This window comes from Lytechinus pictus, chromosome 17 (assembly GCF_037042905.1).
Source record: "Lytechinus pictus isolate F3 Inbred chromosome 17, Lp3.0, whole genome shotgun sequence".
Classification (NCBI taxonomy): domain Eukaryota; kingdom Metazoa; phylum Echinodermata; class Echinoidea; order Temnopleuroida; family Toxopneustidae; genus Lytechinus; species Lytechinus pictus.
In genome coordinates, this window is record NC_087261.1 from 12,543,355 (window position 1) to 12,615,443 (window position 72,089).

The 72,089-nt window shown below is 37.9% G+C and overlaps 2 protein-coding genes and 1 long non-coding RNA gene across 3 annotated transcripts; all 3 read right to left on the bottom strand.

Annotated features, from left to right (window-relative positions):
* Nucleotides 1–19,840: 19,840 nt before the first annotated feature.
* On the bottom strand, nucleotides 19,841–23,006 carry LOC135157283 (uncharacterized). The gene has a single exon (XM_064112359.1). It carries the CDS (start codon nucleotides 22,540–22,542, stop codon nucleotides 21,907–21,909), a length of 636 nt encoding a protein of 211 aa, XP_063968429.1. The 5' UTR covers nucleotides 22,543–23,006; the 3' UTR covers nucleotides 19,841–21,906.
* A 1,078-nt stretch (nucleotides 23,007–24,084) lies between these two features.
* Nucleotides 24,085–31,212, bottom strand: LOC135157267 (uncharacterized). The gene is made up of 3 exons (XR_010296280.1): nucleotides 31,066–31,212; nucleotides 28,024–28,143; nucleotides 24,085–27,665 (listed from the first exon to the last, which is right to left on the bottom strand). It is a non-coding gene; the product is annotated as an uncharacterized LOC135157267 (long non-coding RNA).
* Nucleotides 31,213–40,419: 9,207 nt separating this feature from the next.
* Nucleotides 40,420–41,753, bottom strand: LOC129268966 (uncharacterized). Its single transcript, XM_054906415.2, has one exon. The coding sequence runs from the start codon at nucleotides 41,491–41,493 to the stop codon at nucleotides 40,420–40,422; it is 1,074 nt and encodes a 357-aa protein (XP_054762390.2). The 5' UTR covers nucleotides 41,494–41,753.
* Between the last annotated feature and the right edge of the window lie 30,336 nt (nucleotides 41,754–72,089).

Consider the following 72,089-nt stretch of genomic DNA (forward strand, 5'->3'; position numbering starts at 1 on the left):
TGTGTATACGTACGCTTCAATGACCATGCACGATGTGTGTCTGCCGTATAGCGCACACGATCACATGCTTAGAGATGTTTTTATATGCAAAATCACTTGTGTATCTTTTTTTTAATTGACCCCCTCCCCATACATATTTAACAGTGGCTTAACTACGAGAGGACAATCGGCTGGCAAAAAAAAAGTGTGGAGGGGGCGCCTAGGAAGACAAAATGTAGTGGGAAATAAGAAATTATTGTTAATTTATATTACAAAAAAAAAAAAAAAGAGAAAAGATGGAATATAGAGGGAGAGAGCAAGGGACATGTATGGGAGGAGAAGAAATCATTTTATATTATATAATTATGCTACAGAGGCCTCGGAAGCGGGGAGGGCGGGCGGGGGAGCTTCAGCCCCCCTTCCCCCCCCCCCGGCCCCACTTTTTTCCAAAACAATGTACAAATACGTAAAAAGGACTATAATGATTGTGATTTTTTTGCATGGTCAACCATACCCCCCCCCCCCTCCACTTTGAAAACCGTTCCGCGGCCCCTGTGTTTACATATTTACATTGGGAATATTTTCATCATAACTTTATGAAACCTAATTTGCTTAAGTATTTTCCCATATGTTTATCGCGTGGTGCTCGCATTTCTGTTTAGATATAATCATGTTGTATACATCCCATCTTCAAGTCACATGACTCTCAAATTTCAAACGAAATCTATTAAAGAGGTGGAGTTATAGACTTTCATTATTTTGATACCAAGTAGTCCCATACGAAAAATTGGGATGATTTGGGGAGTACAAATAGAGGACACATCAAAGTATTCCGACAATCACCAATCCCCCACCAGTCGGACCACCTCCTAAATATTCAAGAATAGGGCCATCTCTCCCATGAACAATATAGGGTATTCTCCCTATTAAAATCTTGACAATGGGGTCAGCTGAGTACATCAGCGCGCTGGCCTGGGTCATTTTCAACATCCGGCTTGCGGGGAATTTAAATAAGCATCAAAGGGATCGTTTGATTGTCATGTTGCCACGAGAAAGCTTTTTTTTTTCTTTTTATATATACATGTATGTCTATACAATGTTGTGCGCATCATGCCACGGTCACATTATATTTTTCAACTTGTTTACACTTTCCTAAAGGTTAGGGTATGGTGTTGATAGAGAAGCGCAGAGCCCGGTTTTTTATTATTATTTCTCTTTATAGCAGACACGCTTCGTTGTGGGCTTATTCGCGTTATTACTATTTTTTAAATGCTGAATACCCAAAATATACACAAAAGCGAAGTGAGTTGTGTGCTGCCCTGGCCATGATGTCGACTCAAGACGACAGTTGTTAACACATGACCCCCCCCCCCCAGAAAAAGAAAAAAAAAGTAGAACCCTACATGCAGACGATGATGTTTATTTTTCGAATCTAAAGCCGGGCTGAGTGCTCTATAATGAGTTCGTAATAGATAAGTAAATAATAAAATGTATTCATTATTACATCAGCCATACAAATCTGACCTCTTTGTCATGTTTATCTTAATTTGTTATCGTGTATTGATTTTTTACAAACAGTATTATTTTTGATTTTTTTTTAAAATTTCTTAATACAGAAGAAAATCAGTTGACTAATAAATCGATTTTTACTCACTTTTGGAATTATTTTATATGATTAAATTGTTATTTTCATATAAAGAGTTTCAAATTTTCATTGGTATCATCTAGAGCTAGGTAACAAAATTTAATGACAAATTGTCCTAACCCCTTGCAAATAAACTCTTTATATGCAACCGCTATGATTTTATGAAAAGGGAAAGTGTAAAATAAACTAGAAAGAAAAGATTGAAAAGACATGTAGTGAAATTAAGGGGTTGGGGTTTTGTTTTTATTGTTATTCATAAGTGTACTACATAAGTACATTGTATTCTTTCTTGGAGTTTTGGTGGCCCTGAAAAGGGCCGTTTGGTTTATACTCAATCTTCAAGATGAAGATGAGGATGAAGAGGAAGAGTTTCTCCTCCTCATACGCACTTTCCGGCATTTGCCGTTGACGGCCTCTCTCATACGTCGCAGATTCTTTGGCGAGTCGAATCCTGGATATGATTTTGCGACCTGGCCGCGAATAGCCTGAAAGCGGTTATCGGAGACCAGTGGTGCAAGCTCTGGAAAGGCATTGCGATCTCCGTTGAAGCTGAAGGTGGCGAGTTCTCCGGGGTTGAATACCATGCCCATTAACTTGAGGAGCAACTGTCGACCTGTTGTAACGAGAGAGACAGCCCGCTGGAATCGCTGCTTGTCGACCATCACCGAATGCTCGCAGTTTCCGATCTTTACCAGAGTCTCATCTTCTTCCACATCTTCGAAGAGGGGTGCCGTCCGTTGTTGTGGGCGAGACCGACTCATAACAACTGCATGAAGCTCAAGGAGGAGATTCTCCATTCGGACCATCCTTTCTTCAATGGCAGCAATTCGTGCATCTCTATCGCCAACCTGGCTGGAAGTTGCGGCGATGTCGTCGTCATCCCAGTGTTCTTCTTCTTCCGACTCTGATAGCATCAAGTGCAGATCGTCGCTTGTAGAATTCGCTTCGTTGGTTGAGTTGTCCATGACTGATCATCAAGTGGATATGAGAAAGCCCATAAAATACGGCGGTATTTAAACGTTTCAGGGAGGATCGCTTTCTTGGGTAATTTGCATAAATCTTCCCGGATGCTATACCTGCTAATCGATAAATGAGCTGAATAAACCAATCAGGATAGTGCGTTTATAATAATCCTTAAAGAACAATAAGTGTGATGCCGAGGGTAGCACGCGACCGGACCAGTATACCGTTGATCCCCATGATCGATAGATGCAGAAGCAAGCGATACAAAATTCATTTTTACTACTTAGAAGTATAATGCAAGTAAAAACAAAACGTAGTGGGGGTGATAATATTTTCTATATTTAATGTTCCTTCTGGAACTGATTTTGTACAATAGAATAGGTAGTATATAAATATATAGGGCCTATATATTAATACAGGGTGCTATACAAATATTCGACGATGCTCTATCTTCTTTCGATTCAGGTATAGATCAGATCAAATAAATTACGTTGGAATATAAACATGGAACTTTTCTACTTTGTTTTTATTAGACCTAATATTGATCATACACGTAGACTATCGATTATGAATTAATGCATACATATAATATTTAATTTATTTCACTATAATAATATATAAACCGGATACTTAAAAATTTACATAACTTTTTATATTAATTTACATTTTTATACTACTCAATGAATGCCCCTTTCTGAAAATAAATAAATAAATAAATAAATAAATAAATAAATAAAATAACAAAATAAAAATAATAACGATAAAACACAGATGTTTCTGTCCTTTCCTTGTACATCACCTCGGCCTTTCCATTATAACTTTTTTCCCTTCGTGATGGAGTTTTCTAATCTAAGAAAAATCTGATTAATTATAGCAGGTTAAGGTTTCAGAATAATTTTGAAAAATTCAGAGATCAAACATTACTTGCAGAAAGGAATGTTTTTTTCTGCATATGCACATGTTTTCTACTCTGTTTTGCGAGTTAAAGATTATTAATAAGGCTAAATTATTTTGATATAAAATCTGATCCGCCCAAGATTGGCATTTTATACCACTCAATGAATTCCCTTTCCTGAAGAGGGATTATTTCAAATTACTCAATCTTTTCCAATTTTTTGACGCTCATAATTTCTTCCTAAATCCATTTTTGTCACCCCACCCCAAAAATTTTCTTTGCCCCCATTAGCCCCAATACTTTTGAAAACACTGGCGGTGCCGTCTTTAATCTAATTGTCAAAATAATGTTTTATCAGCAAGCTTTGCTTATCAGTATATTACATCATCTGATCGAGTTTTTTCTCATCTCGATCGTTCTCTGCATGGGTATAGTGTTTAATTCATTGTTCTAATTGTCATGTTAAAACTCTTCGATTAACTTTGATAAATGATACGTAATTTTGTCTTTAGAATTTTGTCGAGTATCAACAAGCATTCTAAATTGTTACAAAAGTGCAGTGATCATCGGATTTTTTCAGATGTCACGAATCAAGCACCATTTCTCGATGATGTTCTATTTTAGAAATAATCTTTTGAGCACCAAACGAAGTATATGTTGTAATGTTATTCAGACCCAGATCGTGAAGTCTGTCCCGATAGATGGTTTACAAGAAAAAAATACGCAGACATTTTGGTCGGTCGCCAAATCGCTGGGAAAAAAAATGAAAAGGGCTAAATTTTCCAATAAAACACATTTGATTTCATACCTATCACATCACAATCATTTAGGGCCATGCTCATATAATACAGTAATAGGGAATGGAATGGTGACATGAACTTTTCTGACCGGGATTTACCAATATAATTATAAACTTAAAAGCTTTAAACCATAAAGAAGGAATATGAGCGGATACACTGCAGTTTTTTGTAATAAGAATAGATTAAATAGGAGGCCTACAAGAAGCATACATTGTGTGTGAATTTTATATCATCAAAAATTATGTTTCTTGGTATTATTCATTGAATGTGTGACCTTCGTAACTTTCAGTATTTTCATTTTATAATCATCAAGGCTGCCACATTCACTACCACCGCCACCACCATCATCAGTGTTAATTATCATCACTATCATCAGCAGGATCATTATAGTCAAGTCAACAGCAAATCATCTATGTCATTATCGTAGTTATTGAAATTAGGATCATTTTGGTAAGGAAATAATAAAAATGAGAGAAAGGTTGTAGCGGGAAGGGGGGTGTGAATTTGTTCTAAAGTAAAATCAATGTGAGTAGAATTAACTTTGTTTTTATCTATATTGCAGTGATGGTAAACATCATTGCAATACTATTTAGGATGCCATGATGTTCAATAATTCAAGCTTAAAAATTCAATACTTCACGGGTGAAGATATGGGGCCGTAAGCTGCAGGGAGATAATTATGTAGAATAATATTAAAATTAGATCATTACTCTAAAATAGATGAAATGTAATTATTATATATTTATTATTTATATTAGTTTGTACACTTAATGGCCTAACGGCAAAAGCAAATAGGGCCATGATATAGTCTTCTCCATCAAGAGAATTGAACATTATTTTCCTTTCAGGATTAATTGCTGGGCATTATACTCATCGAACTGTTCTAAGTCATTGCCCAGGCCTATGATCATGAAAAAGCAAGATCACTGACCCGTATAGTAGAGAATCATTGACAATGGCATGCTCAGCGCGTTCGCCACAGAGAACAATGGGAGAGACGCGCACAGACTTTAGTTCCCCATATCCGCTGTCGTGATTATATAGTCTGGTCTGTTAGCGGAATTATGTGGACACGGTGGACAAAAGCATGATTTTTTCTCCAGACCTTTGTTTATGTATGAGAATTAAAAATGGGGTATGCTCCAAAAAATCTGTCTGCAGGAACAGTGAAAAAATGGGTGAAAATTTCAAAATTTATGAGTTTAGATTGGTCTGATATATAGACTAGCGCTAGTGCAAAACTCAATAGCAGTGCATTATTTTGCATTGGTTTAGTTCTTGAATTCAGACCCTTTTAGAACAAATATTCTGTTTTCCTCACATCTCGATGCACTAAATATCTGAATGCAGATGCTAAACAAGCCGAAGGGTGGTGATGGAGGGGGTTGAATGTTGGTGTGTATGTACATATTTTGGTCTTGGGGTAAAGATGTGCAAGACACATTTTTTGCATGTGTTGGAAATTGTGTTGCCATGGTAACAGTGTATTATGGCAAAAATAAGGTACAAATCTTGCAGTTAGAACAACTTCCTCTGTTGTCATCCGATTCTCATGATATTTGGCACACACATTGGTCTTGAGGTGAAGATGTCTAAGACACATTTTGTGTGTCTTTCAAAAATCTTGTTGCCATGGTAACAACATATTATTTGGTGAAAATTGGGGAAAAAATTACAATTCAAACTGCTTCATCAGTTTTAAATCAATTCTCATGAAATTTGACACACACATTGGTATTAGAGTAAAGATGTACAAGGCACTTTTTGTATGTGTTTCAGAAATTGTGTTGCCATGGTAACAACATATTATATGGCAAAATTTAGGTAAAAACCTTGCAATTTGAACAACTTCATCAGTTTTGAACCATTTCTCATGAAATTTGGCTCATACATTTGCCTTGAAGTAAAGATGTGCAGGAACCATTTTTTGTGTGCATTTGTCAGAGAGTATATTGCCATGGTAACCACATATGATAGCCAGAAATGCAGGAAAACTCATTGTGGATCAAACGACTTCCCCTTTTTTTAGTCAGTGCTCATAAAAGTTGGAAGAAATATTCATATTTGTGTAAAGATTCATATTAAATTCTAAACTGCATTAAAATATATGAGTCACCTTCAGTAATATTTCTAGGTTTTGGGGGAGGAGCGGGATTGGTCCTTAAAATCTGACATCAAAATAAAGGTTAAAGGCGGTGTCCATTAACACTCTTGAAATAAGCATCCCCTCAAGGGCATAGGCTGGGGGTACACTGGGTGAATGTGAAACCTTCCGCTGTGGCAAAGGAGTTCCAACACTTGCAAGCAAAACAAAATGTGTACCCCTTCTACTTTCAACGGCTAATTTTCCAAACCTTAGTTCCACCTCCCCAAGATGTGCACCCCTCCCCATACCACTTCTATCTCCCCATGCTCAACCAGTCTACGCCTTTGCCCCTCAGGGGTCTTTGTATTTTAAAGCGAGACATTACTCCCTTTTTTTTTGGGGGGGGAAGGGGGGGGGTCTTTAGAAAATGACCTCATAAAAGTTAAAGTTAAAGGATTATGACTAGGAACTTAACCCCCCCCCCTGAAAAAATAGGGGGCTGATATATTTTTTGAGCAGAAAAATGCCCCCCCCCCCCCATTAAAAGGTAAGAAGAGTCATTTGCACTTCAGAGTTCAGACCATTCATTTGATGTTTAATGCATTCTGCTTTGGTAAAAAATTGTTTACAGTAGCCAATTAATCATTGTTTATTTATATTCTCCTACTCAGTCTTTTATTCATATTCAATTCCTACTCTTTCTTTTTAACTATATCACATTACTCTTGATTTTGAGCTTCACCATACCATCTAATGTTTCCTCTCTCCTTTTTTTACCCTCTATCTCTCCAAGTATATTTTCTCTAACATATTATAAAGTGTACCTTTAATCATGCAACTAATTATAGAAATATATATATACAAAAATCTCTGCACTTGTTTTAGAAATTCACTTGCAAATCCATGACTCAATAACATACCATATCAAAAATATGCATATGTGCACAATACATTTTTGCCTTCTATTTTCTTTCATTTAATTTTTTCAGTATATTTCTGTGACAGCCCCTGCTTTATACATCCTACATCTCCAATTGTCAAAAAATGAATATTGTATTTCAGTAGCAAAATTGTTGGATGCAAGATCTGACTGTCACAAAAAATGCAAATAATTTTCCATTGGAGTAAGGACGAACGTATTCACTGTTCATTGAGCAAATTATTACTTTTATTTCTCTACATATATTCTAGTCATATCCCTTTCAGATGGTGGTAACTGCAGGAATGGGAAAACTCAGTGATATAACTAAAATTTTCACAGAGGATTTTCGGAAAACAACTAAATCCATTTTTTTTTAAAGCAACATTTATTCCATTCTGCATGCTGCAACTATGAATTTGATGCACCTTTACCAAAATATAATATCATGACAGCCATTTCTTCAATTCTTTAAACTAGACATTATATATAGCTAATAGTATTATTTAGGACAGAGTGTAGCCAAAATAGAGTTTAAAAGATTATGAAGAAAAGAATAAATGTCATGGTATTATATTTCAGTGTAGGTGTAAGCATTCAAAATGGAATAATTGTTGCTAGATAATAATGAATTAAAATAGCAAAGAAAAATGTACTTAGAGAGGGAGAAAAGAGGGGGGGGGGAGAGGAAACAAAACAAGAAGGTATGGTAAAGCTCTAAAGTGCAAGAAGTGCAAAAAGTGATGTAAGAAAGTCAGAGTAAGAACTGAAATGAACAAATACTGAGTAGGAGATAAATAAAACGTTGATTAATTGGGCACCGGAAATGATCTTTTATCAAAACCAGAATGTTTTAGGCTTTAAATTAATATGCTGAAGTGTAAAGGATTTTTCTTCCCCCCCCCTTTTTTTTTTTGGGGGGGGGGTCAGTTCCTAGTTGTAATTATTTCCTTTTACTCTTTATGTGGCAATTTTCTAAAGCCCCCCCCCAAAAAAAAAAAAAAAAAAAAATGGAAGGGGTGCTTTCTTTAAGAGTGTTTAAGTTCCTAATGGCCATGGCCTTTAACCTTCTATATTTTTATGTTGTCAGTTTCTTAAGGACCTCCTCCGCCCCCCCAAAAAAAACTATAAATATTATTGAAGGTGATTAATACCATGAATACCCTGCGCTATCTTATGATGTTAAAGGGGAATCCAACCCAAATAAACATTTGTTTTTAGAGGAAAAGGAAAAATCAGACAATAGGTCAAAGTTTGAACAATATCGGACAAACCATAAGAAAGTTGTGAATATATAAAAGTTGTAAACATTGGTAATCACTATATACCCATGAAGACTTCAAATTGGCCGCATATGTGATGTCATAATGATGTAAGGGAAGGACCACTCTTCCATGTACAGAAATAATTAATGGACTAAAATGTCTTTTTCAAAAGTTTTACTTCAAATTGTATCTTTCTTTCATGAGGACATAAAACATTATACTAACAGGTTTATATTACGGCCCCAATGAAATTTAGGAGAAAACCAAAAATCAAAGTACAAGGCCAATGGGAAAGTTGTCCTTGCAGCCTCGCCCCTTGTCATAATTTACTTACCCATTGTCAATTTGAAATCTACATACTAGTAGCCTTAGGGATCTTAATTTTAAAGCAGCCATAACTTTATTTTGCTTATCCGATTGCTTTCAAACTTTCAACATTCTTATTTTTCTCCTTTTCCACACAACATTTTATGACCAAGGCTGGATTCCCCTTTAACACTGAATATGAATCTTTACCCAAAATTAATATTTGTGTAAACTTTTCTGAGCACAGGCTGAAAACAGAGAAGTAGATTGATCCACAATTGGTGACTTTTCCCTGCATTTCTGGCTATATGTGTTTATCAAGGCAATGCACTCTCTGACAAATGCAAAAAAAAAAAAGGTTCTTGCACATCTTTATCTCAAGGCCAATGTGTGAGCCATATTTCATGCATGATAATTGGTTTGAAACTGATGAAGTAGTTCAAATTGCAAGGTTTTTACCTAAATTTTGTCATATAATATGTTGTTACCATGGCAACACAATTTCTGAAACACACACAAAAAATGCCTTGTACATCTTTACTTTAATACCATTGTGTGTGCCAAATTTCATGTGAATTGATTGAAAACTGATGAAGCAGTTTGAAATGTAAGGTTTTCTTCCCAATTTTCACCAAATGTTTTGTTGTTACCATGGCAACAAAATTTCCGAAAGACACACAAAAATGTGTCTTAGACACACAAAAATGTGTCTTAGACATCTTCACCTCAAGACCAATGTGTGTGCCAAATTTCATGAGAATCTGATGAAAACAGAGGAAGTAGTTCTAACTGCAAGATTTGTACCTTATTTTTGCCATAATACACTGTTACCATGGCAACACAATTTCCAACACATGCAAAAAATGTGTATTGCACATCTTTACCCCAAGACCAAAATATGTACATACACACCAACATTCAACCCCCTCCACCACCACCCTTCGGCTTGTTTAGCATCTGCATTCAGATATTTGGTGCATTGAGATGTGAGGACAAACAGAATATCTGTTCTAAAAGGGTCTGAATTCAAGAACTAAACCAATGCAAAATAATGCACTGCTATTGAGTTTTGCACTAGCGCTAGTCTATATATCAGACCAATCTAAACTCATAAATTCTGACATTTTCACCCATTTTTTTCACTGTTCCTGCAGCCAGATTTTTTGGAGCATACCCCATTTTTAATTCTCATACATAAACAAAGGTCTGGAGAAAAAATCATGCTTTTGTCCACCGTGTCCACAAGTAGGGTGTTTTTGACGCTAACAGACCGGACTATATAGTCGTAATTTCAATAGATTAACTTACTTCAAAAGACCGTTGGCCGGTCCGATGGGGAATCTTTTGTACTATAGTGTATTAAAGTGCGTATATACAGTAACTACCGTCCCGACTTCTTTTGTGCTATTTAAAAGATTTCTTTCACCACCATCGAGTAGCAATTAGCACGTAAAATCGCATAAAATACCTGACAAAACGGGTCTAATGTTCATGATTACCAGCATCACCATAATCATTACTATTACCTTTCATATATTTATAATTATAGAAAATATAAAATTGACATTGGAGAACGATTGGAAATAGATAATGAATGATGATGATAATGATAATAACAGTGATGATGATAATGATAATAATAACAATGAAGTGATATTAACGGACATGATAATACGAATAATAATATAAGTGAAAATGTTGATGATCAAATTATAACAAATGAAGATGATTGGTATATTTTGCGGTATAATGAACCATGTATAACATGAGACACATTTTTCCTTTATCATGTTTGTTATAAAAGGATTTTTATATCATGATCCTGAAATACATAGATTATATTTCAGTTTTCAAACAAAATTAAGAAGAGGGAGAATGGATGGCCTTTATCTAATTATGGAAAAGTTTTTGCTGGTTGCCAAGTCCGATGCAGTATCAATCATGATTGCATACCGAGGTCGATGCGATTTTTATATCAACGTCATCATCCCCCATAGTTTATCAAGTTTAATTTGAGTTTGTGTGCATTTTCGCAAAAATTGAAATTTGTCATGTTTGTAATACGAGATTATTCTAATTTTAGAGTGCTGTATCATCCGAACTGCATGCCATCCCGGCTATATACGTACGTTTTGAATTCATCGCCTAATTCAATTTCTGGATGCATGATACCATGCACTGCAGTTAAAGCGGAATGTCTCGGTCATATGTCAAAACTTAAGGTAATAATATTCAAACATATCAGCTCTTTTTTTAACTGTGATCCATATCCACTCACAATTTTCATACAAATCTAGAATTTTCCGCTTCCGCTTCGCATCAGTTGCTTATTTGTATAACTATATTTTTCATGATTACAAAAATTGCTTAGAATTTTCATTCTTCAGGTAGAAATGTCAAGATTTTCAGCTCACGCTTCGCGCTCACATTATTAACTTGTTGAAATATGTAACGTTTTCATTTACGGATATTACAAGCAGCCGTTAACAGTTCCATTTTTATCAGAATGATCAAAACTCATTTTATTCATCTCGTTTAGGATGACAAACATTGCCAGAATGCCACTTTAGGACAAAATACATGAAATAATAATTTAAGAAATATATCGCGCCTCGCGCTCGCACTATTTAAAAAAGGCTTATGAGACTATGTTAGATTTATTTTGATTTATAAGAATAAAGCTTAGAATTGACAATAGGACTACCCCTTCAAACAAAACAAAAAATCAGATTTGAGCGGCTGATCGCGGGTCATGCCTTTTGTGGATAAAAAAATTCCGCCCGCCCCCCCCCCCCTTCATCGCTGTGATGCCAACACTGAACAGTTAAATGTTCTTACTCGCGATGAACATGAACAAAGGTTATTTTGCCGAAAGCATGAATCCAGTTAATGCTTATTTAACCACATGTCTATCAGGGTTTTTGTATGAAAAAAGATGAAAAAAAGATCGGGCTCAGTGTGATTTAAAAAAAAAATCTTACCCGCGCCTGAACATTAACCCTTAAAGGACTGGGCTATTTGAGATGTATTGAGGACTGGGGGGATGATGCCCCCCCCCCTTCTCATATCGGCCGCTGTTCACACGATCGCGCCGAAATTTGGTACGCACATTCCTTGCCATATAAACTACAAGATAGTATTAAAAAATTCTGAAAATAATTATTTTTTATTTATTATGAATAAGATATGCAAATTTATTCATGAAAAGCATTATTTGCATATTTTACACCCAATTTCACTTCAAAGTTTCTTCTTTTTTTCTGATCTCATATTTGTAACCTTATTTATATTAAACCCTAAATTAATCAAGCAGACCAATTAGAACGACAAATATTCACCCTAGCTTTTATAATTATATTTCATCTCCCATAGACTTTGTACACAAATTATGAAAATGAGCCATTTTCGGCATGACATTGTCTCGTAAAAAGTCAAGTGACGTCGCGATGCTTATACCCGTATGTCACAAATTCGGTCTCAAAAGTTGCGCGAGACTTCAAAAAAAGGTCATAAAATTTTGCGGGGCTATCTGTTTGCGTTTCAGAAATATCGTGCGAAGTGTCGAAGGGGGGCATCATGCTCCCCCAGTCCTTTTATGGTTAAGTTTTAGACGGTCAACACGGTCTATTCTTGAAACTAAAACAACATGTTCATGCTATTAAGCTCAATTAATCTATCAAAACAATCTAAATCTAGTTGAACTTGTTACTACTGAAGCCTGAAAGCAGGAAGTATAAACATTTGTAGAAGCGTAGCTTTTGGAAAATATAACAATTAAACGTACACGCCACTGAACTATTATCGGCCTTTGCATGGATCCTCGCATTGTCAACATAGAGGGCGCTCATGCAAAAACAACAAATCGGATAGTTGCTTGAGAGGATTCATCGAGGTGTCACTGTAAAAGATAAAAGAGCCGCGTCCGTTTTCGCTGCAAAAGGGCACGCTGGCGTCTTGAATGGCAAGAGCACTGACCCGTAGGAAAGAAAAATGGACAATGGCACGCTCAGCGGGTTCGCCGTAGATTATAAAGGTAAAGACGCACGCACACTTTTGACAACACGCCTAACCCAAAATGGATGTTCTTAAGAATTGTGCATCCAAAAGTATTTGGCATATTTAGACCACACGAGATCACAACAATGAGTTTAAAGCTATATTACTCAGTCAAAATCCATGAAGATTTCATCAAATTTTGTAATATGATTAACAATTGTATCCGTAAGATGGATAATTTATTTATATTGCTGTCAATTGTTTGCTCATTAAAGTCTAACAACACTCTTAGTTCTCAGAAATTACGGGAAAGATACTCAACGTCAAACATTTCAAATTTCAATAACAAACTTGAGAAGTAAAAGAAATGCTGCATTTTAGTCAAAACCCATGTCATTTTCACCAAACTTTGTGAAGTTGTAGAGGAAGGTATACCAAAGAGGTGCAAACATAAAAAAAATATGGGTTCATGTGCTTGTTTTCAAACTATCAGCACTCTTATTAGAGCAAATTTGCTTCTTAAAACACCCGAAAACGCGCCAAAAGCTTTGTATCTATGTGAGGAAAAATTCCGAACCACTTTTCCATTTATTCAAACTCGGGGTCATATTCATCATACTTTGCAGCACTACAGAGAAACTATTTTGAAATTGTAGAGGAATAAAAATAAATGGTCCATGGAATCATTCTAGTTTATTAGCTTCATAAAATAACACATCGGATCTGAAGTTAGTGCAGATAAGGAGAAAACTCAGCTCACAATACCTACAGCTAGCTGGTTAAATCACCAGTTCATCCATTGTGACGTCAGCGCGCAGAGTGTAAAATAAGCGCAGATCATGATGCGCACAAACATAACTGTGGAACGTCCTTAATTCGTCTAGTAACTATTCTCTTCGTGTATTCCATAATTTTTGGAAAAATATCCCTTTTTAGGCTGGTCTGATTCTGAATAGTATTAGCTAAAGCTGCGCACTTGCATTTTGATTGGGGAGTTATGTATACCAATATCAATTGTAACAAATTATTTTTAATTCCTCTTTCATGACAGTTTATCAAAAGTTTCGGCTCGCAATTTGCACTCGCATTATTTTTAAAGTATTTTTTAAAGTATATTAACCCATGCATCCTATTCATGATTACAAAATGTCCAGTTTTCTGACCCTGATATCAATTTCGCGACCTCATTGGGCTTATTAGATTAATAAGTGAGATAATAATATTTTCATTATTTCCTAATAATCGTTGTCAGTTTTTTTTTTCAGAACGGAATATCGACAAGTTTCATCTCTCGACAAAAACAAAAATGTTCTTAAAATGTCCCGGTCGCAACTGGAAATATATGTATTGATAAAAATATCAACTTGCGCGTCGCACTCGCATCATTTATTAAGTGCGACCCATATCCAATTCGTAATTGCGCTTAAATTAAACTTTTTTTTAGATCGGAAAATCAAATATCTTTAGCTCGCGCATCGCGCTCTTATTGTTGATATTATGATAAAGAATGTAATTAGAATGTCCTGATTCTAGGTTTGAATCTAAACACACGCACGCATGTTTATTTTGATACGAATCTTGTTCCAGTTTCAGATCAGATTATCAAATTATTAATGTAGGAATGTTATCCACTTATCCATCCTTTTCCTGATTTACAAAACGTGAGATGTCGAATTTCGTTTCGTTTCGGCTCGCGCTTCGCGCTCACATCAAGTGTATAGTCATAGCCCTATCCTGTTCGTGATTTTAAAAGGTGCTTAGAATGCCCTGTATTTAGCTGGGAATGTAAAAAATATTCAGCTCGCGCTTTGCGCTCACATTTTTTGATTGTTGAAATATGTAGGCTAAAAACAATTGTGTTTGTCGGTGTAATAGTATTCACTTTTTGAAAGCAGATTTTGTGCATTTTTATACATGACAATAAATTGTCTCGGATCTAAGATAACTTTAAAAAGACTGCATATGTTAATAGCAAAGTCGAGGCTCCCTTTATACCATTACTTTCTAATAGTTTTTCCACAAATTAATACATATCTTACAAAAGAGGAAGAAAACGGGAAGTTAGACAGGCACATGCAGACCAAGGGGCGAGGTGGTCTTGCTTCCCCCTTTAAAAAAGTACAAACAGAAGAAATATAAGTGAAATGGAAAGGGAAACTTAAAAAATGATATGGTGGAAAAGAAAAATAAGGGGGGATGCCGTGCTAATACGGCCCTCCTCTCCCTGCTGCTGGCTTACCCCTCCCAGTATTAAAGAGATATACAAACAGCACAAAAGAAATAGGAATAAACAAAGGAGATGAATGAAATGAGGTGAAATAGAATCAAGTAGGAAAAAAAATCGCGATAATGAACAGAAAATAATTGGCCAAGATTGTGAATGTGTAAGATTAGAAATATCAGTTTTAATTTTTGGACGAAATTGTGAATCCAGTGTCTAATCGCCTTTGCCTCCTCTTGTACCAATTAAAATATAAACTAAAAAAGAAAATGTAAATGGGCAATTCCAGGAGACCGAATGCGATCGCTACGCCCTATTGGCTGCGTAAAAAGGAAAAATTGAATAAATGCAAAGAAGAGTGGAAAAGAGGAAGAAGAGTGAAGAAATTGACAGACGGGGAGAATATCAGTGTTTCAGCTAGGTCAATTTTGTAAAAAATTAATGGTTCATTTCGCTTTTCATGCTTTTAATAGTTTAATCAAGAAGATTGTGCACGCTATTCATTTTTACGAAAAATACCTAGGTCTTTTCGTCTTTTCTTTTTCGTCCTTGATGTTTGAAAGAAGTTCGCGCTTCGCGCTCATATTTTATGTTTATGAGAAACATGTTCTGTGCACGACTTTTTTCAGGAAGGTCTTTTTTTAAGAGTCGTGGTGTAGTGGTTCTGACTCCCGCCTTGTAAACGGAGAGTCGTATGTTCGATTCCCACCGCGGTCTATATACCGTCCTTTGGCAAGACGTATTTTGCACACCTTGCCACTCTCGACCCAGGTGCTAAATGGGTACCCGGTTGGATGCGAAAGTTATTGTATGCTTGAATTTGCAAGTGCCACTTCGAGGCTGCGATGAATGCAAGGAATGCTTCCCAGGGTGTGGAAGTTGTGCACTTTTTATGCGGGATTGAAATGAATCATGGGGTAATAATATGCTGTAAATCGTTTTGAGCCGTTCTGAGAAAAGCGATATTTATAAACTTGCTATCATTTATTATTATTTCTTATCAATAAAATCTCATTCACGATCAAACAAAGTGCTTAAAATGCATTAGGAATATAAACTTGAATTTCAATTTGAAATCTTTACCTGTATTATTAATTTTGTTATGATATTTGTCCTATTCGTAAAGTCAAGCGCTGCCTATACTGTCCCTTTTTTTTCGACCACAAATGGCTTTTGCTACTTGTGTACTCGTTCCATAAATATTACATTGGATGCACACATTCCTGAATCACTCCTCTTGCCTTCCTATTCCAATCCGAACGTTCCTGAAACAGTCCGCTTGCCTTCTTATTCCTGTCCGCACGTTCCGGAAACTGTCCGCTTGCCTTCTTATTCCAATCCGCAAGTTCCTGAAACATTCCGCATGGCTTCTTCTTTGCTACCTGAAGCTGACCTGATCGCGGATGGTTTCCGGAAGACGCGGAAGGGTTTAGGAAGGGCGGGACATCATCAGGACATCGTTAGGACAAGGTCCCAAAGGTGTCAGGAATTCAATATCCGCGTCGAAATTTTGGTCGAGACCAAAATTTAGATGCGGACAAATTTTGATTTCCCGAACACCAGGAAGGGTTTAGGACAGCGTGCGGACACTCCCAGGAATGTTCGAACAGGTTGCGGAAGGTTCGCGGATTGCAATTATTACATTCCGCGCCTTGTCCTGACGCTGTCCTGGCCCTAGTGGAAAGGGGGTATTAAGAAGACTATTATTATTTTAGAAGGAAGGAGAAGCGGGGCAGGGAAAGGACGCTGGGCCAATAGGAAAGACATTACTATTATCATTATTATCATTATTTTCTGCGTGAAGCGCAAGAAAAAGAAAAGGCGCCCCGCTTTGGTCTTTATTCCTTTATTATAGAGAAGATGGAGAAAATGCCTTCCCTTTTCCACACTGATTTTCTTTTCCAATCGCTTTTCCTCATGTTTGTTCTTTTATTTGGGGGAAGTGAAATGTTCGCATGGCAACGCAGATGAAAATAGTCTAGTGCTAAACGATAATAAAATTGAATTGATGAGACAGATGCTCAGCTAAGGTTCGACATCCAAAATAGCATTAAATTGAACATTGGTTGGAGGTTCTTCATGAGCAATTGAAGAACCTGAAATGAGAGAGCATGCAATGAATAACCACGATCAATCGTTTTTAAGTCAGCTGAATGCTATATAACCTTCAACTTCAACATAATTATTCTGATACATCTATATTAAAAAGTCCGAATATACTGCCTTTGGATCCTGGATCGGGTTCAAATCACTTTTGTCACGGGACTTGGCCATGGAGGATCAGTATGTTGTTACTGTGTGTGCACAGAATTGTCAGTGGTCATCAGTCTCCTCATTTGCATACCGATCAGGATGTGCATAAACTGTTTTGTGAAATTAAGCAAAACTTTAAAATGTCTCTCTTATTTTACATCCGATTTTGATGAAATTGTTAGTGTTATGCTTGTTGGATTTTTCTTTTTTTTATTGAAATCAATTTTTTTTATTGGGATATGGACTTGTCCTTTAAACAATGCACTATCCGAACGAAGGGAACAAGAACAATCATTATGAGAGGCTTGATTGGTGTCGAAAATGGCATCAGTGGTATATTAAAGAAAGCCTATTTATTATTGTAAAATAATTACCAAAAAAAAACACGCACATAAAAAAATGGGCTTACCTCTCTGGATACATGAACATTGTCCCCATTTATCACATCCTTCATGTATTTAACAATCTTATCATCATTTCTGGCATCCAGTGATCCTTCCTCTTGCAATGTCCGCCCAGCCGAGATGTTTAATCCCATAACTGAAGATTATTTAACGAAATAATCAACCCCGAAAGTGTCACCGAGGGCACGCCCCTGCTTGTAACTTCTCCTACCATTCCCGGAAAAGTTTGAGTGGCGTCGAAATAGAGTTTTGTCGTTTTCTTCTTCAAACAATCCTCGCGCACGGTTGAAGAGGTTATTCCAAAGTCACAGTGCTGTGCTCCAGAATAAACTATATAGGCGTGTTTTGTATGGCCTGCCGACTGACTGAATCACTCGAGTTGAATTCGCTGTGGCATGCAAATTTATTTTTTAGAGGAGGCATTCGCAATTCGTGTTGCCGGCGTTTCCACTCTTGTTTGAAAAAAATCTAAATCTTGCGAAAATATGGCACTCTTACGGCCGCGCAGTCTGTTCTTATGTAAACTGGCCAGGCTCGAATCCCCGATGACATAAAAACAGAGGATATACCAGCGGAAAGATAAAAAACAGATCGTAAATTTGAATTAGCATAACGAGGCGAGGGTAAGGTATCCATGTCGCAATTAACCCTGTTAATTGATTAAACATTGACATGCCCATTAATCCTTCATGTCTAGTAGACAGTTGGACATACCGTCACCTATTTCCGTCAAATTATTATGGGTAGATGACGTCTACTGAGATGATTACAGGAAACGAACAAATTATACAATTTGTATAAGTTGTAAAATTACCTTGCAATAGTTCTTACCAACGGTGCAGTGAGGTACAAAAATTAGGGGGCAGAAAAGGGCGTAATTTGTTCTTAACAGTGGCAGTTTAGAGATTAGGAAGGCCCAGAAAACTCCGTATCGGCCGGTGGCGGCTCCAGTGGGGGGAGGGGTGCACATCCGGAACGTGCTCCCCCTCCCCTTGAGAGCAGAAACCCTGGATCCGTCACACCGAAACAATAATATAAGTTCAGTTTTGTAGATGAGCGCGTGGAACCTGTATGGGAAAATAGTCATTAGATATGATTTTGATATACGTAAATCACTATAGCTGTCCTGAAGTTTACGAAAAACATCAACTTTATACCACTGCCCACGACCAGCAAATTTCATAAACATAATAAATTAAATTTTATTCGGGCATAAATTTTTGTAGAAGAAGAGGGCTGTCTGTATAGTTAGTGTAAAATTGAAATATTCCATTGATAAAAGCATGGAGCTACTACAGAAAAGGAAGCACTCTCATATACTCTTACAACATATTTTTTCATGAGCAATTTTGTTTAGTTTGATAAAAACAGTTTTGAGAAGAAAACACGTGGACAAATGATATGCCATTGCTCGCCGTTTAATTCCGAACGAGGCATCAAAACACAGAGGCAATATGCCTAAATAACATAAGAGGTGATAAACCTCAAAACAGTCTGAACAATGTCGTAAGACATAACGAAAAACTACATCTGTGGCATCCTATTAATCTTACTGAAAGATATGGTCACGTGATCGCCAGGAAGGGTAGTAACTCCTCCCTGGGACTGTTGATCACGTGACCCACCCGCAGGATAGTAGTTCCCACGGGTGTTTCCCTAAATCTTGGTAAACAACATCTTTGGAGCATATACTTTGATATCAATATTGGTGATCTGTCAGGTTTCAAACAAATTGTTTCTGAACAAAAACCTTCTTCACTTCTAAAGCAATGTATCATGACATGCTCCTCCTTACCATTTACATATAAAAGTCATAATTAGCCACATAATGCTCTATGCTGCCTGTCCTTAAGTCCTACCCAACCTCCCAGCCATATTGTAGGCCTAGTCACTTTAATATGACTATCTGGACAGTGGACTTCTTTAAACCTGAGAATATAATATGTATGACATATAAAAGTATACATCTATCCTATGGCCATCTATTCAACAATGATCTGCCTTCTTGATAAACTCGTAAGTGCCCTGCCCAACCTTCCAACCTTATGCAGGCCAAAAAAGTTACCTCCAGATGTCCTTGTTCCTAATCTAAAACATAAAATCATAAAATAATTCAATATCTCTCCCAACCTCCCAACCATGATGAATGACTGTCTAAATTCTGCCCAACCTCCCAGCCTTAATGCAGAAATCAATGTCTTTCCAACCTACCAACCATGCTGATCTACTGTCGTAACTCTGCCCAACCTCCCAACCATGATGACTCATTGTCTAAATTCTGCCCAACCTCCCAGCCTTAATGCAGAAATCAATGTCTTTCCAACCTACCAACCATGCTGATCTACTGTCGTAACTCTGCCCAACCTCCCAACCATGAGATGTTTAATAAGAATATCATAAATCGTGATACACAAAATTTCCTACACACGGTAATTCTCAACAGTAATTCAGCTCTACGCATGGACTAAGATATCAGCTTGTATGGTAACATATGTGCTAAAGTCACCGCTACACTGCATTGCCTCAGAAATATGCAACCCCCTTAACGATCCCGTGACTAAATTCTGTATTGACGCCGGGTCCTCCCATCCCGATAATATATTACCAATGTACCTGGGTGGGAGTGGAGGGGAAAAATTTGTTGCCTCGAAGGAATTTCAGACTGCAATGGCTTTATTACGTGCACACGTTACTAGTATATTCCACAACGCACATGTTTCCCGCTGTGATTAGATCACATGTTATCCGGTTATTGATCACATGCACAATCTGTATCGATTTGGACTTTTACACATTATATTCCTCTATGAACCTAACACTTGTTTCTCTCAAAAATTTACTGATCACTGAAAATGATCATTACCTTTTGAGAAGAAAACACGTGGACAAATGATATGCCATTGCTCGCCGTTTAATTCCGTACGAGGCATCAAAACACAGAGGCAATATGCCTAAATAACATAAGAGGTGATAAACCTCAAAACAGTCTGAACAATGTCGTAAGACATAACGAAAAACTACATCTGTGGCATCCTATTAATCTTACTGAAAGATATGGTCACGTGATCGCCAGGAAGGGTAGTAACTCCTCCCTGGGACTGTTGATCACGTGACCCACCCGCAGGATAGTAGTTCCCACGGGTGTTTCCCTAAATCTTGGTAAACAACATCTTTGGAGCATATACTTTGATATCAATATTGGTGATCTGTCAGGTTTCAAACAAATTGTTTCTGAACAAAAAGCTTCCACCCAATTAATAATTTTTTTTTTTTTTTTTTTTTTTTTTTTTTTTTGCCCCGTCATAAGTCGCATGATTCTGGAGCATACATGAACTTGTCATGCTTGCAAATAAAGCTACCTAATATATTGGCATGGAGCTGCATTAAACACTTAACCTCACATGAATGGATGCAAAATGCCTATAAAAGGACGTTCCTTCTAGGGTAAACTAAAGCAACTTCTAGTTGATATAATCATCTCAGGACTAAATGCATATAAGATGGAGGATACTGAGCACAATGGCCTGGATAGGGCATTACACACCATTTACAAACATTATCATGTAGCCCTTACAGCAAAACCTTCCAAAGACCATCAGTATCCTTTCAAAGAGTATAAACAAAACAGTATATTTTGCTCTCCTGTCTTAATTATCGTCCTTTCTTTCCCAGTTCGTTTTCGGTTCTCAAATTTATGCACGTCACCACAGGGACAGCCCCGTCTTGCGATTTCTGATCAACTAAGCAATTCCAAGAGTAAATAATGTATTGTACAACTACAATAAACAGGCTTTACCAAGCTGATTCATTCGAAAGAACTGGTTTGTCATAATTGACCTATACACTCTCCCGTGCAGTCCCTGCTTCTCACCCCTAAAATATGAAGAATAAAAAAGAATTGTTCGTCTATCTATTCATTCTATTCAGTTGTTCTTTCTTTCTTTTTACTTCCAAGTGTTATTATCCTCAATCCAGACACGTGCATATCATTATTGATAATAGCAAGGTAGTACTGTTGACGGTGCCCTTCACAAAGCCCGTAAAATGAAGTATGTACATAAACGACTAGAAACAATAAACGTAATAACACTAAGATACATTACAAAAGAAAAAAAAACCTTGCCAGAAGCCTCGAGTTCTCAAAATGTTTCTCAAGCTCGTCTCCTCTCCATATCTAAACAAATCCTGCTTCCCTTGCTGCAGTTCTGAAACTGTCAATGAGAATGTCTGAACCCGAATCAGAGAGGTGCACTCTATCTCTATTGAAGAGGCTGTGGATTGTGGGGTCAAATTCATGTTTGATGATGGTGGTATCCGACATCCTGGCTAGTTTCCTCCTAGCGTATTTGTTAAGAGACTTACGAACTCCATCCAAGGCCTCCTGTGAATTAGAGCCTTGCTTGCGACCATAGTAGAAGAGCCGCGGTAAAATACCAGACCAGGTGATATGGGTGTGCGGCATTCTCGTGCGTAGATCTTGGATGGCTGTGTCAATTGCCATCCTGCACCGGCAGACATCATACTGTCCGATGTCATTTGATCCTAAGTGGACAATAGCTAATGCAGGAGGAGTGCCGCATCTCAGCCGGTTAGAGACCATCCTGGGGAGATCCTGGAGCATGGTGCCGCCTTGCCCATGCCAGCAGACCACGATACCTCGCTCTCCAAATGGCTGATAGTTGCGTTGTGAAGCTCGTTCTTTTGCTCTTCTGACCAGGCTATCCCCTACAATCCAGATCCAGTTTCCAGTCCCCTCTGCAATAAAAAAATGAGAGTTCCCGGAAGTAACATGTTCTACACATGTACACATGCCCAGTGCACTGACATCTTTCTTGTCATATTACATTTATAGCTGATTGGCTATTATCTCTGTTATTGTACTTTGACAACTGATTGTAGTTAAGTTGATAAGTAGGTTAGGATGTATGATGTAAAGAGCTTTGAGAAAGTTTGAAAGGCACTATATGAATATTGAATTATTACTCATTATTGTCATCATGAACTTGGATATCCGTTCACACGCAAAGGGTAATTACAAATATGCACCCTATGCAGTATCCAATTGTCTACATTGTTATTAGCCGGCTAGATATATCTTTATTATTATTGTGTTACTTCTGCTTACATACATGTTTAGACAAATTACAAATGTGCTCCCCATGTAGAAACCCACTACTCGGCTAACTGGATTCTACCTTTATTATTATTGTATAGTTATGAATAAATGTAATAATACGTGGATGAAACTGCGACCAAGTATAGCGAATTATAAGTATCCCTTACAAAAAATTCCTGTAGTACTCTGTGATATGTACTGCAGGAAGTATCGCAGGAAAGTACTGCAGGAATTACGTGCACGTAATTTGGGACGGTACTACAGAAATGTACAACAGGAGTACAACAGGTCCGTGTCCTGTGATACTTCCTGTGGTAATAACCGCATAAGTATGGCAGGAAGTATGACAGGACACGATCACCACAACCGCTACAACCGCTACAACCACTACCACACTACTATTAGTACTACAGGACAGTATCACAGGATAGTATCACATGATAGTATGACAGGACAGTATGACAGGATAGTATGACAGGACAGTATGACAGGACAGTACTACAGGAATACCGCAGACCAGTATCACAGGGAAGTACTACAGAACAGTATCGCAGGACAGTACTACAGGAGTATCGCAGGCTTCTGGTACTGTGTCCTGTAGTACTGTCCTGTGATACTGGTCTGGTATTCCTGTAGTACTGTCCTGTGATACTGGTCTGGTATTCCTGTAGTACTGTCCTGTGATACTGGTCTGGTATTCCTGTAGTACTGTCCTGTGATACTGGTCTGGTATTCCTGTAGTACTGTCCTGTGATACTGGTCTGGTATTCCTGTAGTACTGTCCTGTGGTGATAAATAGTATCACAGGACAGTATGACAGGACAGTACTTTAGGAATTCCGCAGACCAGTATCACAGGAAAGTACTACAGAACAGTACTACAGGACAGTACTGCAGGAATACCAAGAGACCTTACCGCAGGACAATTCCTGCAGTACTGTCCTGTGGTATTCCTGTGATACTGATCTTTGATATCTTCTGTGGCATTATTGGTCTCATCCTGCAGCCTTCTTGTGATACTTTACTGTGGTAATCCTGCAGGGGTATTCTTGTTGATTTCCTGTGACAATCCTATGGTATTGTCCTGTAGTAGTCTGTGCGATTTTCTCACGACACCGTCCTGCACTGGTTTGTTAGGCGTAGTAGTTTGTAAGAATTTCCTGTGATCCAGCACAACAACTTTGACATCTTGACTAATGAAAAGAGGCGTGAAAAAACCCACAAATTTGCAAAGACGTTAAAAGCATATTCACATACCTTTATTATGTATGAGCTGTACTATGCACAGTATAGAACATCTTTGATATCATAAATGACTGCTAGAATAATGCAGTAACATTTCATCTTTAGGATAAGACATGTACAAAGATTTATATCCATGAACATTGAGATGCCACATGAACTACTTTCACTATTCATACATTGCTGCCATTTTGAGATCACATAAAGAAAGCTAGATTCGACCCAGAATCCTTCCCTCTAACACAACAATAAGCGATTATTATTAATACCTTGGTCACATTCCTTGACCGGTTGCCTTACGGCGAGACAAAATCAGCAGTTTTAGGTATTCCTGTACAAACCACCCACGTGTAGCTGGTAGTAGCTGGTACAAGGATGATTAAGACTGTTAATTTTGACTCGACGTAAGGCCACGAGCCGGCGAATGTGACCAAGGCTTAACCAGTATTATGGTTGCAAAAAAAACTGTAATAGCTGAGCAATTGCATTTTCCCCTTCTTGTCAACACCCGATTGGCTTAATACTAAAAGCAGAACATCCTTTACTCAACCATGTTATGAAACAATGGATAACCACTTCTGCATGTACAGATAATGCATGGTGCACATACAGTAAGGGATGAAATTATGATGTGTTGATCACCAGTATAAACTTAAAGTACATGAACGTAATCATAATCACTTCATTTTGCTCAGAATTCACTTAAGTCCATAAATACTGAAAGATATTTTTGAATGAATTTCACATGATTTAGAACGTTCACCATAGGTTAGAAAAAATATTTACATAAGATTACTTTGCCAAAACGTAGATCAAATCTATTGAGACATTAACCTTTTTGACATTGAATAGGCATATCATTTTACACAGTCTTCTTGTCTAAGAATTGCTCCAACTACGTATTGAAGGGTTATATATGAATGTAAGCATGAGCCCATCATAAACACGAAATTGCGGCATGTAATTTGATTTGCTACATGTCATAATTGATAACTAAATGACGTTCAATACTTGATGTTGCTACATAAAATAATTAAGGTCATGTGGCAATGTGAATTCATACCTACTCGAGTCATTTAGTAATTTCAATTAGTATATGACCTAATTAATTATGACATATAGCTCAAAATTGACTTGAATAATTATGACCAATTTGATTGACCTCAATTATTTGAAGTAGCAACATCAATTATTTAACATAAGCACTCTCAATCGAGGTGGAGTAACTCTTCTTTAGGTCATGTTACTATTCGAATTGGAACATGTCATTGTTTAGGTCATGCAGCAATTCAAATTACTTGCTCAAGTAAACAATTACAATTGTAATATCACGCAAAATGAATTAGCTGTACATGACATAATTCTGTTCTTTGATGGGCTTATGCTTCCATATATTAAGTAAATGGCTTTAATTCTTAATGATTATCCAAAAATTCATATACATAAAATAAACCAATATGAAGAGCATCATATCCAAAGTGATCACCAGTTCACCCAATGTTACAGTACAAAAATAAAAAGCTGATTTTCTTATGTACTTTCACACATGTTATACATGTGCACTGTATGTCACTTGACCCTGGCAGACAATAGAATTGACAAGCAGTGAGTCCTACAATACATGTACATGTAGCTGCCTGGTTTGCATACTTTAATGTTATATGAATTTCAATCATGGCCATGTGCTGTTTATACACTAACTGGAGGGATCTTGTCATAATGTTATGTCAATTAAAAACTGAATAAAATCCCAATTATCCTGAATAGCTAGACTAGCCCCCTTGCAATGGACATTGTAATCTTGTTTTCTTTTACCTTTCATTATTTTTGAAAATTTTCATACAACTAGGGCTGGGACTAAAACCCGGGTACCCGAGTAGAAAAATCAATACCCGATACCCGAAAATTGCTCACCAGTATAATGTACATGTATTTGATTTGTATTGCGTAGTGTAAGACATGATTGTAACTCATTACAAAAGTACACAAGCCTTATTTTGAATTTCACCAATTACCCTCTAAATATCCATAAATATACAAGTTTTCAAGTGATGATGATGTGACCGAGATCGTTCAATCATCGCCATGTTTCTTTTGCAGCGCAGTGACGTCATCCAGCCACTGCGACGCAAACCAATTTATGAATGAAAATATAGTAAGCATGCGCATTGCAAGCCTCAGCCCCACGCAGTATTACGTCAAAACAAGTCTGCAATACTCTGTCACCTCATACCAAAATCGACCTACGAAGCACCAGCCAATCACGTTCTTGTTACCATTTTTAGTTCATCATAAACCGAAAATGGGAACACAATCGTGATTGGCTGGCGCATTTGACGCTCCGAAACCCGGAAATCAATTGACTTTGTTCACGTAGCGATACAAACTCACGAACACGATGTAATATCGATGCTACTTCGTAAGATTTTGACGGAAAAGCAAGAATAAAAATTTGCTTACCTGTGCAGTATCGGTGAGAAAACCTTTTATAATTCATATGATATATAGGAAAGTGGAATTCTAGGTCGATTTTGGTACGAGGTGACAGAGTATTGAAACTTGTTTCGATGGAATACTGCGTGGGGCACAGGAGGCTTGCAATGCGCATGCTTACTATATTTTCATTCATAAATTGGCTTGCATCGCATTGGCTTGATGACGTCACCTATGGGGTGTTTCCACCAGTCATATTTCAAGTGACATGATTTTCAGGTACCCACCCGAAAATTACCACGGGTACCCGAAGAGAAAAAACCCGAAAGTCCCAGGCCTACATACAACTCTTTGTTTTTTTTTATACTTTATCAAAGCTTTTATGATTATAAATGTAATTAAATAATTTGACTTGATAAATGTATATTACTGGTATACTAATTGTGAATTTTTAGCAAGAAACAGTATTTGTGTTGGATTAATACATAAAAATGTTGCGAAATTTCGGAACAGCGTACCCAGGCATCACAAATTTGGTCTCAAAAGATGTGCAAGACTTGAAAGTAAAAAGGCAGCTAACAGCCTCCCAGTTATTAACCCTTAGTTAAATTGGACCAATTTGACCCCCCCCCTTCCAAAAATTTTGCGACCATGCTGTCGCACAATTTTTTTAAAACATGCCTCTTTCTAGTCTTGTGCATCTTTTGAGACCAATCTTGTGTCACCCGGTACGTGGTTCTGTAATAACGTGACATTATGTAAGTACATGTCATACCAAAAATTGCTCAAAAACGTGATTTTGTGTACAAAGTCAATGCAATAGAGGAAAAAGTATGATTTTGTATTCTAATTACGCATAAATTAGTATTATCACTTACTAACAATTTGCGTGAAATAATTTACAATTTAATTTTGTAAATTATGCCCTAGACAACCCATGTGCCAATGTTAGACGCGATTGTGCGGTCAAGATCTCAAGGAAGGGGGGGGGGGGGGCCTGGAAACCCCCCCTCCCCCCTTCCCCGGCCATATCAACTCCCAAAATACCCTGGCTTTAGTTGACTTTCTGGCTCCTCTTGAGTAGTCACCATTCATTGGACAGCTTGTTTTTATCCAAGTCTGTATAGCACGAGGCAGCTTAATCTGTAGAAAAAAAAACACATACCATTACGATAACATGAACAACATAAAAATACAAGAAATAAGGTGTTTTGCCCCCATCTAGATCTCTTTTCACAAGTACATATCTATCGGATAATGAGGTCCTTGCGGCTATCTCTCTTAGCATATTCTTGCTTATAAAAGCAAACTAAGCCGAAGAGTGACAAACAATTTATAATGCAAACAAATTGTCATAAGCACATATTGAAACTCTTTAATAAAACAATGAAGAATAACTCTACATCTTCTAACAAGGATTACACTGTATGCCACTGCATGAATACAATCTGCTTAATTTTGTAATTATAATATCTACTGAAGTGAATGCCTATATAATCACCTTTTATGAACTCCAACCGTGTCTTGTACAAGAACATGGCCTTTTCTGTGTACACCTGTAGTATCTTTCCCACATAATGCTGGACTTGCTGCTCGATCATCCAGAGATCCCTCTTTGAATCTTTAATGAAATGAAATGAATTTGAGTGACATAGTAAAATTTTATTTGCAGGTTAATACAAATACATGATGTAATAAAAATACATGATAAAACTTCTTCATTTCCATATTTCAGTGTTACAATTCAGGTGCAAAGAGTCATATTCTTTAATAATATTCAACATAAAATCAATGAAAACTAGTGCTGTTGTCGATAGGCCTCATATCGACATTGATGTCGACATACGAAGGATTTTCAAAATTCCGACATGTCGACATGCACGCACCCACATCGACATGTAAACATAAAATAAAAAGGGGTCTAGCCTACAATCACGAGTGTAAAGATTAGCTGAAAAGTTAGAAGCATTTATCCACAGTAATTGGCGCGATTAAAAGGTTTATTCAGCTTAGCAGCGCATTAAATGAAAAAAGAATATCTGCGAGCTGTGCGGCAGTAGAAATACGTCAGTGCAGGGCCGGCCTGCCCGATCGAGCCGCCCTCGATATCCCGTTATAGCGAGAGTAGCATTCACCGTACCCATCCACGGAAATATGTACCCATCGCGCGCTATTCACCGTGCTTGATAATACGTTGCTCCTCAATGCATTACTTTTCACATAAACGTGAGCAGCAGCGAACACGTGTTTTTGTCAAAGTTGTGACTGCCGCAATTGAGCGCTTACTTCATATCCCGAAGTCACAGAAAACTTCCCTTCATTCGTTTGGAGATCGTTGCACGGATCGCCGCGGAAGTGATACTGAAATTATCGGTCGATTTTCATTACTTTTCATTGTCAAATTGAGGAGCTTGCGTTTGCAGCAATGATCACTGTTGTAATTGGTGATTCTCAAATTGGCTACGAGTGTTATTGAGCAATGCTTTCGAAACCGGATCCTGGTACAAAAACTTGATTCTCCAGAAAAAAAATGTGGATTAAATCGGTGATTTTGGAAGCTCAATTCCCGAACTGAGCCTGTATTATATAGATCTAGTGTGGGGATATCACTCGTGTCAAGGTGAATATATTTGATTGAGAGTGTTGTTCCACGATCGAATGCGTTTTTTTTATGTTAGGGAGCCCAGGCTAAATTACGGTCCCTTTTTCATGTCGACATTGTCGATGTCGGGATTAATTTTTAAGCGACATGTCGACATGGATTTTTGTTCCCGACAACAGCACTAATGAAAACATTAAAAGTAGAGGAGCATTTTAACCTTACTCACAGTCTGTTATTGTCGCTAAAGTCTTTACAATAAGAAGATTGGGCACTTTGCCGACATCGCGTAATGCTTTGCATCGATTTACATGTATAATAGTCTTTGTGCCTAGTCTTTTCTATGTAGTGTCTTTAATATGTAGATAAAACATGCGTCCTTTAGCTAGTTAGACGAACAATTTTGGAAATTAAAGACGGATCCATATTTTATCAACCGGAAGAGAAATTAGTGCTTAAATGAAGCTATTTGAGGGATATTGATGATATTTAGGGTGAATTGACTTCACATCTTTTCGTAAGTTTGTCATGTTCATAGAAGGCCGGACTTGATTTTATAGAAACCTCTTTTAAATTTGTGGGATTGCCTACCTCGAGTGAAGTTTGTGCAGGCTCCACTCCACTTCACTATTGCTACACTACGCTCCACCTACCCAAACTTTGAGACCGTGAACTGGATCTGCCGATCTGATATTCCGAGTGACAAAAAGTGGGATCTTATGGGGGGGGGGATATCAAATTCATGCAACATCACGCTCTTTAAAAAAATTAAAACTAATATTCTTCCTGCACACAAAGTTTCAGTTCTTCTCCATGCCTCTATCCGTCTCAAAATTGATGATTTAGAGCCAACATGAAGTTTCTCACACGTATCAATATTCAATACATCGCATGCGTGTGAGGTCGGTCGGGTCAGACCAGGCCCGGTATCTCGCGAATATTGCATCCGCATGCAATGTTTTGAAATCGGCAGCGAATTATAAATATGTGTGAGGAACTTCATGTTGGCTCTAAATCACCAATTTTGAGACTGATAAAAGCATGGAACTAAATGAAACTTTGTGTAAAGTAAGAATATTAGTTTTAATTCTTTTTAAAAATCAAGATGTTGCATGAATTTTATATTCCCCACCCCCATAAAATCCCACCTCTGTCACTCAGAATATCAGATCGAGTTCATGGTCTCGAAGTTCGCGTCTGTAACGTTGGCGAAGAACAATAGAAAACAAGATGGCGGCGTAAACATCGGGCAAGTCTCTTCCGTCTAATCATGATATTTTTCGCATTTTTTGGAATGAATTTCTTCTTCAAAAATAACGACGAGAGCGTAGAAATGTTGGAAATTAAGTTTTATCCCATGTACATGATTTAGGTCTAACGTTAGGCTAGATCTTTTAGAAGGAAAGTAGAAATCTCGGGGCCGGGGGTGAAAGTTTCAATTTTTGGCTTCCTCTGTGTGGGTATATGAGAAAGGATCCCTGGCTTCATATGAGAGTGACCTTACGAAGTTACGTTAGTAAATGATTTTCACTCTCTAGAACAGTAGAAGCCGCCTGGCTAGGCCTACAGCCATTCCCGATCACGATATTTTGAAAAGTGGTGGATATATTGACTTCAAATGTGACTGAGAGACTTGTCATGACATTTGGGAACAAATATTGGTGATGAGGTATGCTGGTATTAATCGGCCGGTGCGAAACTGCATTAGCGCCCACCCCTGACCTGGCTACAATCATGACAATACAAACATCCTCACCGCCGCCATCAATATACTACTAACTTAGCCAGCCGTTGGCCGTCCCCGGCCGCGCACACCGCAGATCAGCCCCCACCCGATAAGCGATCGGGAACAACGGCAGTGCAGTGGCCGTACGGTAATGATTAAAAAGTCAAAGAAATTTAAGTGCATGCCGCGCCAAACTACGAAAAATTGATCTAACTTACTGTTTAGCCTGTTGTGTGAATGTCTTAAGAAGTCGTTGTCCGAATCTGATCCATATTCTGTTAGTTTTTGTTGAAATATTGACGGCCTTCTTCATCAAGCTTCGGGTTCAGCTGAGCAGTTACGAACGTTTTTTTTCAAATGGCGGAACCGGAAACACGTATACGGTACAGTCCGTGCGTTTGTACGGGGAGCTCGGAGGGGGGGGGGGGGGGGGGGTCTTACTTTTTACTTGGCAACCAGACAATTTGACTATTTTCGCCATCATTTATATATCATATTATTAGCGTAAAGGAATTGAATAAAGTAAAATTCAAATATTTATTTCTTCTTCCTTTCTTTTTCTTTTCTATGTCTTTTAATTTTTTTCTTTCTCTTTATTCTTTTTTTTAATATAAGGATAGGATTTAAAAACATGTCTCACAATTTTACTGAAAATATGTTATATAGGCCTACTAGTATGCAAGTAGGATGACAAAGAAAGCAATGAGGAAAATCACAGCTCCAATCCTATGTATTTTTAATTTTATTTCTTTTCAAAAACACACATTTTATCCTTTCTTGCGATCGAAGGAAAGATCCCTTTATAAGGTTCAAGTAGTAAAAGAAAATAATCTTAGATCAAGTGCCGGCAGGGTATTTTGATAAGGGGTGGAGGAGCAAGACAAGCAAATATAAAGATACCATTTTGAAGCGAAACATAAGAAAAGATAATAACTTTGCCAACGAGGTAAAAAATAATATGATATCGGTTGTGACACTTTAAGGATGGAAAATAGTTTGAAAATATATAGATACAAACTTCATACAAATTAGAAAAAAAGAAGCAAAATAAACTGCCATCATATGTGAACAGAGATACAAGATTGTTCTTGCAATTAAAAAACATATTTACAAACTATATATAGCTTCGCATCATAAAAATAGATTGAAAATATCCAAATTTATTTGATTTAAAAAGAAATAGATATAAACCAGCCTGGCTAACATATTGCAAGGTGGCAAAGATATAAACCGGGGATATAAAGCAAAAAATAGGCCTTAAAATGGAAATTAAATATCCTATTTTTAGTTTATCCTATTCCACCTGTAAAAAATATTGTGAATAGGAGAACAAATATTGAAGTAATTTTATTTATAATAATATATTTGTAAGAAAATAGGTCCTTTTTACTAAAAATAAATAAATAAAAAAATAGATGGGAAACTTGGAAAAATGTATTTTCTCGCAATAAAAACTTTAAGGGGCCAGAATCGCATTAAAACTTGGTTATGAAACGTGTAAAACAAAATCTTAGATAGCATTTTAACTGAGATTTATTTTTTAATCAACATTCAACGCTGAACTTTCTTATGTTAATTGTTTATCAATATTTTGTGAAAACAGATAGTGTGCACATCGTCATGAATATTCATTTGGTGGGCTGATGATGTGACATTCCCATTTTTCTTTTTTAATGTTAGATATGAAATTATGATTATCTATTTTTTCAATACATGTGTAAATAATGTGTCCCCATTGTAAAGTTGCTGCATTAAATAACTAATGCGGTTAATTAGTCGTCATTCCAATTGTTTAAGTTCTTGGTAGAAATATGTTGAATAAATCTAATTTCATATATTGTACAAAAGAACATGGGATATGACATCATCAGCCCACCTAATGAATATTCATGAGACATGCCTAAATAAAACTGTTTCATGGGAATATTGCAAATCCTTAAAATTCAACTTAACTTCGTTATTTGTCATCCGATTTTGAATAAATTTTAAGCATTTTGTTTTGTGAATTTTACTCTATTTATTGATTATCTCTAGCGTTGACCTCCCCTTCAATTATTTTCTTGTATTGTTAGAAAGAGATGGATGAAGTAGAATAATACGTTCATGCTTATATTTTTATTCATTACAATATCTCTTTGAAATTCAACCCGGCTTCCTCACAACCATTAAGCTCTAAGAGTGTTAGGTGTGTCCTGTATATTTCAACACGTACCCTTTTAAATATAGTCATTTTTTTATTATTCATCCTGTTTTTTATGAAAAATAAGTGGCGAACAAACAAAACAAAAATGATAATTGAAATTTATAAGAGCGCATGAAAAAGAAATAACCCTGAAAACGAACAATAGTCCTCAAAATATAAGTTGCCCATTTTGGGGTCGATAATTTTTCGCATTTTTCAGTTCGCGCTTTGCTCCTAGTTTTGATCTAGTACGTATAGTACCCTTTCTCGTAGAAATAGAAGCTATCAAACTTAAAACCTCTGAGTCTCAGTAGGCATAACCCCCCCCCTCGCTGATATAGACCTACACAATGGGACAGGGTGAAATATAATTTTGAAATAGGGCCTATATGTCACAATCTAGCTATCACAAAATTAAATTTTCATATAAAAAATTGTACTTTTTAAAATGAATGGTGCCCTTTTAAGCCATATGGCCTTCTAAAAATATAAGACTCAATACGCTACTGACCTCTCCCGAAACTGAAAAAAAAGATAAATCCCTCACTGGAAATAAAAAAATTAGTCTGTGGTACAAACAGGGCTTCCATACAAGTACTGAAGGAAACTAATTTGTTCATGTACTGTACCACAGAAAATACACCAGTAGCGTCTGTGATACAGTTTCAGTCATATTTCTGGGGTGGCTGCATGAGAAGTACCGCAGGAAATTTTGAAAGTATAGCACTGGGGTTGCCATAGAATTTTAGAAGTGCCTATATTGAGTCCTGCAGGAAATTTCAAAATTTTCATTTACCACAGAAGTATCACAGGGTTTTCATAGAAGTGTCTTTAATAGGATCGAGTACTGCAGGAAATTTCAAAATGTTCATGTACCACAGAAGTATCACAGGGTTTCCATAGAAGTGCTTAGTAATAGGAGTACTGCAGGAAATTAAAAAAATGTTCATATACAACAGAAGTATCGCAGGGTTGTCATAGAAGTACTGCAGGATATTTTAGAATTTTCATGTACAACAGAAGTACGACATAACTATCACAGAGTGATATTGTATACAGTTATGTACAACAGAAGTATTACACAGGTACGACAGAGTACCATTAAGGTATTGCATGAAATTTTCATATTTTTATGTACCACAGAAGTAGAACTATCACAGAGTGATACCACAGGAGTCCTGTAGTAATTCCTTATACAGTTTTGTACAACAGAAGTATCACACAGGTACGACAGAGTACCATTAAGGTATTGCATGAAATTTTCATATTTTTATGTACCACAGAAGTATGACAGAACTATCACAGAGTGATACCACAGAAGTCCTGTTGTAATTCTATATACAGTTTTGTACAACAGCAGTATCACACAGGTACGACAGAGTACCATTAAGGTATTGCATGAAATTTTCATATTTTCCTGTACCACAGAAGTATGACAGAACTATCACAGAGTGATACCACAGAAGTCCTGTTGTAATTCTATATACAGTTTTGTACAACAGAAGTATCACACAGGTACGACAGAGTACCATTAAGGTATTGCAGGAAATTTTCATATTTTCCTGTACCACAGAAGTATGACAGAACTATCACAGAGTGATACCACAGAAGTCCTGTGGTAATTCTGAGGTACCGTCGTGTATGACAGAAGTATCACACAGGTACAACAGAGTACCACTAAAGTACTGCAGGAATTTTTTGTAAGGGATGCCTCCTGAGTAGTAACCACAGGAACCATCCATAATTGTTTGCCCATAGCTTACATAACCTTCCCACATAGTTAGCTGTGGTAGTTACAATGTCGCAATAGGTCACCTTATGTAACGTAGATAGGCATCACTACGCCATCTACCCATGGTCATAATTTGCTCGGGAGGTATACCCTTTAGGGCTGCCATTGTGGCTGCCCCAATGCGAAAGGAGTGTGTTCCATATTGGTTAGCCCCGACCCCCGACACAAACAGTGCCTTCTTCAATACTGCATTGAACTGATACCTGGAAAGGGGGGAGCCATTCATATAGCAGAAAAGTGGCCCTCTCCCTTTAGGCCGTACCCGTAAGTACGTCTCCATAGCCTTGACAGGGCATGTGCCCTGTCTTATTTTCTTTGATTTTAAGCGTGGTACCCCTCCCGTATTGGTCTGTCTTTGAAAATCTAATCTGTACCAACATGAATTGTGAATTTTCTTCCTGACCCCATTGGATATCATCTATAGCCAATATCTTCCTCCCATCACCACTCTGACTCTGAACCGTGAATTCTCCAACCCTCAAGAAGCCAAAGAAAGCCAACAAAAATGCCGCTTGAAACATTATTGACTCATACCTCGAGATTTGCAGCCGGCACGCCTGGGCGTTTGCCCTCTTTGTTTACCCACTGTTGATGAATGGGGGCAGGGCCCCTTGCCGAACACCACCCCCTACTACGTGGAGGAGCCACAACTCCCCGTTTATCTCCGCCCAGGAACCCCCTGTGGCATGAAATCGGTGCCGAAATTCTATATCGTAGTCCCTCCAACCCATAATAATAAAGAGAAGAATTAGATATTGATCCTGCCTACACAGTCATGTAGCTGCGTATAGTGTTACTTTGTATTTCAGATATCTACCATGAGATATTGTCTACCTTAGGCTTATATTCTGACGGTCTGCTCCCATGAGCTTTTGCTTAAATATAAGTTAGATTGTGATTTGCTATCTTATTTTAGCCTTTAACATTGCATTTGATATGCAATTAATTTCATATCAAATACATTCAGTGAATTAACAATTTGGTTTTTCTAAACAGATTATTTTAATTTTATTTATTTTAATATCATTAAAGGACATATCAATCTGAGGATATTGTACAACGTTGTTATACTGGTTCACAATATTTCATGGTATACAGATTCTTCCACTCAAAGGAAATTTTCTTTAATTCCAGTTGTTTTTGCGAATGGGTCCTTTCCTTTTTTCACCTAAAAAGAACTCACTCATAACTTTAGCATATTGACTTATATGAATATCCTTACTTGAGTTTTTTAATTCTTGGTCATTCCCATATATTTGAAATGGAGAAGAAAAATATTTCATGCTGAGTTTGTGGTTTTTATTTGCATTTCAAATATATACCAAATGAGTGCTACTTTTCACACTGATGTTTTTGCCCTCATGGGTTTTTTCCTTAAAAGCATTTTAGGATCTGATTTGACTATTTCATTTTAGTCCATGAAACTGCATTTAATCAATCAATTCATTTTATATCACTAAAAATCAACCTCGAGGAGAAACTCGGTTTTCCTTTTAGTCTTCAATTTTCTGCTATATGACATTCAAAGAGCACGACAGCTTGATATTTTATTTCATTTTTGTCAGCCTTGCTCGGCCAATTTTCATTGTTTAATCCAAAACTAAACCAAGATAGAAGTATCATTATTTATAACATAAGTGATGGTTTCGATTTAAAATGACTGGGTTTTCTTGGAAATTGTATGTAATTTGCTTTGAATTATTGCTCTATGGTCTTCACAATATTTTACTGCATTTCATACTCCTTTACTATTTTGCTCACATGCATTCTCAGGTTAAATTGAAGATACTGTCGCCATAGTATGCAAAAGTAGTTATCTCATTTTGTTGACCTTCTGAATATTTTCAATGATTGTTATGCAATTCTTTTAATTACCTCATTGTAATGACTTGTTATCTCTTTATACTTTGGTGGTTGCAAATAGCCAATGATTATAGAAGCAAATCGTTTATGTTTGCTTGGTTACTTTTTGTGATATTCGAATATCACCTTACTTTAATTAATTCTGTAATTGACTTGTTTTACATTCTTGTACATCATTTGCCACTCTATAATTTGCTCAGCCAGTGCGTTTTATCAATAGTAAGCAATGCATCTTTTTCTACTTTTATACATAACAGGAATCCTCACTCTATTTTCTACAGTTATCTCGTAATTCCTTATGGATGAACATAATATTGATTTAAATGATAATGGCCACTTCCAGCGTTACTTAAACCTGGAAATGCCAGAACTCCAATTTGATTTCCATCCTGAAGATCGTTCTATACACTCCATATGTACCAAATACTTCTCTGAGTACGATACTGTTGTAAATTCCCGCAATTCAAAAAATAAACTCTTTCTCCTCCATCATAATATAAGAAGCATTAATAAAAAGATCGACCAATTTCAGACATTCATTGAGCAACTTTGTTATGGATATTACGTTATCGGATTTTCTGAAACGTGGTTGAATGACCAGCAGCGATCCTTCGTAACCATTGACGGCTTTACTTTTTATACAAACAATCGGGAACACAAAAGAGGAGGCGGGGTTGGGTTTTATGTATCAAATAACTTGAAAGTCAATGAACTTACCGAGCTTTATGTGATGTCTGAGGTTATTGAATGCATATTTATCCAAATAGAATTACCTGATAAAAAACAAATAGTTGTTGGAGAAATATACAGACCCCCTAAAGGTAGTGTCCATGATTTTTTACACTGTGCTCAAAGTCTTTTGTCAATGCATGTTTTGAATAATAAAAAGGTTTTTATAATGGGAGATTTTAATTTGAACTTGTTAGATCGTAATACCCCCTGTAATCAAGAAGTTATAGATATGATGTTATCCAACTTTTTCATTCCATTAGTAACAAAACCCACACGGATTACAGATACGTCATCAACCTTAATTGATAATATTTTTGTTAACGATTTTTCCCATATATCATCTGGCATCTTGGTATCGGATATATCCGACCATTTCCCAATATTTGTTGAAATTGTGTTTGATAGAGTCTCTAAAGATAACAATATTAAACATACATTTCGTGACTTATCGGATGACAATATTATTAGACTTCGAGAGAGACTGGAATTGGTTGACTGGAGTGAAATATACAATATTCACGACGTTAATGTTTGTTTTGACAAGTTTATGGACATATTTATGTCGATTTATCAAGAAACTATACCGCTAAGAAAATTTTCCCGATCTAATTATAAAAAAATACCAAGACTTCCGTGGGTTTCTAAATCGCTCCTGAAGTCAATAAATCGTAAAAACAATTTATATTGTAAATACAAAAAGAATCCTGAAAATAGTCATTTAAAACGTAAATATGTTCGTTATCGGAACGTTCTTACATCCCTGTTACGTTTAGCTAAAAAACAGTATTTTGCTAATCAATTTAATAAGTATAAAAATGATGCATCGAGTACATGGAAGGTGATAAATAATGTTTTACAAACAAAGAAATCGAAGGAATTCACTAAAGAAATTATAAATAATAATGTAACGGTTGTTAATCCTGCAGATATGGCTGACGTGTTTAACAACTATTTTGTTGATATTGGTGCGACTCTTTGCCATAATATTCCTGAACCTGACAAAAGATTCCAATACTTTCTAAAAAATCCCAACCCTAAAACCATTTTCCTTACTCCGATCACTGAATTTGAAATAAAAAATATTGTAAATAATTTAAAACCTAAGAAAAGTCCTGGATGCGACGAACTTACGAATTGTGTCATAAAACGTGTCATTAATGAAATTTTAACTCCCTTGACTTTTATATTCAACCAATCTTTGGTAACTGGTCTGGTTCCTCAAAATATGAAAGTAGCCAAGGTTGTTCCAGTGTTTAAAAAAGGCGATAGACGGATTGTCAGCAACTATCGTCCAATTTCACTCCTTACTTCCCTGTCTAAAATTCTAGAAAGATTAATCTATTCTCGTTTGACAAATTTCTTATCTGATAATCATATTTTATGCGACTCCCAATTCGGTTTTAGAAAAAAACATTCCACTGTACACGCCTTACTTTCTTTTATTCACAAAGTGGCAAATGCTATTGATAATTCTTTGCACACAGTTGGTGTATTCCTGGACCTTTCCAAGGCCTTTGACACGATTAATCATGATATTTTGCTTTACAAGTTATCACATTATGGTGTGCGTGGAAAGGCCTTGGAATGGTTCACGAGTTACCTAACTAACAGAAAACAATTTGTTTCAATAGAAGACCATAAATCTCAAATGAAAACTATTTCTTGCGGTGTACCGCAAGGATCACTCCTAGGCCCACTGCTTTTCTTGTTGTATATTAATGATTTTAATAATTCATCGAATGACCTATCATTTATTCTTTTCGCGGATGACTCGAACCTTTTTTTGTCACACCGTAACCCTAATTTACTACTTACCATTTTGAATAGGGAATTGCGGTCTGTTCAGACATGGATTCAAGCAAATAAGTTGTCACTCAATGTAAACAAAACAAATTTTATGCTTTTCAGTAACTCTGTGAATTCTTTGCCGGACCATGTAATTATAAACAATGTTAATTTGCAACAAGTTAATTCCACCAAATTTCTTGGTCTTTACATTGATCATGAATTATCATGGAAATGTCAAATTGATTATATATGTAAGTTATCTTCTCGTAACACTGGCATTTTGAATAAACTTAAATATTTTTTTCCTGATCACATTTTAAAAACATTATATTCTACACTTGTTTTATCCCATATGAATTATGGAATATTGGCCTGGGGTAATTGCAATACAACCTTAATTAATAAAATATTCACGATACAAAAACGAGCAATTAGGGTGGTTAATCAATTTGGTTTTTATTCCCACACAAACCCATTATTTTTCCAAAATAAAGTACTCAAAATTTCTGATATATATGCATTTAAAGTTGGTATATTTATGTTTCAGCTTTCAAGAGGTGAATTGCCTGATATATTTGTTTCTATGTTTCAAAGGAACAATCTAATCCACACATATCCCACCCGGCTAAGTGACTCCTATCACCTTCCGCGTACTCGCACTCTCCTTGCTCAAAGAACTATCGCATTTGAAGGGCCCAGGTTTTGGAACGATCTTCCCGATGATATGGTACATAGTGCCTCACTTAATATATTCAAACGTAAATTGAAAGCGATGCTTATCAATTCTTATAATTTCCCTTTGTAAACTTTTATATTCATGCACTTTGTTAATACGCTCTGGCCGAGTAATGAGTAATAAATAATTGTCATAGAGTGGCGGACTCTTTTATTTATTTATTTTTTTATTTTTTGTATTCCTTACACAATCGTCACATTTTTGGCATTCCTTTGTTATAATCAATTTACTTACCTGTCCTCTCCTCATTAAGACCGATTTTTTTCTGGATCCTGCAGACTTAACAAGCCTTGCTTTTTTATGCAGGTTCCCTCATATTTCACTCTTTTAAATTGTCTTTAATTCCAAATCGCTATTTTGTTTAATTTGAATTAATTGTTATGCCTTGTCTGATTTGTATTCTCATAAGTTTTCTTATATTGTTTCATAATTTTGTTTGTACTTGTGAAATATGTGAAATAAAATCAAATCAAATCAAATCAAATCACATATCCGTAGTAGCGTGAAGCAGCAGAACGAATGAGGTGACAGTACTTTAGAATTTCATGAGTGTGTCGTGGATTTGCTGCCAGATAGACGCTCATGTATATTAGGAAGGCATTTGTCCAAATTTCAATGGACATGATTTTGTTTTTGGAGGGGGCATTGTAGGGCTTTAACACCCATTTTCCTTCCTCCTCGGCTATTGCCAGATTAGTTCTCTGTTCTGCTGCTTCGCGCAGTGTGTGGGAGGCTACATCTTGGGCGTTAACTAACAGATTTAGATTCACATACTCCCCCTTCCAAATCTTTTCTTTTATGCTTTGGGGAATAGATACACCCAGTGTGTCACCTACAGGGTTTAACGGGGAATGGTGAGGGTGGTGATAGCCTCTATTCATGTTCTCTGTGTTAGGTCTACGTTCTGTATTGATTATGGTTTGGTTATTTGGCCCTGTGGCCTCATTATCATGGACACAGTGTGAATTTTGAGTTAGGTCGGTTCTTATCTGAACACTAGGAGGTACAATTGCGGGGAAGGATGATGTGAATGGGGTCTCTCGTACCATCCCGGACTGACTTCGTTCTCTAATATTGTGCGATTCGTGACCTGTAATGTTATTATTAGTATGGCCAGGTACGCAGAACGAATCTGTATGTTCTTGTATTTGTACTGACATGTATTCAGGTCGAGAAGGCTCACCTGCGGTATTATTACTAGTGCTGGGCCTGGGACAACTCTGAGTCTGACCCTGAGTGGATGGTAATTGCAGCACAGGCCCTTGTGAAGCTGCTGGCCTCTTATTAGCTGAACGGCTGGTTGAACGGCCGGATGAACGACCCTGCTCAACGTCAATGGGTTCTGGCGCTGCTCCTACTGCAGTGGCTGCGGGGGCTTGTCCGGGCTCATTCCCCGTCGTACTCGTAGGCCTACCGCTTCCCGGTGGAGCTACCGTCCGAGTTGCGTGTGAGGCAGCTGTCGTTTTTGTCTGGCGGGTGCCTCGACTTCTACCTCGTTTTGCCCGAGAACGCGTCTGAGCCGGTTCAGTGGTGGCCTTTCTCCTCTTCCCCATTGTTTTCCGATTCTGTTCGATTATGGAATGACTAAAATAGAAGACAAATATCGCTATTTCGTCGTTGGGGAAAACAAAAACGTTGCGACCTCCTAAAAAATGTGTTGCCTCGAAGGAATTTCAGACTGCAATGGCTTTATTACGTGCACACGTTACTAGTATATTCCACAACGCACATGTTTCCCGCTGTGATTAGATCACATGTTATCCGGTTATTGATCACATGCACAATCTGTATCGATTTGGACTTTTACACATTATATTCCGGGTGTCTGGAAAACGAAGACCGAAGACCGGGGACTCATATCACACTCGTGTGAAAGCGTTTGTAGTTCACGCCCGAAGTGTGTACAAAGCAGTGCAAAGTGTGTACAAAACACGTGCGCGGGTTAGAATGGACTTTGGACCTTGCCCCGACACATGTTCTCCCATTGACAATGCACGGGTCCCCGGTCTTCGATCTTCGTTTTCCAAACCCGTTGTTGGGTGTCTGGAAAACGAAGACCGAAGACCGGGGATCGCATTCGTTTAGCTAAGATACCACTTATAAATGTCATTATGAAGGCCTCTATTATTCAGCTCAAATTCAAGAATATTCTGATCTAGAATACATTAATGTCATTAATTGGCTGATAATGAAGTCATGTTAATTGCTTGTGTCAATAATTAGTATAGTTAGACCAGTTGAAGCGGGATAGGTCTCCCAGTTTACACCACTATTCCACTGAGACAAGTAACAAACTCCAGTAATCAATCAGACCAGTTTCAAATTTCCAGTTAAAGGTTAACTCTAGACCAGTAATTTCAGACCAGTTTAATTCTTAACTGGTCCAGTAAAGTGAACTCGACCAGTTAGACCAGAATGCCGTTTTTCCATTTTCCAGAATTACATTCTGTGAACTGGTTTTTCCTTCTTAATTGGCTGACATTGATTTGCAATTTTACTACCATTGACATTACGCATGTCCCCGGTCTTCGGTCTTCGTTTTCCAAACCTGTTGTTGGGTGTCTGGAAAACGAAGACAGAAGACCGGGGATTGCGTATTCGTCTAGCTAAGATAGGCCTATGATATTCAGCTCCAGTTTAAGAATATTCTGATCTTGGATACGTCATCAGCTATGATTGGCTGCGGATAAGTTATGGTTATTTGTGTGAATATCGTTATCAGCTAGGGCATGATATTAAGGATAACGTACATATTTCACCCACGGAATTCAGCCATTGCAATTCTGAAAACTGTCATAAAACTGAAAACTTGCATACAATACACCTCATACTGCGCAATCACGTACAAGCAGACTCAACTCAACTGGCGTTTGCAACTATTTTACTACCATTGACATTACGCATGTCCCCGGTCTTCGGTCTTCGTTTTCCAAACCTGTTGTTGGGTGTCTGGAAAACGAAGACAGAAGACCGGGGATTGCGTATTCGTCTAGCTAAGATAGGCCTATAATATTCAGCTCCAGTTTAAGAATATTCTGATCTTGGATACGTCATCAGCTATGATTGGCTGCGGATAAGTTATGGTTATTTGTGTGAATATCGTTATCAGTTAGGGCATGATATTAACGATAACGTACATATTTCACCCACGGAATTCAGCCATTGCAATTCTGAAAACTGTCATAAAACTGAAAACTTGCATACAATACACTTCATACTGCGCAATCAGTGGCGTACCGTGGGTCACGGCATTGGGGGGGCACCAACAAAAAATTTGAGTCACTTAATGAGCACGCGAAGCGCGCTTAGTTGCCAGGTATAAAGACCTATAAGTAATAGTGAAATTTTAAGGACAGTGCCATTAAAGCGGATATGTATCTCACTGATCATATAATGCGAGCGCGAAGCGCGAGCTGAAATTTTTTGATATTCAGAACTAAAAAGGGACATTATAAGCAAATTTTTGTAATCATGATACATACCTGTCTTGCTAAACAAACAGTATATACATGTCTCACCATAATCATCTAATGCGAGTGCCAAGCTTGCGTATGCTGATTTTGTTAGAATTACATTTAAACACATGAGGCACTTTTTGTAGTCGTTGTAATCATGATTATCATACGCATCTCACTAATCAAATATTGCGAGCGCGAGCTGAAAATTTAGGAAATTCAGACCTTAAGAGAAGCATTCTAAGATTTGTTTGTTGGAATTCACGAAGACCATACATATTTCACTAACCAAATGATGCGAGCGCGAAGCGCGAGCTGAAATTTTTGTATATTTTGACCCTGAACAGGGCTATTTTAAGGGCTATTTTTTTAAGGAATCCATTAAGAGTACACATATCTCACCATAGTCATCTAATGCGAGTGCCAAGTGCATGCTGATGTTACTAGAATTACATCTAAACACATGAAGCACTTTTTGTAGTCATTGTAATCATGATTATTATACGCATCTCACTAATCAAATATTGCGAGCGCGAAGCGCGAGCTGGAAATTTACTTAATTCAGAACTGAAGAGGGGAATTCTAAGGCTTGTTTGTAGGAATTCACAAAGACCATGCGTATTTCGCTAACCAAATGATGCGAGCGCGAAGCGCAAGCTGAAAATGTTTGATTTTCAGATAAAAAAAAGTTACATTTTAAGGACTGATTTTAGGAATTCATGAAGAGCAGACATATCTCAGCTATCCAGTAATGCGATCGTAAGCACGGACAGGAAGTGTTTTATATTAAGTCCTTAAAATGGGGCAACCACTTTAAGTAGTCATGAAAAAGAAGCATATGTAACTACATAAAACAATAATAATTCGAAGTGCGAGGAAATATATTTGGTGTATATTGACTTAATAACGGGAGGTTTTAGTACATCGGGATTATATATCTCGTTAAACAGACGATGCGAGCGCCAGGAACAATGAAGACATAGGCCCTGAGCAAATTATGTTTCATAAAGATATGATTTTTTTAAAGTAATATAACATAACATAATCATAATATAACATTATAATGAACAATAATTTTTTATTTCCCACTACGTTTCTTGCCCTTTCTCCCTCTTTTTCTCCTTTTCCCCGTTTTTTTTTTTTTTTTGCCAGCCGATTGGGGGGGGGGGGGGGCACGTGCCCCCCCATGCCCCCCCGTAGTTACGCCACTGTGCGCAATCACGTACAAGCAGACTCAACTCAACTGGCGTTTGCAACTATTTTATACTACCATTGACATTACGCATGTCCCCGGTCTTCGGTCTTCGTTTTCCAAACCTGTTGTTGGGTGTCTGGAAAACGAAGACAGAAGACCGGGGATTGCGTATTCGTCTAGCTAAGATAGGCCTATAATATTCAGCATCAGTTCAAGAATATTCTGATCTTGGATACGTCATCAGCTATGATTGGCTGCGGATAAGTTATGGTTATTTGTGTGAATATCGTTATCAGCTAGGGCATGATATTCAAGATAGCGTACATATTTCACCCATGGAATTCAGCCATTGCAATTCTGAAAACTGTTATAAAGCTGAAAACTTGCATACAATACACCTCATACTGCGCAATTACGTAAAGCAGAATCAACTCAACTGGCGTTTGCAACTATTTTATACTACCATTGACATAACGCATGTCCCCGGTCTTCGGTCTTCGTTTTCCAAACCTGTTGTTGGGTGTCTGGAAAACGAAGACAGAAGACCGGGGATTGCGTATTCGTCTAGCTAAGATAGGCCTATAATATTCAGCACCAGTTCAAGAATATTCTGATCTTGGATACGTCATCAGCTATGATTGGCTGCGGATAAGTTATGGTTATTTGTGTGAATATCGTTATCAGCTAGGGCATGATATTAAGGATAACGTACATATTTCACCCACGGAATTCAGCCATTGCAATTCTGAAAACTGTCATAAAACTGAAAACTTGCATACAATACACCCCATACTAGCTGCGCAATCACGTACAAGCAGACTCAACTCAACTGGCGTTTGCAACTATTTTACTACCATTGACATTACGCATGTCCCCGGTCTTCGTTTTCCAAACCTGTTGTTGGGTGTCTGGAAAACGAAGACAGAAGACCGGGGATTGCGTATTCGTCTAGCTAAGATAGGCCTATAATATTCAGCACCAGTACAAGGATATTCCGATCTTGGATACGTCATCAGCTATGATTGGCTGCGGATAAGTTATGGTTATTTGTGTGAATATCGTTATCAGCTAGGGCATGATTAATAAGGATTAGACAATTATAATGTACATATTTCACCCACGGAATTCAGCCATTGCAATTCTGAAAACTGTCATAAAACTGAAAACTTGCATACAATACACCCCATACTGCGGAATCACGTACAAGCAGACTCACCTCAACTGGCGTTTACAACTATTTTACTACCATTGACATTACGCATGTCCCCGGTCTTCGGTCTTCGTTTTCCAAACCTGTTGTTGGGTGTCTGGAAAACGAAGACAGAAGACCGGGGATTGCGTATTCGTCTAGCTAAGATAGGCCTATAATATTCAGCTCCAGTTTAAGAATATTCTGATCTTGGATACGTCATCAGCTATGATTGGCTGCGGATAAGTTATGGTTATTTGTGTGAATATCGTTATCAGCTAGGGCATGATATTAAGGATAACGTACATATTTCACCCACGGAATTCAGCCATTGCAATTCCGAAAACTTTCATAAAACTGAAAACTTGCATACAATACACCTCATACTGCGCAATCACGTACAGGCAGACTCAACTCAACTGGCGTTTGCAACTATTTTACTTCCATTGACATAACGCATGTCCCCGGTCTTCGGTCTTCGTTTTCCAAACCTGTTGTTGGGTGTCTGGAAAACGAAGACAGAAGACCGGGGATTGCGTATTCGTCTAGCTAAGATAGGCCTATAATATTCAGCTCCAGTTTAAGAATATTCTGATCTTGGATACGTCATCAGCTATGATTGGCTGCGGATAAGTTATGGTTATTTGTGTGAATATCGTTATGAGCTAGGGCATGATATTAAGGATAACGTACATATTTCACCCACGGAATTCAGCCATTGCAATTCCAAAAACTGTCATAAAACTGAAAACTTGCATACAATACACCTCATACTGCGCAATCACGTACAGGCAGACTCAATTCAACTGGCGTTTGCAACTATTTTACTACCATTGACATAACGCATGTCCCCGGTCTTCGGTCTTCGTTTTCCAAACCTGTTGTTGGGTGTCTGGAAAACGAAGACAGAAGACCGGGGATCGCGTCAATTCGTCTAGCTATAAGATAGGCCTATAATATTCAGCACCAGTTCAAGAATATTCTGATCTTGGATACGTCATCAGCTATATGATTGGCTGCCGAAAAGTTATGGTTATTTGTGTGAATATCGTTCACATCCAGATGACGAGATACGATATCTCGCCAAGTCGACTTATAAAAGGTCATATATGTCGACATGGCGAGATTATGTCGACATGGCATAATTAAGTTTCTCGCCAAGTCGATGGCAATTAAAACATGTAAAAGGGATGGTCCTGGCTGAAAATATTTATATCTTAATACATAGAGTAGAATTCACTGAGCTATGTGCCGAAAATTTCATCAATCGGATAACAAGTAAACAGTTATTGAAGTTTAAAGTTTAGCAATATATTGTTAAAACAGTCGTCGTGAATATTCATTAGGTGGGCTGATGATGTCACATCTCCACTCTCCGTTTCCCTATGTTATTATATATAATCATAATTTTTACATTATTTCATATTTGTGCTAATAATATGTCTCCCTTATAATGAAATAAGTTGCAGCAATGAATATTTAATGCACTAAATCAGTTGCCAATCCAATTTTTCTACTTTTTTGTTCTTGGATGAAAACATTTGAATAAACCTAATTTCATATAATAAAATACAAAAGAACAAGTGGAGATGTGACATCATCAGCCAACCTAATGAATATTAATGACGACTGTATTCACAAAATATTGCTAAATTTTAAAATTCAATAACTTTGTTATCCGATTTTGATGAAATTTTCGGTATTTTGCTCAGTGAATTTTACTCTATTCATTAAGCTATACATGCTTTCAGCCCGCCCATCCCTTTAAAGGCTCCGTATAAAATAAACCTAATTGTAATAGAAAGCAATGTCATCGACCTAAGACAGGTGGCAAGCGTGCCTTTGTAGAATGCTGTTGCCGGTATGCGATGTTTTCTATACGGTCGGCGCACATGAAACACAAGTGTGTCGCTTGTATACTACTTTGCGGTTAAACCCGAGACGTTCCCACGCGTACATTTCGAGAGCAACAATTCAGTACGCGTTTGGAAGAAAATTACCCTGTTTACACGTGCATCGGCTTTTGGTTCAGAACCAAAAGCCGATGCAGAATTGGCTTTTGGTCTATCTTGCACCGCAGAATCGGCTTACCCTCTTTGGGAATCGACGGGCGGACGACATTTGGATCTCTTAGTCTCGCCTTCACCTCTTGCGGGCGAGACAAACAATGAGAAAGAGAAGGAAGAAAGGAGAAAGGAAAAGGGCCAATAATTGGAATGATCAAACAAATCTAATCATCCTGAAATAGGGCCTACTAATAAACAAGTGAGAAAGGGGTTAGAAATAAAGAGATGGCAAAGTGGAACGGAAATTTTAGGCGGGAAAGGGAAGGAAGAGAGGCCAAAATAAACGGGATGCGAAAATGCTAACATGAAATCGGAATAGAAAACAGAAAAAACAAGAGGGGAAAAGAAAGAAATTAAGAACACAACAGCTAGTGGCGTAGCTACGGGGGGGGGGGGGGGCTGGGAGCCCCCCCCTCCCCCCTGAGATTTGGTGTGCCCCCATCAGGTGCCCCGCCTGGAAAAAAAGTGGTAGAGCAAAAAAAAAAAGGGAGAAAGAAGAAAAGAAAAAGAAGAAGAAAGACAGAAGAAAAAAGAAGAGGAAAATTAGAGGAGGGAGACGAATGAATGAAATAATGTGAGGGGAAGACTTGCCAAAAAAGAAACAATTCTTTCATGTTACTATAAAAAATATTTGCTTGCGCTTCGCGCCAGAATTGACTGTTCGATGAGATTCATATCTTGCTCAATAGGCTGATATGGAGCAAGTTTTGAAGTCATTATACAAAACATTATTAGCTCGGACATCGAGCTTTCAATATTTTTTCATTTACAAATTTAAGTGCTCTGTAAAATGTCCGTTTTATTGTCTACATATCAGCATTTTTTTTTAAAGCTCACGCTGCGTGGTCACATTGTTTGATTTGCCAAGTTCCTATTGTCTACATGTATTCCATAATGTTCCATTAAAGAAATATATTCAGAATGCCCAGATTCTAGGTCTAAATCTAAAACATGCGCGATAGCATGCATGTTCTTTATTTAAAATCTACTTGAATTATCCAGTTTCACATCAGAATATAAATAATTGTCTGCTCGCGCTTTACGATAGCATAATTAATGATACCCAATTAACTATATCCTATTTATGATTTACAAAATATGAATAGTGTCCCGCTTTTAGGTCTAAAATCTCTTTTTTTTTCCTCTCGCGCTTCGCGCTCGCATCCATTGTTTCGTTACATACCTATCCCATTTATTGATACAAAAAGTGCTTAGAATTACCATTCTTTTAGGTCGGAATGTCAAAAAAATTGCATTATTGAAATATATACCATCTTCGTGGGTACCTATATAAGTGCACTTAACAGGTCCCTTTTCGATAATGCTAGAACAGTTAATAAAAATTTCTGCTCGCGCTTGGCGTTCGCAGTAACCATCTAGTTACATACGAATCTTGATCGGGATCACACATAACATTGCCCAGAATATTACATGAAAGTAACAAATAAAAAAAATCGCTCGCGCTTCGCGCTCGCACTTTTTATAATGCTTATGAGATTATTTCATGTTTATGCTGTTTTATAAGAATATAACGAAGAAGTGACTGATCGGGAAAAATATAGGTGAAGATAATTTCGGGCCCTTGTGACAAGTACACACCGGATAAAAATGGTGCCCCCCTGACTCAAAGCAAGGACCCCCAGTGCCCCCCAGGAAAAAAATCCTAGCTACGCTACTGGAACACAACCGGGATACCGAGGTTGAAAATAAAGAACGGTAAGAAAGACTCGGCTGGTGTGTGGGTATGACGTGTATATAATAGCCTATTTTGATTTCACGCAACTAGCCGCAATCATAAGGGGACACAAATTAGTGAACTTCAAGATATCGCCCAATTACTGCCGATGTTCCTATCCAGGGGACAGACCGCTCTTCACACCATGATATGCAGCGGCGTAACAGGGGTCGGTGGCCAGGGGCGGGGGGGGGGGGGGGCGGGCAAGAGCCAAATATTTCCTGGTCACATTATATGGTATAAACAGGCGTAATGAGCCGACACTATTTTGAGAAGGCCAGATATTGTGCATCGGACAGAATTTATCTTTTATTTAAAAAAATGCGAGCAAGCAAAAATTTTGACCTTTTTAATACAAAAATCCAATTTTGTGATAGATTTTGACATGATGTCCAGAGAATGATATTTCACTCTTCTCTCTTTGGATTCCTTTTTTGTCGTCTGTACGCGCACTGTGAACAGGATTCTTTGCGGCTGTAGTAACGTGAAGAGTAAAAAAAAAAAAAAAAAAAAAAAAAAACAGGGGTGGAGTATACCACATGTGCTAAAAAAATCTGTTTTATATAAGTCCCGAGCGAAGCGAGGGATAAAAAATCACCTTTTCATGAGAATCTAACTTTGAGCTATTTTTTGACATTATATTTAGTAAATAAAATCATATCCTACACTTTTCCTCTGCTTTTTTTGTGTTTTTGTTTGTACAACTTTTTGGGCCCATGGCCCAACACTTCCATACGCAGTGATGTGCGGTTGGGGTCCGGGGCGGAGCCCCCTGAAAACTTCTTGATATCAAAGCCATTTAAACCTCGCAGATTGCCGCTATTTTAATCAAATCGCATTCTACATAGACTATAGCTTTTACACAACACATTTATTCAACCCAGTTGCGTAATGAACCAAATATTTATAGGGCAAAGCATACCAACGTGGAAAAAAAGTCGCTAGCGTGCAAAGCGAGCTGGAAAAAAATTGCCTATTGAATTTAAATTATAATTATGTGATATATTTTCCATTATATTCAGCAAATAACACATTTCATTGTCCATTCATTTCATTATACTTTGTCTCCTATAATTTCTTTTTTTCCCTCTTGGGTGTGGAACACACCCCCCCCCCCGCCTGTATGCCATTGATTGAACATTGTTGAACGGGGGTAGGTATATAGCCATTTAAAGGTTATAAATGCTGAAGAGCCCATACTGCGTGGGGTCTGGGACAAAGGCCCGGTAGCTTATTTGCATAAAGTCTAGCAAGCTTATAACACAATGTATGCAGACCATCTTTCTTCCCGCTCTTTTCAATCATCGGCAGCCCGGTCGTGTTATTATTTTTTTCTTGTCCCTTTTTCCCTTGTATTTTTTTCCAATTTAGCTTTTGATTAATTACGTTCTACCTTCGTTTCCCGCTCTTCATACCATTTTGTTATCTTTTAAATTATTTCCCACCGTGCTATTGCATTACATAGGCCTATTTCGGAATGATATGTTCTTTCTCAAATGTTCTTCTTTCGTATATTTTCCCGCTTTCCTTTCTTTTCCATTAAAAAAAAAAGTTTTTTTCTTCGTTTTCTTTTCAATTTTCCCTTTCCTTTTCCTCCTTTCCTTTTCCCATTTCCTTCCCCAGTTCCCTTTCTTTCTTTCTCCCTCCCTTTTTTCTTTTTCCCGTTTTTCTTAATTACGCCACTGATGATAATGACGGGGAATTTTCTGGCTCTCGTCCCCCCCCTCCCCTGGCCACCGAACGCTGCTACGCCCCTGATTCTATGTAAGCATCTATTAATTGCATGCATTTTTTCAGTTTGAATTTTTTTTTTATTTAAAAACGATATGACAATTTCATGGAATATTGTAACCACGTATATCGGTTGTTTTAAGGTCTGTTTATCAGCCAGCATGAAGAAAACGAAGTACAATTGCACGGAAACGTGTCCATAGCACGCTATATGTGGTAATTAGCTTGACGAATGAAATCCCCGGTCTTCTGTCTTCGTTTTCCAGACACCCAACAACAGGTTTGGAAAACGAAGACCGAAGACCGGGGACATGCGTAATGTCAATGGTAGTAAAAAAGTTGCAAACGCCAGTTGAGTTGAGTCTGTTTGTACGTGATTGCGCAGTATGAGGTGTATTGTATGCAAGTTTTCAGTTTTATGACAGTTTTCAGAATTGCAATGGCTGAATTCCGTGGGTGAAATATGTACGTTATCCTTAATATCATGCCCTAGCTGATAACGATATTCACACAAATAACCATAACTTATCCGCAGCCAATCATAGCTGATGACGTATCCAAGATCAGAATATTCTTGAACTGGTGCTGAATATTATAGGCCTATCTTAGCTAGACGAATACGCAATCCCCGGTCTTCTGTCTTCGTTTTCCAGACACCCAACAACAGGTTTGGAAAACGAAGACCGAAGACCGGGGACATGCGTAATGTCAATGGTAGTAAAATAGTTGCAAACGCCAGTTGAGTTGAGTCTGCTTGTACGTGATTGCGCAGTATGAGGTGTATTGTATGCAAGTTTTCAGTTTTATGACAGTTTTCAGAATTGCAATGGCTGAATTCCGTGGGTGAAATATGTACGTTATCCTTAATATCATGCCCTAGCTGATAACGATATTCACACAAATAACCATAACTTATCCGCAGCCAATCATAGCTGATGACGTATCCAAGATCAGAATATTCTTAAACTGGAGCTGAATATTATAGGCCTATCTTAGCTAGACGAATACGCAATCCCCGGTCTTCTGTCTTCGTTTTCCAGACACCCAACAACAGGTTTGGAAAACGAAGACCGAAGACCGGGGACATGCGTAATGTCAATGGTAGTAAAATAGTTGCAAACGCCAGTTGAGTTGAGTCTGCTTGTACGTGATTGCGCAGTATGAGGTGTATTGTATGCAAGTTTTCAGTTTTATGACAGTTTTCAGAATTGCAATGGCTGAATTCCGTGGGTGAAATATGTACGTTATCCTTAATATCATGCCCTAGCTGATAACGATATTCACACAAATAACCATAACTTATCCGCAGCCAATCATAGCTGATGACGTATCCAAGATCAGAATATTCTTGAACTGGTGCTGAATATTATAGGCCTATCTTAGCTAGACGAATACGCAATCCCCGGTCTTCTGTCTTCGTTTTCCAGACACCCAACAACAGGTTTGGAAAACGAAGACCGAAGACCGGGGACATGCGTAATGTCAATGGTAACGGTATAAAATAGTTGCAAAAGCGGGGTTGAGTGGACTCTGCTTGTACGTGATTGCGCAGTATGAGGTGTATTGTATGCAAGTTTTCAGTTTTATGACAGTTTTCAGAATTGCAATGGCTGAATTCCGTGGGTGAAATATGTACGTTATCCTTAATATCATGCCCTAGCTGATAACGATATTCACACAAATAACCATAACTTATCCGCAGCCAATCATAGCTGATGACGTATCCAAGATCAGAATATTCTTAAACTGGAGCTGAATATTATAGGCCTATCTTAGCTAGACGAATACGCAATCCCCGGTCTTCTGTCTTCGTTTTCCAGACACCCAACAACAGGTTTGGAAAACGAAGACCGAAGACCGGGGACATGCGTAATGTCAATGGTAGTATAAAATAGTTGCAAACGCCAGTTGAGTTGAGTCTGCTTGTACGTGATTGCGCAGTATGAAGTGTATTGTATGCAAGTTTTCAGTTTTATGACAGTTTTCAGAATTGCAATGGCTGAATTCCGTGGGTGAAATATGTACGTTATCCTTAATATCATGCCCTAGCTGATAACGATATTCACACAAATAACCATAACTTATCCGCAGCCAATCATAGCTGATGACGTATCCAAGATCAGAAAATTCTTAAACTGGAGCTGAATATTATAGGCCTATCTTAGCTAGACGAATACGCAATCCCCGGTCTTCTGTCTTCGTTTTCCAGACACCCAACAACAGGTTTGGAAAACGAAGACCGAAGACCGGGGACATGCGTAATGTCAATGGTAGTAAAATAGTTGCAAACACCAGTTGAGTTGAGTCTGCTTGTACGTGATTGCGCAGTATGAGGTGTATTGTATGCAAGTTTTCAGTTTTATGACAGTTTTCAGAATTGCAATGGCTGAATTCCGTGGGTGAAATATGTACGTTATCCTTAATATCATGCCCTAGCTGATAACGATATTCACACAAATAACCATAACTTATCCGCAGCCAATCATAGCTGATGACGTATCCAAGATCAGAATATTCTTAAATTGGAGCTGAATATTATAGGCCTATCTTAGCTAGACGAATACGCAATCCCCGGTCTTCTGTCTTCGTTTTCCAGACACCCAACAACAGGTTTGGAAAACGAAGACCGAAGACCGGGACATGCGTAATGTCAATGGTAACGGTATAAAATAGTTGCAAACGCCAGTTGAGTTGACTCTGCTTGTACGTGATTGCGCAGTATGAGGTGTATTGTATGCAAGTTTTCAGTTTTATGACAGTTTTCAGAATTGCAATGGCTGAATTCCGTGGGTGAAATATGTACGTTATCCTTAATATCATGCCCTAGCTCATAACGATATTCACACAGATAACCATAACTTATCCGCAGCCAATCATAGCTGATGACGTATCCAAGATCAGAATATTCTTAAACTGGAGCTGAATATCATAGGCCCATCTTAGCTAGACGAATACGCAATCCCCGGTCTTCTGTCTTCGTTTTCCAGACACCCAACAACAGGTTTGGAAAACGAAGACCGAAGACCGGGGACATGCGTAATGTCAATGGTAACGGTATAAAATAGTTGCAAACGCCAGTTGAGTTGACTCTGCTTGTACGTGATTGCGCAGTATGAGGTGTATTGTATGCAAGTTTTCAGTTTTATGACAGTTTTCAGAATTGCAATGGCTGAATTCCGTGGGTGAAATATGTACGTTATCCTTAATATCATGCCCTAGCTCATAACGATATTCACACAGATAACCATAACTTATCCGCAGCCAATCATAGCTGATGACGTATCCAAGATCAGAATATTCTTAAACTGGAGCTGAATATCATAGGCCCATCTTAGCTAGACGAATACGCAATCCCCGGTCTTCTGTCTTCGTTTTCCAGACACCCAACAACAGGTTTGGAAAACGAAGACCGAAGACCGGGGACATGCGTAATAATGTCAATGGTAGTAAAATAGTTGCAAACGCCAGTTGAGTTGAGTCTGCTTGTACGTGATTGCGCAGTATGAGGTGTATTGTACGCAAGTTTTCAGTTTTATGACAGTTTTCAGAATTGCAATGGCTGAATTCCGTGGGTGAAATATGTACGTTATCCTTAATATCATGCCCTAGCTGATAACGATATTCACACAAATAACCATAACTTATCCGCAGCCAATCATAGCTGATGACGTATCCAAGATCAGAATATTCTTGAACTGGTGCTGAATATTATAGGCCTATCTTAGCTAGACGAATACTCAATCCCCGGTCTTCTGTCTTCGTTTTCCAGACACCCAACAACAGGTTTGGAAAACGAAGACCGAAGACCGGGGACATGCGTAATGTCAATGGTAACGGTATAAAATAGTTGCAAACGCCAGTTGAGTTGAGTCTGCTTGTACGTGATTGCGCAGTATGAGGTGTATTGTATGCAAGTTTTCAGTTTTATGACAGTTTTCAGAATTGCAATGGCTGAATTCCGTGGGTGAAATATGTACGTTATCCTTAATATCATGCCCTAGCTGATAACGATATTCACACAAATAACCATAACTTATCCGCAGCCAATCATAGCTGATGACGTATCCAAGATCAGAATATTCTTGAACTGGTGCTGAATATTATAGGCCTATCTTAGCTAGACGAATACGCAATCCCCGGTCTTCTGTCTTCGTTTTCCAGACACCCAACAACAGGTTTGGAAAACGAAGACCGAAGACCGGGGACATGCGTAATGTCAATGGTAGTAAAATAGTTGCAAACGCCAGTTGAGTTGAGTCTGCTTGTACGTGATTGCGCAGTATGAGGTGTATTGTATGCAAGTTTTCAGTTTTATGACAGTTTTCAGAATTGCAATGGCTGAATTCCGTGGGTGAAATATGTACGTTATCCTTAATATCATGCCCTAGCTGATAACGATATTCACACAAATAACCATAACTTATCCGCAGCCAATCATAGCTGATGACGTATCCAAGATCAGAATATTCTTAAACTGGAGCTGAATATTATAGGCCTATCTTAGCTAGACGAATACGCAATCCCCGGTCTTCTGTCTTCGTTTTCCAGACACCCAACAACAGGTTTGGAAAACGAAGACCGAAGACCGGGGACATGCGTAATGTCAATGGTAGTAAAATAGTTGCAAACGCCAGTTGAGTTGAGTCTGCTTGTACGTGATTGCGCAGTATGAGGTGTATTGTATGCAAGTTTTCAGTTTTATGACAGTTTTCAGAATTGCAATGGCTGAATTCCGTGGGTGAAATATGTACGTTATCCTTAATATCATGCCCTAGCTGATAACGATATTCACACAAATAACCATAACTTATCCGCAGCCAATCATAGCTGATGACGTATCCAAGATCAGAATATTCTTGAACTGGTGCTGAATATTATAGGCCTATCTTAGCTAGACGAATACGCAATCCCCGGTCTTCTGTCTTCGTTTTCCAGACACCCAACAACAGGTTTGGAAAACGAAGACCGAAGACCGGGGACATGCGTAATGTCAATGGTAACGGTATAAAATAGTTGCAAAAGCGGGGTTGAGTGGACTCTGCTTGTACGTGATTGCGCAGTATGAGGTGTATTGTATGCAAGTTTTCAGTTTTATGACAGTTTTCAGAATTGCAATGGCTGAATTCCGTGGGTGAAATATGTACGTTATCCTTAATATCATGCCCTAGCTGATAACGATATTCACACAAATAACCATAACTTATCCGCAGCCAATCATAGCTGATGACGTATCCAAGATCAGAATATTCTTAAACTGGAGCTGAATATTATAGGCCTATCTTAGCTAGACGAATACGCAATCCCCGGTCTTCTGTCTTCGTTTTCCAGACACCCAACAACAGGTTTGGAAAACGAAGACCGAAGACCGGGGACATGCGTAATGTCAATGGTAGTATAAAATAGTTGCAAACGCCAGTTGAGTTGAGTCTGCTTGTACGTGATTGCGCAGTATGAAGTGTATTGTATGCAAGTTTTCAGTTTTATGACAGTTTTCAGAATTGCAATGGCTGAATTCCGTGGGTGAAATATGTACGTTATCCTTAATATCATGCCCTAGCTGATAACGATATTCACACAAATAACCATAACTTATCCGCAGCCAATCATAGCTGATGACGTATCCAAGATCAGAAAATTCTTAAACTGGAGCTGAATATTATAGGCCTATCTTAGCTAGACGAATACGCAATCCCCGGTCTTCTGTCTTCGTTTTCCAGACACCCAACAACAGGTTTGGAAAACGAAGACCGAAGACCGGGGACATGCGTAATGTCAATGGTAGTAAAATAGTTGCAAACACCAGTTGAGTTGAGTCTGCTTGTACGTGATTGCGCAGTATGAGGTGTATTGTATGCAAGTTTTCAGTTTTATGACAGTTTTCAGAATTGCAATGGCTGAATTCCGTGGGTGAAATATGTACGTTATCCTTAATATCATGCCCTAGCTGATAACGATATTCACACAAATAACCATAACTTATCCGCAGCCAATCATAGCTGATGACGTATCCAAGATCAGAATATTCTTAAACTGGAGCTGAATATTATAGGCCGATCTTAGCTAGACGAATACGCAATCCCCGGTCTTCTGTCTTCGTTTTCCAGACACCCAACAACAGGTTTGGAAAACGAAGACCGAAGACCGGGGACATGCGTAATGTCAATGGTAACGGTATAAAATAGTTGTAAACGCCAGTTGAGTTGACTCTGCTTGTACGTGATTGCGCAGTATGAGGTGTATTGTATGCAAGTTTTCAGTTTTATGACAGTTTTCAGAATTGCAATGGCTGAATTCCGTGGGTAAAATATGTACGTTATCCTTAATATCATGCCCTAGCTCATAACGATATTCACACAGATAACCATAACTTATCCGCAGCCAATCATAGCTGATGACGTATCCAAGATCAGAATATTCTTAAACTGGAGCTGAATATCATAGGCCCATCTTAGCTAGACGAATACGCAATCCCCGGTCTTCTGTCTTCGTTTTCCAGACACCCAACAACAGGTTTGGAAAACGAAGACCGAAGACCGGGGACATGCGTAATAATGTCAATGGTAGTAAAATAGTTGCAAACGCCAGTTGAGTTGAGTCTGCTTGTACGTGATTGCGCAGTATGAGGTGTATTGTACGCAAGTTTTCAGTTTTATGACAGTTTTCAGAATTGCAATGGCTGAATTCCGTGGGTGAAATATGTACGTTATCCTTAATATCATGCCCTAGCTGATAACGATATTCACACAAATAACCATAACTTATCCGCAGCCAATCATAGCTGATGACGTATCCAAGATCAGAATATTCTTGAACTGGTGCTGAATATTATAGGCCTATCTTAGCTAGACGAATACTCAATCCCCGGTCTTCTGTCTTCGTTTTCCAGACACCCAACAACAGGTTTGGAAAACGAAGACAGAAGACCGGGGACATGCGTAATGTCAATGGTAACGGTATAAAATAGTTGCAAACGCCAGTTGAGTTGACTCTGCTTGTACGTGATTGCGCAGTATGAGGTGTATTGTATGCAAGTTTTCAGTTTTATGACAGTTTTCAGAATTGCAATGGCTGAATTCCGTGGGTGAAATATGTACGTTATCCTTAATATCATGCCCTAGCTCATAACGATATTCACACAGATAACCATAACTTATCCGCAGCCAATCATAGCTGATGACGTATCCAAGATCAGAATATTCTTAAACTGGAGCTGAATATCATAGGCCCATCTTAGCTAGACGAATACGCAATCCCCGGTCTTCTGTCTTCGTTTTCCAGACACCCAACAACAGGTTTGGAAAACGAAGACCGAAGACCGGGGACATGCGTAATGTCAATGGTAACGGTATAAAATAGTTGCAAACGCCAGTTGAGTTGACTCTGCTTGTACGTGATTGCGCAGTATGAGGTGTATTGTATGCAAGTTTTCAGTTTTATGACAGTTTTCAGAATTGCAATGGCTGAATTCCGTGGGTGAAATATGTACGTTATCCTTAATATCATGCCCTAGCTCATAACGATATTCACACAGATAACCATAACTTATCCGCAGCCAATCATAGCTGATGACGTATCCAAGATCAGAATATTCTTAAACTGGAGCTGAATATCATAGGCCCATCTTAGCTAGACGAATACGCAATCCCCGGTCTTCTGTCTTCGTTTTCCAGACACCCAACAACAGGTTTGGAAAACGAAGACCGAAGACCGGGGACATGCGTAATGTCAATGGTAACGGTATAAAATAGTTGCAAACGCCAGTTGAGTTGACTCTGCTTGTACGTGATTGCGCAGTATGAGGTGTATTGTATGCAAGTTTTCAGTTTTATGACAGTTTTCAGAATTGCAATGGCTGAATTCCGTGGGTGAAATATGTACGTTATCCTTAATATCATGCCCTAGCTCATAACGATATTCACACAGATAACCATAACTTATCCGCAGCCAATCATAGCTGATGACGTATCCAAGATCAGAATATTCTTAAACTGGAGCTGAATATCATAGGCCCATCTTAGCTAGACGAATACGCAATCCCCGGTCTTCTGTCTTCGTTTTCCAGACACCCAACAACAGGTTTGGAAAACGAAGACCGAAGACCGGGGACATGCGTAATAATGTCAATGGTAGTAAAATAGTTGCAAACGCCAGTTGAGTTGAGTCTGCTTGTACGTGATTGCGCAGTATGAGGTGTATTGTACGCAAGTTTTCAGTTTTATGACAGTTTTCAGAATTGCAATGGCTGAATTCCGTGGGTGAAATATGTACGTTATCCTTAATATCATGCCCTAGCTGATAACGATATTCACACAAATAACCATAACTTATCCGCAGCCAATCATAGCTGATGACGTATCCAAGATCAGAAAATTCTTAAACTGGAGCTGAATATTATAGGCCTATCTTAGCTAGACGAATACGCAATCCCCGGTCTTCTGTCTTCGTTTTCCAGACACCCAACAACAGGTTTGGAAAACGAAGACCGAAGACCGGGGACATGCGTAATGTCAATGGTAGTAAAATAGTTGCAAACACCAGTTGAGTTGAGTCTGCTTGTACGTGATTGCGCAGTATGAGGTGTATTGTATGCAAGTTTTCAGTTTTATGACAGTTTTCAGAATTGCAATGGCTGAATTCCGTAGGTGAAATATGTACGTTATCCTTAATATCATGCCCTAGCTGATAACGATATTCACACAAATAACCATAACTTATCCGCAGCCAATCATAGCTGATGACGTATCCAAGATCAGAATATTCTTAAACTGGAGCTGAATATTATAGGCCTATCTTAGCTAGACGAATACGCAATCCCCGGTCTTCTGTCTTCGTTTTCCAGACACCCAACAACAGGTTTGGAAAACGAAGACCGAAGACCGGGGACATGCGTAATGTCAATGGTAACGGTATAAAATAGTTGCAAACGCCAGTTGAGTTGAGTCTGCTTGTACGTGATTGCGCAGTATGAGGTGTATTGTATGCAAGTTTTCAGTTTTATGACAGTTTTCAGAATTGCAATGGCTGAATTCCGTGGGTGAAATATGTACGTTATCCTTAATATCATGCCCTAGCTCATAACGATATTCACACAGATAACCATAACTTATCCGCAGCCAATCATAGCTGATGACGTATCCAAGATCAGAAATTTTTTAAACTGGAGCTGAATATCATAGGCCCATCTTAGCTAGACGAATACGCAATCCCCGGTCTTCTGTCTTCGTTTTCCAGACACCCAACAACAGGTTTGGAAAACGAAGACCGAAGACCGGGGACATGCGTAATGTCAATGGTAACGGTATAAAATAGTTGCAAACGCCAGTTGAGTTGACTCTGCTTGTACGTGATTGCGCAGTATAAGGTGTATTGTATGCAAGTTTTCAGTTTTATGACAGTTTTCAGAATTGCAATGGCTGAATTCCGTGGGTGAAATATGTACGTTATCCTTAATATCATGCCCTAGCTCATAACGATATTCACACAGATAACCATAACTTATCCGCAGCCAATCATAGCTGATGACGTATCCAAGATCAGAATATTCTTAAACTGGAGCTGAATATCATAGGCCCATCTTAGCTAGACGAATACGCAATCCCCGGTCTTCTGTCTTCGTTTTCCAGACACCCAACAACAGGTTTGGAAAACGAAGACCGAAGACCGGGGACATGCGTAATAATGTCAATGGTAGTAAAATAGTTGCAAACGCCAGTTGAGTTGAGTCTGCTTGTACGTGATTGCGCAGTATGAGGTGTATTGTACGCAAGTTTTCAGTTTTATGACAGTTTTCAGAATTGCAATGGCTGAATTCCGTGGGTGAAATATGTACGTTATCCTTAATATCATGCCCTAGCTGATAACGATATTCACACAAATAACCATAACTTATCCGCAGCCAATCATAGCTGATGACGTATCCAAGATCAGAATATTCTTGAACTGGTGCTGAATATTATAGGCCTATCTTAGCTAGACGAATACTCAATCCCCGGTCTTCTGTCTTCGTTTTCCAGACACCCAACAACAGGTTTGGAAAACGAAGACCGAAGACCGGGGACATGCGTAATGTCAATGGTAACGGTATAAAATAGTTGCAAACGCCAGTTGAGTTGACTCTGCTTGTACGTGATTGCGCAGTATGAGGTGTATTGTATGCAAGTTTTCAGTTTTATGACAGTTTTCAGAATTGCAATGGCTGAATTCCGTGGGTGAAATATGTACGTTATCCTTAATATCATGCCCTAGCTCATAACGATATTCACACAGATAACCATAACTTATCCGCAGCCAATCATAGCTGATGACGTATCCAAGATCAGAATATTCTTAAACTGGAGCTGAATATCATAGGCCCATCTTAGCTAGACGAATACGCAATCCCCGGTCTTCTGTCTTCGTTTTCCAGACACCCAACAACAGGTTTGGAAAACGAAGACCGAAGACCGGGGACATGCGTAATGTCAATGGTAACGGTATAAAATAGTTGCAAACGCCAGTTGAGTTGACTCTGCTTGTACGTGATTGCGCAGTATGAGGTGTATTGTATGCAAGTTTTCAGTTTTATGACAGTTTTCAGAATTGCAATGGCTGAATTCCGTGGGTGAAATATGTACGTTATCCTTAATATCATGCCCTAGCTCATAACGATATTCACACAGATAACCATAACTTATCCGCAGCCAATCATAGCTGATGACGTATCCAAGATCAGAATATTCTTAAACTGGAGCTGAATATCATAGGCCCATCTTAGCTAGACGAATACGCAATCCCCGGTCTTCTGTCTTCGTTTTCCAGACACCCAACAACAGGTTTGGAAAACGAAGACCGAAGACCGGGGACATGCGTAATAATGTCAATGGTAGTAAAATAGTTGCAAACGCCAGTTGAGTTGAGTCTGCTTGTACGTGATTGCGCAGTATGAGGTGTATTGTACGCAAGTTTTCAGTTTTATGACAGTTTTCAGAATTGCAATGGCTGAATTCCGTGGGTGAAATATGTACGTTATCCTTAATATCATGCCCTAGCTGATAACGATATTCACACAAATAACCATAACTTATCCGCAGCCAATCATAGCTGATGACGTATCCAAGATCAGAATATTCTTGAACTGGTGCTGAATATTATAGGCCTATCTTAGCTAGACGAATACTCAATCCCCGGTCTTCTGTCTTCGTTTTCCAGACACCCAACAACAGGTTTGGAAAACGAAGACCGAAGACCGGGGACAAGCGTAATGTCAATGGTAGTATACAATAGTTGCAAACGCCAGTTGATCCTGCTTGTACGTGATTGCGCAGTATGAGGTGTATTGTATGCAAGTTTTCAGTTTTATGACAGTTTTCAGAATTGCAATGGCTGAATTCCGTGGGTGAAATATGTACGTTATCCTTAATATCATGCCCTAGCTGATAACGATATTCACACAAATAACCATAACTTATCCGCAGCCAATCATAGCTGATGACGTATCCAAGATCAGAATATTCTTGAACTGGTGCTGAATATTATAGGCCTATCTTAGCTAGACGAATACGCAATCCCCGGTCTTCTGTCTTCGTTTTCCAGACACCCAACAACAGGTTTGGAAAACGAAGACCGAAGACCGGGGACATGCGTAATGTCAATGGTAGTATAAAATAGTTGCAAACGCCAGTTGAGTTGAGTCTGCTTGTACGTGATTGCGCAGTATGAAGTGTATTGTATGCAAGTTTTTAGTTTTATGACAGTTTTCAGAATTGCAATGGCTGAATTCCGTGGGTGAAATATGTACGTTATCCTTAATATCATGCCCTAGCTGATAACGATATTCACACAAATAACCATAACTTATCCGCAGCCAATCATAGCTGATGACGTATCCAAGATCAGAATATTCTTGAACTGGAGCTGAATATTATAGGCCTATCTTAGCTAGACGAATACGCAATCCCCGGTCTTCTGTCTTCGTTTTCCAGACACCCAACAACAGGTTTGGAAAACGAAGACCGAAGACCGGGGACATGCGTAATGTTAATGGTAGTAAAATAGTTGCAAACGCCAGTTGAGTTGAGTCTGCTTGTACGTGATTGCGCAGTATGAGGTGTATTGTATGCAAGTTTTCAGTTTTATGACAGTTTTCAGAATTGCAATGGCTGAATTCCGTGGGTGAAATATGTACGTTATCCTTAATATCATGCCCTAGCTGATAACGAAATTCACACAAATAACCATAACTTATCCGCAGCCAATCATAGCTGATGACGTATCCAAGATCAGAATATTCTTAAACTGGTGCTGAATATTATAGGCCTATCTTAGCTAGACGAATTGGCGCGATCCCCGGTCTTCGGTCTTCGTTTTCCAGACACCCAACAACAGGTTTCGAAAACGAAGACCGAAGACCGGGGACATGCGTTATGTCAATGGTAGTAAAATTGCAAATTAATGTCAGCCAATTAAGAAGGAAAAATAAGTTCACAGAATGTAATTCTGGAAAATGGAAAAACGGCATACTGGTCTAACTGGTCGAGTTCACTTTACTGGACCAGTTAAGAATTAAATTGGTCTGAAATTACTGCATGGTCTAGAGTTAACCTTTAACTGGAAATTTGAAACTGGTCTGATTGATTACTGGAGTTTGTTACTTGTCTCAGTGGAATAGTGGTGTAAAATGGGAGACCTATCCCGCTTCAACTGGTCTAACTATACTATTTATTGACACAAGCAATTAACATGACTTCATTATCAGCCAATTAGTGACATTAATGTATTCTAGATCAGAATATTCTTGAATTTGAGCTGAATAATAGAGGCCTTCATAATTACATTTATAAGTGGTATCTTAGCTAAACGAATGCGATCCCCGGTCTTCGGTCTTCGTTTTCCAGACACCCAACAACGGGTTTGGAAAACGAAGATCGAAGACCGGGGACCCGTGCATTGTCAATGGGAGAACATGTGTCGGGGCAAGGTCCAAAGTCCATTCTAACCCGCGCACGTGTTTTGTACACACTTTGCACCGCTTTGTACACACTGGGCGTGAACTACAAACGCTTTCACACGAGTGTGATATGAGTCCCCGGTCTTCGGTCTTCGTTTTCCAGACACCCTTATATTCCTCTATGAACCTAACACTTGTTTCTCTCAAAAATTTACTGATCACTGAAAATGATCATTACCTTATATGCAAAATAAAGGCGATAATGTAAATGGGTCAATCACACACTATTATACAATAAATGTTTTTTTATATATGATGTAGGAAATATTCAAATGTTTTTCTCAATGTGTTTGAAGAACATATGTCATTATCATTGTTGTAACCTATAATTGCCTGTTTTACGTTCAGCCGTTTGTTCAAATGATCTTGTTAATGTTGATGTGACCTTCGAAAATACAAACCTTCCAACTGCTGATTATAAACAAATCCCCATTCAAAGGCATATTCATCGAGAGTTGGTGTTTGCGAATTTTTACCCTATTCTCAGAATACATGTGTCTCCATTTGTATCTTGATTAAATCATTTGATATACTTACTGAACATTTAAAAACTTCGTGGTTCGTGTACCATGAACGTAAATTAAATTAAATTTAAGTAAAGTAAAGGAATATAAAGTAAAGTATAACGTGAGATAAGGATGAAGACAAGTGGGTATTTTCTCAAATGGCATGGACAGTGCGACATGGAAGTATAGCAACGTCAAGTTTTTTTTTGCAGGAGTTTCTGTATTTTATTCATAAATCAATAACAAATAAAAACAATTGATAAAATGACAATGACATAAATTAGTACGTATTTGCATGACAATCTAAAAGATAAATAATGTATAAGACTGAAAACTACATAAATGAAGCATGTGAAATAGTACGATGGGTAAAAATGCAGGGCCAGCTATAAGCAGGTAATTGCTTGAAACAATAGCAGCCATGAGGGAGGGCAACATGGGAACCGTAATAGGTTATAAATATAATTCGATAAAATGATGTCACGAAATAGAAAGTATGAAAGTTTAGATATTTAGTGGGGAGAGTAAAGTAAATAAAATTAAAAATAGTGTATTAAAAGTAAAGTGACTCAGAGTAAAGAGTAAAATGAGAAGAAGTGAATTGATTTGAAAAGGGAATTCAGACAGGTGGTATTTTTTTGTTGAATAATAATCATGGATTGTTAATCACCGACATGACTGAAGTAAAGCAAAGCCAAGTAAAATTATGTAAAGTTAAGTAAATCAGAGTAAAGTTGAGTGAAGCTGTGAAGTGAAGTTATGTGAAGCTAGATTAAGTGAAATGAAGTAAAGTAAAGTAAAGTGAATCTAACTGAAGCGAAGTGAAGTGAGGAAAGTAAAGTGAAGTAAGATAAAGCGACGTAAAATAAAACTGAAGTAAAGCCAAGTGAGGTAAGTGAAGTTAAGTAAAAGTCCAGTAAAAGTAAAAATAAGTGAAGCATAGTGAAGTGAACTGAACATTGTGAATTCAAGCTAGTGATTTGAAGTAACATACTTTAATATTAATCAAAATGAAGTGTGTATAAATAAAGAAGTGTAAAGGAAAGTACAAGGTATTATGAAATGCGGTTAATTGGAGTGAACTAAAGTGTAGTGAAGCGAATTGCAGTGAACTTAAATGAGAGTGAAGTAGTCTGCAAGAACAGACTCATATATGACACTTTAACCAATAACCGGTCTAGAGTAAAGACTAGAACCCGAAGACTCTGTATGTGTATAGAGTACATAGTTAATCTAGAACACAGTTAATCTAGTCTCCCTACTTCAGACTCTGCACTGTGCGTATTGTGAAAGACAAGGGTCTGTGCATGCAGATTAGAAGTGATGAGGAGTAAAGTTAGGAGTAAAGAAAGTGACACAAAGTCAGTAAACATGGTAAATTAAATCAATCTAATGTGAAGAAAAGTAAAATGGAGTGAAATGACGAGAAGGAAGGTGAAATAAAGCAAGTAACATCAAAATGTAAAGTAAAATAAAATAAATAAAAGTGCAGTTTGAATAATCAGAAATGAAGAAAATTTCTAATACGAACCACTGTTATCAAGTTGCTTATCAATGTCGACGTCATCGAAGGAAAACAACGGTATGTAAAAAAAAAGAACAGAGAGGGCAAATAAATTCCAGCCTCTTCTCCGAAGCATGCCTTGTAAATCAGTTTTGTAACTGAACCGGACTACCCTCCACTGTTCTTTTTATCGATTTTTTGTTAAATAAAACATGAATAAATAAATAAATAAATAAATAAATAAATGATTTCATGTGGTGTTCATGGTGTTAGATACATTTCTATTCCCCTACCTGCAGTGGCGGACCGTGACCCAGAGGAGACAAAGCATTGGAGGGGCACAGCATTGTTCACAAATAGTGCCCCTCCAATGCTTTGTCTCCTCCGGGTCAGGGTCCGCCACTCCCCCCTTTCATGCCTTTTTTTACCTGCATTATCCTTAGTTATAGAGATTTAAACCATTCTGGATGTCTGCCGGTATATGTACCCGGATCTATCACAAGTATCTCAACTTTGCCATCTTTTGTTTTTCATAGTATACATTGCAATACCAACGTTGATACCCAGATGGACTGACACAGTTGATGGAAAGCCTTTAAACCATTTCCCCAGACTTTTTGTAACTTTCTGTTCAGATCCCTGATTTTTTTTTTACATTTTGTTATAGCAAGTCAACTAAGTTTTTCCTTTTCTGCTTTATATGTTTACACGTGCATCTCTATAAGGGACCCTTTGTAAAACAGCGTTGGTATGTTATCATTGCTGAGTAGGGCAATCCCTCCGTCTTTTTACTGATCATCTTTGTTATGGTCAATATATATATATTTATCATTCTTATCATTTTTGATTGATGGAAAATAAAAACAATACATTACAATGTCAGGAAGTGGAGTGGAATAGAAGCAGGCCAATTATTAATGTCAGGATTTGGATAAAAGCATGTTAAAACAATCCCGTATTGATGACTTGGCAGTTATCATTATTGTACTCTGAAATGATATCTCAACGAAAAAAGAGGGTATTGAAATGCTGAAAATGGCAATTTCTGAGAAATCAAGGCATTTTACTCCTTGATAGAAGCTAAGAAGAGAAAGAAGAAAATGTAGAGTAGGAGGAGAAGATGATTACTATGATGATATTATGTAAAAAGCAAACACACAGTGAGCATGGTGATCAACTATTGCCAATACATGAAAACATGAGACTGTTAAATCTTGTTCAAATAAGAGAGAGAGAGAGAGGGATTTTTCTTTTGAGAATTATGTCATTCAAATCTAAACTGAAGTCTTATCTTTTTTTAACAGTATTAGTTATTGGCACTTTGACACCCATCCAAACTTTCTTATTCTTTCTTTTCTTGTGCGCCTCGCAGGGGCGGAAATCTCTCCCAAAAGGTAGGGGGGACAAGGGGCTGGAAAATTTGACAAGCAAAAAAAAAAAAGAAAAAAAAAAGGGTTATCATCCCAAAAGTAAGGTCATCTTGTCCTAAAATACATGTTTATTTCGTTTTTCAATGATGTATTTCTTACCATCATAAAAGACCACAAATAGAAGGGGGACATTTATTGTGTCCTCCCTACTATTTTGAGTAGGGGGGACACGTCCCCCCTGTCCCCCCTGGTATTTCCGCCCATGGCGCCTCGGAATAGAATATTTCTAGATAGATGGCGCTATATAAATGCCTATTATTATTATTATTATCATTATTATTCTGTGAAACTAGAAAGTAGAAAAAATACGTCCAAATTCGACTTCAAATTGTAAATTTTTGGAAGAGATGAGCAGCAAGAATGAGCTTTCCTCTTTTCAGAGCATTAATTAAAATGATATTCAGAAAATAACTTTATACCTTACATTTTCCCAGTCCCTTTATCTTCTTTTTGGTTCTTGGTCGTAGAACTTTTGGGGGCCAGGGCCCAAAACCATTCCATTTGTACGCCAGTGCCACGTATGTGGAGTCCGGGGCGGAGCCTCTCTCATTACCTCTCGAGATTCATTCAGCCATTATCAAAACTTGTCGTTATTTTCAATGAAATCGCGGGTATATAATTACAAAACATATTACTTCAGAGAGGGCACAACATGGGAAATGAGGGGGGAAAGCGACACGAGCGAGCGAAGCGAACGAGAAAACTGTTGTTGTGAATTTTAAAAATATAATTACAGGGCATGTGTAGCCTTGCGCATTTCTTGTGCGGTAGGTCAGGAACCTCTCAAAGTTTAATAATTTCCTGATTGGGAATGTTATTCCTTGAAATTTAGCAAGCCTTATGGACTTTATACGCCATCCTATTTTTTCTTCCCCTTCTTTAGTTTCAATCCTCGGCAGCCCGAGTGTGTACCTAAATTCTTGTCTTTTAATTTTCTTTTTTCTTCATAATTAAACTTTTCCCCTTTAGCTTTTTAGCCAATTTCATTCTACCTGATTTTCCAATTCTTTTTGCCTTTTTTCTATTTCCCGCCATAAAATCGAATTCCAATTTTCCATCTCTTAATCTATGTCATCTATCTCACTCATTTATTAGTATTTCGGAACAATAATCTTTATTTTTTATTTTTATTTTTTTTTATTATTATTTTTTTTTATGTGAGTGGTCGCTCTGTAGGCAGACCCTCTCCTTAGCTGTTACTTTTTGCTACACATTCATTTTATCTAGGATAGATGTAGCTTTTTTAAGTGTTGTAAATTGATCTACAGTGTAAACGCTATGATATAGTGTACTATGTATAGTGTTCCTAAATGCCTTATTATTATTATCACCTGTTCTTTTCTTCATTTTCGTCCCCTTTCCTTCCGTTTTCCCCTTCTTTTTTTGTTATGTCATTCCTTTCCTCCCTTTTCCGACTTTACTCCTTTTCTACCAGTCATGCGTCTGCCTTTTCTTTACTTTTCCTTTCCCTCTTCACACAAGATTGTCAACGAAGAATGGAAGCATTAATCATTTCGACAGTGTGTACAATCATACACGCGCACGTGCCCTCCCACCCTCGCAAACACACATTATGATATTTCACAAAAAAGACAATAAAAACATTAACGATTCTACGGGCACATATCCACCGTCAACACAGCAAAGCTGGACACTCCAGTTGGCCGCCATTTTAACCTCCCCAACCACTCCATCACTGACATGATGCTACAGGGCATCGAATCTTTAGGTACCCGTCCTGACTCAGTCCGTACTAGCAGGGAGAAGCTCTGGATGAGACGACTTCGCACCACCCAACCTCAGGGCCTGAACATCCAAGAGGGGAACGACTGATTTTTCTTTCCTTTCCACTTTCAATTTATATATACATATAATTTTTCCCCTCAGCTCTTTTGAATAGTTACATTATAGTTTCTTACTCTACTTTCCTCCCATATCTCATACAAGCTCAGCTCCAATTTTTCCTTCCTTATTCAGGCGATATATTAATTATTATATATATATATATATATATATATATTTGTTTTTTCTCCACTCACCTCTTAGATTTACCACATTTGCTTATTTACATGTATACTATGGTTTCTTCATAATACACCCCCTCCCTTCCATATTTGCTTTTACCTTTTTAGGCAATTTGCTTCCTCTTTTTCACATATACAGGTTTTTTTTTTTCTTATTTTTTTCCTACTATATAGTCTTATGTTTTTTTCCCGTCACACCTAGCGGAGTACAATATCAGTTACACCATATGTGTATTTATATATTTTTTCATATACATTTCTTTTTTGGATATATTTATATACATATCACTTATAGATACATATTTACACTTACCTTCTTCTCTTAGTTTGTTTAATGCTTTATCATATATACTTATATGTCTTTTGCACATTATCAGTTGTTCCCCATTCTTTTTCTTTTTTCCCCCACTCTTATGCACCAGTTTATTAAGCCTTTCTTTGTAACCTGTTTGACCCACCTCTCACTAATTGTCTTGTTTTTCATCCCATTATCACTGTTTTGTTCCAGATCCTGTTTGATGTTGCCTGCCTCATTATTTTAATCCCTCTTGGCTTGAGGTCTTTTACTGGCCTTACTTACACTAACTTCCCTTTGTGTCTGCCTACTCCTTTTCTTTCATCCCCTTCACTAACCTGATTGGTCTTCTCTACTCACTAATGCCCCTTTTGTCTCCTTGTTTCTAGTGTTGCTGTAGCTTGTTTGTGGTATATATTATGGTTGTTCCACTTTATATGTTTGTCATTTTGCCTCCGACGAAGATTCTGCTAGGATCGAAAGCTTAGGCCCCTTTTTGACTTTCTAATAAAAACATTGATTAGAATGATTCCATGTATGAAAATGTAAACTCATAAATCATTATTTTCTCCACCACACTTATGGAGGATATGTACTGGGTTAATGGGATATACTTTCGCTTCTCGACATCCAAGACACCAGAGCCATAACTTTCACCATTTTCATTGGTTGTGTCGATACCGCCTTGGTGTTCGCCAGCCAATCAGCAGAGATCAAAGAAAGGAGACCTCCACCTTTATTTAGCCATTTCGATCCCATATTTCTGACAATCACGCATACAGCTAGGCGCCACATTGCCAGAAGTTTGTCAAAAGACAAAAAGGCCAATCAGAATCCGTCGTCGAAAAACGTTGCATTTTATTTCGCTCTGCATGCTCTATAACTACATCAGCGAGCGGGCTTGGTAACTTCGGGACGAATTTAGTCGACGTTCTGTGCAGAACGTTATTACAAAATACCTCCCCTTAAATCATCAGAAAGTTTTGCTCACGCGATGAACCTTTAGTCCTACTATAGAAAAATATTGTCAATCTCGCATATTTGTCTCAACATTCAGTTGCCGCTAGATCTACAAAAATGGCAAGTATACTCTAAGACCTACTCCGACAATGTAGACATAATGCCAGTTGATAATTATGGTTAAGATTCTCATACCCAAGCATGACTTTTTGATCATGTAGCGTCACCCATTTTTGCATAAAGCTTTTATGTCACAATCGTACATTAAAATATTTCTGCAAGAATTATTACCCTTCTGAGATCAAATGACTATGATAATTGGCATCACGATCTATATTGAATTTTGATGGTAACTTTGAAAGACGTTTCAATTTCAAGCGTTTACTTTTCATGTGTAAAAAGGACAGTTAAACGTTGTCTGTAACCATACAATATATATATAAAAATTACACAAGGATCGAGTTAAATTGGCAATAAAACTTTGATGCATAATTTTACAAAATCTATAGCGTGTTTACACATGATGTAGACAACATCAAAATTAGGCTCTGAAAAGAAACAGAGCTTGAAATGATAAGTACCTCTGTGATTGAATTCAATTTAGTTATAAAGTCAAATTATGATTGTGTATACCAAATTATTGACCATTATACACTGCCTGAGAAAAAACAAATAAGAACATCAAAGTAAAAAAAGGGAGCGTATATAATTATGTTGATGGTGATGGTGGTATCCATGGTGATGATTATAGTGATGCTGGATGTGATGATGATAGTGATGCTGATGGTGATGATGATGAGGTAATTGAGATGATCTTCATGATGATTATCAAACTGAATGATGACATTTGACATGTTGGAGGTGGTCATACCGGCGGTCAGGCCCCACTTGGTCGTGAAAATGATATGATATAACCATTGATGGTGTATGAAACGGGAGATTCCTACGTTGATATTGACTATAAGGCTGATGAGATTGGCACGTCACAATATTTTACTTTTACTCTCGTCGTTTTATATCGAATTTTAACAGATTATGTGTTCGCTATTCAAGTACGGACTCGCAGCATGTTTG

Coding starts and splice junctions, on each gene's coding strand:
- LOC129268966 (XM_054906415.2), bottom strand. CDS start 41,493: ATGGGGAAGAGGAGAAAGGCCACCACTGAACCGGCTCAGACGCGTTCT.
- LOC135157283 (XM_064112359.1), bottom strand. CDS start 22,542: ATGTGTACATGTGTAGAACATGTTACTTCCGGGAACTCTCATTTTTTT.